This window comes from Perca fluviatilis, chromosome 24 (genome assembly GCF_010015445.1).
Source record: "Perca fluviatilis chromosome 24, GENO_Pfluv_1.0, whole genome shotgun sequence".
In the NCBI taxonomy this organism is placed as follows: domain Eukaryota; kingdom Metazoa; phylum Chordata; class Actinopteri; order Perciformes; family Percidae; genus Perca; species Perca fluviatilis.
The window spans coordinates 17,685,648-17,750,888 of record NC_053135.1 but is presented as its reverse complement, the minus strand read 5'-3'; the positions used below and the strand labels follow the sequence as shown (position 1 = coordinate 17,750,888).

The 65,241-nt window shown below is 41.5% G+C and overlaps 3 protein-coding genes and 1 long non-coding RNA gene across 9 annotated transcripts in view; all 4 read left to right on the top strand.

Annotated features, from left to right (window-relative positions):
- Positions 1-5,631: 5,631 nt before the first annotated feature.
- s100b (S100 calcium binding protein, beta (neural)) lies at positions 5,632-16,131 on the top strand. Of its 2 annotated transcripts, none has more exons than XM_039793056.1 (3): positions 5,632-5,761; positions 7,895-8,062; positions 13,555-16,131. In XM_039793056.1, the coding sequence occupies exons 2-3, from the start codon at positions 7,925-7,927 to the stop codon at positions 13,699-13,701; spliced, it is 285 nt and encodes a 94-aa protein (XP_039648990.1). In that variant the 5' UTR covers positions 5,632-5,761; positions 7,895-7,924; the 3' UTR covers positions 13,702-16,131. The 2 variants fall into 2 exon arrangements, with proteins under 2 accessions (XP_039648990.1, XP_039648991.1); XM_039793057.1 differs by lacking the exon at positions 5,632-5,761 and adding an exon at positions 5,792-5,933.
- A 1,817-nt stretch (positions 16,132-17,948) lies between these two features.
- LOC120554260 (cell adhesion molecule 1-like) lies at positions 17,949-31,892 on the top strand. 5 transcript variants are annotated; one of them, XM_039793046.1, is made up of 6 exons: positions 17,949-18,181; positions 20,986-21,232; positions 21,486-21,644; positions 21,790-21,945; positions 28,566-28,607; positions 30,274-31,892. In XM_039793046.1, the coding sequence occupies exons 2-6, from the start codon at positions 21,010-21,012 to the stop codon at positions 30,459-30,461; spliced, it is 768 nt and encodes a 255-aa protein (XP_039648980.1). In that variant the 5' UTR covers positions 17,949-18,181; positions 20,986-21,009; the 3' UTR covers positions 30,462-31,892. The 5 variants fall into 5 exon arrangements, with proteins under 5 accessions (XP_039648980.1, XP_039648981.1, XP_039648979.1 ...); XM_039793045.1 differs by having other exon boundaries at positions 17,951-18,181; positions 21,483-21,644; positions 21,793-21,945; XM_039793044.1 differs by having other exon boundaries at positions 17,958-18,181; positions 21,004-21,232; positions 21,483-21,644.
- Positions 31,893-43,392: 11,500 nt separating this feature from the next.
- On the top strand, positions 43,393-61,919 carry LOC120554284. Its single transcript, XR_005638357.1, has 3 exons — positions 43,393-43,416; positions 61,421-61,442; positions 61,562-61,919. It is a non-coding gene; the product is annotated as an uncharacterized LOC120554284 (long non-coding RNA).
- A 457-nt stretch (positions 61,920-62,376) lies between these two features.
- ahr2 (aryl hydrocarbon receptor 2) overlaps positions 62,377-65,241 on the top strand; it is an 83,591-nt gene continuing 80,726 nt past the window's right edge. The window contains exon 1 of the mRNA XM_039792929.1: positions 62,377-62,838. Coding sequence (XP_039648863.1) covers positions 62,780-62,838 — 59 coding nt within the window. The 5' untranslated portion in view covers positions 62,377-62,779. The remainder of the gene's footprint in view (positions 62,839-65,241) is intronic.

The window sequence follows — 65,241 nt, the reverse complement described above, 5'->3', positions numbered from 1 at the left end:
CAGGTATATCTTTGGGTGCTGGGTACCCAACTCAATATTTTTTAGGCATCGGGCAAACTGCCCGCAGGGGTGTCAAACTCAACTTTACTAAGGGCGCCCCACTAGCTGGACTGGCAATCTGGCGAGCGCCAGAAGGGCCGATGCACTCTTGGGCCGCTGGGAAAAAAAAGATTTAAAAAAAAAATGCAGCAACACTGGCGTTTCACACTAGTTTGAAAAAACTAATATGCGAGACTGTACGGCTGCAGCCTGGAGCCTCCCGTCTGGTGCCGTCGGGCTTCTACTTTTCAACATAAAATCTTGCGTGAGTATGTCCAGTATGTATATGCAAGCGTTTTCCATTTTTATTGCACTATGTTTTGAGTATTGAAAAATGCCTCGTCATTCAATACCCAATTTCAATAGCTAAGGAGTAAATGTCATCGGCGTCAGAGAGCCAATAAGCACGCAGCAGGCTTCTACCAAGATTTAATAATGTCTGTGATTGGCTGTCTAACGTAACGTGTCTTTAGAGACACGCAGGAAGAACTCTACGTTATACTGTCTCTGTAAGATCAGTTGCAACACGTTTTCACACCCCATGATTTACTCTTTGTTAGGCCTCAAATTGGAATATCAGACACTTAAAGGTGCAGTAGGTAAGCCTTATAAAACTAACTTTCTGTCATATTTGCTGAAACTGACCCTATGTTCCAGTAGAGCTACATGAAGCAGGTCATTTACAAATAAATCCAGCTCCTCTGGCACCACCTACAGCCTGTACTGTGCTTTGCAAAAATCCACCGCTCCCTGTTCAGATGCACCAATCAGGGCCGGGGGGGAGGGGGGACGGGGAGGGGAGGGTGTCTAATTGTGTGTCAATCACTGCTCATGCACACGCATTAATTCTTAGGAGACCATTTTGGGCTGTAGCGGAAAGAGGGCAGGGACTGAGAAGTTGTCGATGTTCAAATTTTTGGGCTAAGTCCTGGATCTTCACAATCCTACCTACGGCCCCTTTAATGCGTTCCGAGCCACAGAATGCACCATACTAGTCATAAAGTGTCCAATTTATTTGGATAATTCAGTCTTTTTTGCTGTTCAGATGCTGAAGATGAATCGAAGAAGATCAGTAGAGGATCTGAACTCTTTGACGCATGCTGTTCAAAGATATACACCCTTTGGCAAAACCGATCACCACGCTTTTGGCAATCCTCACGCAGCCATTTTAATCTTACTTATGGTAATAAAGCCGGACTATTTACTGCGTTCAGTGCTCCGGCCAAGTCACAGATATAGAACAGCTGTTGGGGATCGCCCAGCCTCTCAAATGGCTGATAGGTTACAGTGGAGCAACAAAAAAAAAAAAAAGGAAAACCTCGACTGAAATGCAATTCTACGACACTGGCTTCCTGTCTCACGTGGAACACAGCCCAGCGTTTCTCTAGATGACCTATCAACCATTTAGTCTCCCATTGCCAGACCTTCCTCCACGGCGCAGCAGAGGAAGGTCCCATCGCTGTTCCCATCCATTAACTGTACGCCGCAACCCAGAGCGCCAAAAAGTGACGCCAAGAGTCCCGACTCAGAGCGTCTAAAAGTGACTCGCTAACGGAGACTTTTTTTGCGTCAATAACAAAACGCCAAAGGTACCTGACCAAGCGTCACTTTCTGACGCTACGGGAATGAGAACGTGTTGATTATAACTGGGGTCTGGGGGTCCTCCCCCAAAACTATTTGAGCGTCAAATGCTTCATTTGGTGACACCAGACGCTTCTCAGCTGTAACTGAGAGTGGGGGGTCTGGGGAAGGTTCATTGACAGTTCATTTCCAAAGGGGCGTAACCAACGTACGCCTCTGGGCGCCATTGGATAGTCTTTCAACCAACCGACGGCCTTCGGCACAAAAAAAAAAGTGTATTAAAGTGATATTAACAGCCAACAGCAGGGGGCGCAAATACAATCACTTACATGCTATGAGTAAAAATAAAACTGAAGAAGAAGAATCGGCCTACATCGTTAGACGTGAGTTAATTTCACATCAGCATTACTGGTTAATGCCAGGAGCAGTAAACACTATAGGCTGCCTTTATCCCTATCTTAGCGAATTGCATGTTGTCAGCTCAACATGAGCATGGGCATCATGATTCTGAAAATGATCGTGCCATTTAGTGCTGTCAAACTTAACGTATTTAATAATTTCTGTTGGGTTAATTTGAAACATTAAACGCGTTAGAAATGAATGGCGGGTTGCCCGAGATTTCACTCCGTTGTATATGAGAGGTTGTAGTGAGCTCACTTTTGCTGCTAGGATGAAGATTATGGTATTAAATTAAACGGGAAAACATCAGGCGTGCATTGGTACCACTCTAAACGTGCTGACAAACAGGAAAGGGGGCTAAATAACTCACCAAATGTAACCAAAAGTTTAACCATAAAAATCCTAGCTTTTTCCTTGACTTTCATATTTGGTTTACTATTGTGGAACTGGCAAAGACCTAGTGGTTGGTTGTGAAAGCTTCACAGACAACATTGATAGGGCCTAGTCATTTTCATCATTCCACAGCCTTAATATGAAACAAAAGTGTAATAAATATTAAATAGGTTATTCAATGCTAATTCTTTAACACAAAGTAACACGTTATATACATTTATATTTGAATAGTATATTATATAGTATATAATAACTAACACTCAGTGTAGTTTTGGTATAGGCCTACAATATATCTAATCCCCATGTTCAGGTACAGCAATAGCCTACTTTATCTCTGAAAGTGTTGTCAGTAATACTCTGTACTGTTTACAAGTTTGTGTAATTTGGGGTTTCTGTAGCCAGTGACATTTCATTATTTGTATTTTAATTTCAATGCAGATGTAATGGCATTGTACATTTTTAGTTTTTATTTGAAGGCTGAGGCTTCATTAATAAACACAACCATCATTTGAGATGTTACTTGCTATGAATAGGCTACAGTATTGTGGCATAGTATCAGGACATGGACTGGCTAGTGTCTGTCGCGCACGGCTCGGGGCAAATGGCCGGATGATGGGCCTATTTGAGAGAAAGTCCAGGGCTGTTTTTTAGCCCCAGTCCGTCCCTGGCGTTAAGCCCGCCTCAGCGGTTGTGATTGGTGCTTCGGTTTTGGGGACATTGGAAATGGGTTTGAATGGGCTCTTGGCCAGACTGACTTGCAGAGCAAGTCTCAAATTTGCCAGAATTTCGTCAGGGTTTACCCAGGCTAAATTTTTTCGGGGATTGGGTTGTCTTTCATATTTTTTGAGGGGGAGGGACAATTCTACCTCTTCTAAATAATGGATGGGGGAGGAGGGGGTGGACATATCCTCTGCATCCCCCCCACGAAATCTACGCCTATGCTACCTGAAAATCCTGGCGTCTGTTTCCCCCCTAGGAGTCTCGAAAGTTTGTTTACAGCGTTCTGGGAGTAAAAACCTGGCACCGGGACATCTCAACTTCTGCCTATTTGGCCGGTAGCAGATTAGTAGCGTTTGTGTGAGCTGCGGAGGGCACCCGTCTGGCCAACTTCACCACTGAAAAGAACGTCTTCATTAACATGCACGGCCAACCGCTTCCTCTGAAACGGGGCTTTTTGTTTTCCCAGCAGATGCCCCCCTCCCACCCCCGAACACAACGCGGACGGAGAAGCAGATCCGGATCAAAGTGGATCAAAGGGGGTGGGGGGACATAGATGGATAGCATACGATCCACGGTGAACAGACAGAGAGTCCCGAAGGGCTTGGCAAGGTTTTTGTAAATACATCTCAACTGGATAAGAGCCTGTAATTCTTACAAAGTAACTTGATATGTAACTGTAATCCATGTGACGGTGAAGACGATTGTAAAGCAGCACTAACTATAAGAGAAATGGACACATTGTTTATTTGGTACACTAATAATTAATTAACCCTCCTGTTGTCCTCGGGTCAAATTTGACCCATTTTCAAAAAGTTTCTGTATCAGAAATATGTGTTTCTTTAAACCAAATTTTTAAACCAAAATAACGTGGATGGTTCCGTACAACGCTCATCACAAGTCAAATACATGATCAGTTTTATTCAATTTTATAACATGTAAAGAAAAACTGATAATAGAACGCTGAAAAACATAGGGGAAAAAAAAAGTCAAAAAAGCACAGAAAAAAAGTGACAAAAACATCCGGAAAAGTGACAAAAATGTCGGGAAAATCTTCAAAAACGCCCGGCAAAGTGAAAAAAAAACTTTAAAAAAAGTGACAGAAACATTGGTAAGAGTGACAAAAACGCCAGGATTAATCTTCAAAAATGTCCGGAAAAATGACAAAAACATGTGAAAAGCTTAAAATAACGTAAAAAAAAAAAAGCGCAGACAAATATTGACAGAAACTTGACAAAATTGTCAAAAAAGACGACCAAAATTTTCTTTTTTACATTTTGACCCAGAAAAACTACAAGTTGCACAGTCGACGGGGAAGACAACACAAAGGGTTAATTAAATAATAGTTGGCTAGTCCAGTTAACGCCTAACGTTACGTTACACTAGGAGACTCTGAACAGGGTCACATTTTGACCAATTTTCAAAAAGTTTCTATATCAGAAAAAAACTAAATAACGTGGATGGTTCTGTACAACGCTCTTTACAGGTTAAATAAATGATCAGTTCACTACTTTCATTGAATTTGGATGTTTTATTCAATTTTATAGCAAGTGAAGAAAAATTGATAATAGAACGTTGAAAAACCTAGGAAAGAAAGCACAGCAAAAAGTGACAAAAAAATTGGAACAAAGTGACAAAAGCGTCCTACTAAATGAATTCCAGAATGAAAAATATGTCGTATGAAGATAGATTGAGAAAATTAAGTTTGCCGACTCTCCTATTTAGGAGATACAGCGGTGATAGGATTCAGGTGTATAAGCTTGAACAGGGAATATATGTATGATGTAACGGTTGAGGCCATCTTTCAGTTTTGGAGCAATAGGTATATGAGACACGAGGGAGTTCATTAAAACGTTACCGTAGAACATGCCTGTCTGAGAAGAGAGAACATTTTTTCACACTCCGTGCGGTAAAGTCATGGCACGAGCTTCCACAAGAAGTTGTGCAGTCCCCCTTCAGTTCATTCTTTTAAGAATAATTTGGATGCATTTTGCCTGTAACAAGGTGTAATGTACAATTATAAAGCTTGTCAGTCATTTATGTAAAGTATTGATGAATTCTTAGAAAATTTAAATCGTGAAATGAATGTGTTTTATGAAAACAACATGTTAAAATGTGAATATGGACAGTATATATTTGTTTTGTGTTGCTTGAGTCTGGGATAGAGGATTTTATATCCTGTACCAGACATTTTTTCAATAAATGTCTTTGACTTCACCACCCTGCTTAGTTTTGAATATTGGGGAGGGGGTCGTAACCCCCCCCCCCCCATCACCCCCGTAAATTAAGCCCGAAAGGTGCCAACGTACTATCATCCTCGTATCAAAGTCAACAGTGTGTAAATGTGACCATGACTTCAGTCTGGCTCCCAGGAAGCGTGGTTCCTCACATTATGTACAAGTTATTTCAAGACTGGCAGGAAGAGTCGGAGCATCAGCGCTGGCTTCGCTGCAGTGGAGTGAGGGGAGGGGAGCGGACCAGATTGGTCAGCAGTTTGAATGACTCAGCGCTTCGCCCTCTACACACACACACACACACACACACCCCCACCCTCCCACCGCTGCAGTATAAAGTCTGCTGTCCGTCCTCAGCCTCCACCCTCTGGACAACTTCTGCCTGGACTCACACCGAGGTAACAGCACTCTTGTTTTTCCTCCTTTCGTTTAAATGCAGAAAAGAAAATCTGAAAACTAGATCTTTTTTATTTTTTTATTTTTTTAAAGCTTGCAATTCCAGCAGGATCAAACAACGTAAATAATCGATGTTGTCAAGAACAGTTTGTGCTCTGTGACGCAACACATCAGGTGTGGTATATACAGTATATTGACTATTGTCATTTTATAAATAGAATTTGTAATCAGTGCTGTATGATGTAGATGCTTAAAGGGAAACCTGGACCTCTATTTTCCTATGTTTTTTGTGTCTAAGTGACTGATGGGAACAACAATCTTTGACATTGGTCCAGTATTAAGTGAGATCGCTGCGGTCGGCAGTCAGCGAAACAAGCTGCGGTGTAAGTTTTTGGGCTATTGCGCACTTTCAATTTACGTTCACCAAAAGTGCTCGTTTTGCCGCTGACAGGCTCAGATTAATATTCTAAGTGTCTGACAACATTATGGAAAGGATTTCTAATGAGGTCGACCTTTCTGTTAAAGAGTAAGATCCTTTTTTTAAACATAAAAACGTCCACAAACTTGCATTCGCTAAACCCACCAGACTCCATGTCAATAAACAGTAATTTTAGCATCGTAAAATACACTTCAATTAAAGTCGACTGAAACAAAATAAAAACTATAAAAACAAGTTTTTGGTCGTCTTTCCACTTTTGCAACCATCACAACTCTGGTTTTGGTTGAAATAAACACATAGTTTACCAGTTTACATGTTAAAATATGTGGGCTCTACACACACTAAAAGTATTGATAATTTTAAAGGGAGTCTGGTGGGTTTAATTAGAGCCATCTCGGAGATATTTCTGGTTAAACAAAGTGCATTTTACGCTTTCAAAAAACGTCTCTGTAGGGATCCTTTCCATAATGTTGTCAGACACTTAGAGTGATAATCTGAGCCTGTCAGCGGCAACAACTTTTTGTGGACAAAAATTGACAATGCACATTTGCCCCTATATGAGTCGAAGATTGTTGTCACCGCCTGTCACCCACACACAAACACATAGGGAAATAGCCGCGTCAGTCTGGATCAGTGCTAGTAGTAACTAAAGCTGTCGGATGAATGTAGTGGAGTAAAAAGAACTATTCAGATCCATTTTGATTGCCTTTTTTAACAAATTTGTCAACGTTTTAGTCGCCTTTTTGATTTTTTTTTTTTTAAAGTCTTAGTCGCTTTTTCTGACATTTGTAGGTTTTGGACGTTTCAAGGTTTTCTTTCTAATTTTTTCGACATTTTTGTTGCCATTTTCAAGGTTACTTTCTTTAATTTTTTTGTTGCATTTTTTTCTTTTACATTTTTGTCTTTTTTAAACAAGTTTTTTTTCTGACAATTTTCTGATGTTTTTGTCGCAATTTTTTCTACGTTCTTTCAATGTTTTGTCTCCGTATGTATGTATGTATGTATGTATGTATGTATATGGGAACAACAATCTTTGACATTGGTCCAGTATTAAGGGAGATCGCTGCGGTCGGCAGTCAGCGAAACAAGCTGCGGTGTAAGTTTTTGGGCTATTGCGCACTTTCAATTTACATTCACCAAAAGTGCTCGTTTTGCCGCTGACAGGCTCAGATTAATATTCTAAGTGTCTGACAACATTATGGAAAGGATTTCTAATGAGGTCGACCTTTCTGTTATATATATATATATATAGATATATATATCTATATATATCTTTTTGATGATTTGGGTGACTTTTTTTTTTTTTTACCTTTTTGCTGCTCTTTTCCATGTTTCTTCTATGTATTATCGCTTTTATAATATTTTGGGTGCCTTTCTTTGTCCATCTCTTTCTTTAAAATGTACTGGAGTAACTAAAGTAACTAGTAACTAAAGCTGTAACAGATGAATATAGTGGAGTAAAAAGTCCAATATTTCTCTCTGAAATGTAGTGGAGTAGAAGTAGAAAGTGGCATGAAAAGAAAGACAAGTACCTCAACAGTTGGACTGAAGTACAGTACTGGAGTACATGTACTTAGTTACATTCCAGCGCTGTGTGAGACTTGAGTTTTTGTGCATTCTACACTGAAAAGAAACCCATATTTCACTGTACCAGTAGTGAGTGACATGCTGAACTGACTCGTGTTACTCTTTCTAGTGAAAAGGTGAAAAGAAGACAAAGTGGACAATGACAGACCTGGAGACCTCGATGGGCGCCATTATCGCCGTGTTTCAGAAGTATTCGGAAAGAGAAGGAGACAAACACAAGCTGAAGAAGAGCGAGCTCAAGGACCTGCTTCAGGACGAGCTGCCCGAACTGATGGAGGTGAGACCTAAAGACTCTGGAGCTCTGGAGCAGTAACTGAGTACATTTACTCCAGTGCTGTCCTTGAGTACTAAATGTTTAGGTACTTGCACTTTTTACTAGAGTCTTTTCTTTTCATGCTGGCTGTATACCGGACTCTCTCAGTTATTTATTTAAATATTAATATTATTATTTTTTTTAAGCAGTTTTGTTAACTGGGGTTTCATTTACTCAAGCATAATATGCATTTTAGTTTTTCAAATTGTCAGAAATAATATAGACTTCTGTCCAATAAGGTAACACAGACTCACTGCCTTTACTGTACGCGGAGCGCTCAGGCTGACTGTTGCGCGTAGTTGTGTGTGTGTGTGTGTGTGTGTGTGTGTGTGTGTGTGTGTGTTTGTGGACTTAAGTACAGTACTGGAGTAAATGTACTTAGTTACATTCCATCACTGTGTGTGTATCTGTGTGTGTGTGTGTGTGTGTGTGTGTGTGTGTGTGTGTGTGTGTGTGTGTGTGTGTGTGTGTGTGTGTGTGTGTGTGTGTGTGTGTGTGGCCTTAAGTACAGTACTGGAGTAAATGTACTTAGTTACATTCCATCAATGTGTGTGTGTGTGTGTGTGTGTGTGTGTGTGTATGTGTGTGTGTGTGTGTGTGTGTGTGTGTGTGTGTGTGAGTGTCTTTGTGTGTCTGTGCATGTGTCTCTGTGTGTGTGTGTGTGTGTGTGTGTGTGTGTGTGTGTGTGTGTGTGTGTCTTTGTGTCTGTCCTGTGTGTGTGTGTGTGTGTGTGTGTGTGTGTGTGTGTGTGTGTGTGTGTGTGTGTGTGTGTGTGTGTGTGTGTGTGTGTGTGTGTGGACTTAAGTACAGTACTGGAGTAAATGTACGTAGTTATATTCCACCACTGGTATTTTTTCTTAAACAAAAGACCTCAATACTTCTTCCACCACTGCACAGATGTGTCAAAGAACGCAAATAGTAGTCCAAAGTCACCTCTGTTTACTACATGTTTGAACTCAGACTGGGGCGAGTAAGAGAATTAAATATCGGGATTTGGTGTAAATGACCTGATCTGACCTGACCGTTGTTTTAACCCCAACCTGACCCTAAACCCCAAACCTGACCCTGGAGTCAGACAAGGCCCCGGTGAAATCCAACTGAAATAAAACCATGCCAATCTCTAGGTATGGTGAAGGCTATGTATGTGATGATGTGGGGGGGCTATTTTAATTTCAAAGGCCAAGGGAACTTTATCAGGATGCATAGTATCCTGGATGCATGAAATAACTGGCCTTTAAAAATAACAATCTGCCTGCCTCTATGGGAATTTAACATAGGGGTGGACTTACTTATGCCCCCTGTATTTTAAGGAAGAACATTTATTTATTTAAGATACATTATTCATTCACAAAGAAAATCGGTGTCCTTAAAGGCTGAATTTTTCCTCATTTTTTTAATTAAGGCATTAAGATCAATTTCCAAAAGATGATTTTTTTATTCCTCTTTTTAGTCAACTTTAGCATGCGTTCATAAACTTATGAGAACCACTGTATGCGCCATTCATCAAGGCAAATTCAACATAAGGGTAACTTATGGTGGCAATAAACCCTTTTCTACAGAGGTGGAAAGAGTCAAAAAATATTCTACTAAAGTAAAAGTAGTGCAACTATGGTTGTTTGGTGCAAAATGTAAAAAAAGAAAAGTTAGGTAGACGTTTAAAATGCCATATGTTTTTCATGTATATTTGTTATCTTGCTCTACAAAATATGTAATATATACAGTCACTATTTAAAGTTGAATGAGGGGCGGGAACAATAACCAGCTTCAGCTTGGTCCCGTTCCTTATTGGACGGATTGAACATATCTGGAACACTTTATAGATATTGTTTTTCCCTTTTGGTGTGTTGCTATTTTTTTCCCGAAATATGTAAAAAGAAATACAGAATTAAGTACAAGTTAAATTACCGGTATAAAGATCTACCCAAGTAAAAGTAAAAAGTAGCTCCTTAAAAAATTTACACAAAGTAAAAGTTGCTTTTTAACAGCGGAGAGGAGGTATACTTTTTTATATTTATACTTATCATACTTATATTTTCAAATTGCAGTCTATTGTGGTTTGAGAAGGGCACATATTAAAAACATTACTATGAGTTCCCCCCCAGCCTGCCAATGGTCCCCCAGTGGCTAGAAATGGTGATAGGTGTAAACCGAGCCCTGGGTATCCTGCTCTGCCTTTGAGAAAATGAAAGCTCAGATGGGCCGATCTGGAATCTTCTCCTTATGAGGTCATAAGGGGAAAGGTGGCAGTTGGTCAAGGCCACACCCCTACTCTCCACCTTGCCCCCCCTCTCTCCTCCTCAATAGCATTTAAAGCTACAGACACAGAAATGTCACATCCTAAGGAAAGCTCATTGTGGGACTGGCTCTAGTGTCTGTAATTCTGCACCAAGGCTGAATTTTGGGAAAGAGACTTCAGATACAGTATTAGGGGACCACTAAGGCCTATATAAAAGAGACTTCAGATACAGTATTAGGGGACCACTAAGGTCTATATAAAAGAGACTTCAGATACAGTATTAGGGGACCACTAAGGTCTATATAAAAGAGACTTCAGATACAGTATTAGGGGACCACTAAGGTCTACATAAAAGAGACTTCAGATACAGTATTAGGGGACCACTAAGGTCTACATAAAAGAGACTTCAGATACAGTATTAGGGGACCACTAAGGTCTATATATAAAAGAGACTTCAGATACAGTATTAGGGGGACCACTAAGGTCTATATAAAAGAGACTTCAGATACAGTATTAGGGGACCACTAAGGTCTATATAAAAGAGACTTCAGATACAGTATTAGGGGACCACTAAGGTCTATATAAAAGAGACTTCAGATACAGTATTAGGGGACCACTAAGGTCTATATAAAAGAGACTTCAGATACAGTATTAGGGGACCACTAAGGTCTATATAAAAGAGACTTCAGATACAGTATTAGGGGACCACTAAGGTCTATATAAAAGAGACTTCAGATACAGTATTAGGGGGACACTAAGGTCTATATAAAAGAGACTTCAGATACAGTATTAGGGGACCACTAAGGTCTACATAAAAGAGACTTCAGATACAGTATTAGGGGACCACTAAGGTCTATATAAAAGAGACTTCAGATACAGTATTAGGGGACCACTAAGGTCTATATAAAAGAGACTTCAGATACAGTATTAGGGGACCAATAAGGCCTATATAAAAGAGACTTCAGATACAGTATTAGGGGACCACTAAGGTCTATATAAAAGAGACTTCAGATACAGTATTAGGGGACCACTAAGGCCTATATAAAAGAGACTTCAGATACAGTATTAGGGGACAACTAAGGTCTATATAAAAGAGACTTCAGATACAGTATTAGGGGACCACTAAGGTCTATATAAAAGAGACTTCAGATACAGTATTAGGGGACCACTAAGGTCTATATAAAAGAGACTTCAGATACAGTATTAGGGGACCACTAAGGTCTATATAAAAGAGACTTCAGATACAGTATTAGGGACCACTAAGGCCTATATAAAAGAGACTTCAGATACAGTATTAGGGACCACTAAGGTCTATATAAAAGAGACTTCAGATACAGTATTAGGGGACCACTAAGGTCTATATAAAAGAGACTTCAGATACAGTATTAGGGGACCACTAAGGTCTATATAAAAGAGACTTCAGATACAGTATTAGGGGACCACTAAGGTCTATATAAAAGAGACTTCAGATACAGTATTAGGGACCACTAAGGGGACCAATAAGGCCTATATAAAAGAGACTTCAGATACAGTATTAGGGGACCACTAAGGTCTATATAAAAGAGACTTCAGATACAGTATTAGGGACCACTAAGGGACCACTAAGGTCTATATAAAAGAGACTTCAGATACAGTATTAGGGGACCACTAAGGTCTATATAAAAGAGAATTCAGATACAGTATTAGGGGACCACTAAGGTCTATATAAAAGAGACTTCAGATACAGTATTAGGGACCACTAAGGGGACCAATAAGGTCTATATAAAAGAGACTTCAGATACAGTATTAGGGACCACTAAGGGGACCACTAAGGTCTATAAGATATAAAAGTATGACTTCATACTAAAGTATTAGGGCAAGTCTATATAAAAGAGACTTCAGATACAGTATTAGGGGACCACTAAGGTCTATATAAAAGAGAGTTCAGATACAGTATTAGGGGACCACTAAGGTCTACATTAAAAGAGACTTCAGATACAGTATTAGGGGACCACTAAGGTCTCTATAAAAGAGACTTCAGATACAGTATTAGGGGACCACTAAGGTATATATAAAAGAGACTTCAGATACAGTATTATGGGACCAATAAGGCCTATATAAAAAAGACTTCAGATACAGTATTAGGGGACCACTAAGGTCTATATAAAAGAGACTTCAGATACACTATTAGGGGACCACTAAGGTCTATATAAAAGAGACTTCAGATACAGTATTAGGGGACCACTAAGGGTCTATATAAAAGAGACTTCAGATACAGTATTAGGGGACCACTAAGGTTTATATAAAAAAGAGACTCCAGATACAGTATTAGGGACCACGGCGGTCTATATAAAAGAGACTTCAGATACAGTATTAGGGACCACTAAGGTCTATATAAAAGAGACTTCAGATACAGTATTAGGGGACCACTAAGGTCTATATAAAAGAGACTTCAGATACAGTATTAGGGGACCACTAAGGTCTATATAAAAGAGACTTCAGATACAGTATTAGGGGACCACTAAGGTCTATATAAAAGAGACTTCAGATACAGTATTAGGGGACCACTAAGGTCTATATAAAAGAGACTTCAGATACAGTATTAGGGACCACTAAGGGGACCAATAAGGCCTATATAAAAGAGACTTCAGATACAGTATTAGGGGACCACTAAGGTCTATATAAAAGAGACTTCAGATACAGTATTAGGGGACCACTAAGGTCTATATAAAAGAGACTTCAGATACAGTATTAGGGGACCACTAAGGTCTATATAAAAGAGACTTCAGATACAGTATTAGGGGACCATAATTAAGGGGACCACTAGGCGTCTATATAAAAGAGACTTCAGATACAGTATTAGGGGACCACTAAGGTCTATATAAAAGAGACTTCAGATACAGTATTAGGGGACCACTAAGGTCTATATAAAAGAGACTTCAGATACAGTATTAGGGGACCACTAAGGTCTATATAAAAGAGACTTCAGATACAGTATTAGGTACCACTAAGGCCTATATAAATGCATCAAAAGCAGCATGTCATAAACCTTTAAAATGTAGTACAATGTACAATACTTCAAACAAAACATACGGCAGTGAAAGAAAAATTACAGATTGCAAACACTACTTTAAAAAGTAAAAGTACACCCTAAAAAAAAAATACTCAATTAGTAACGTGAGTAACTGTAATCCGTTACTTTCCACCTCTGCATCTCTGACTCTGATTCTGATTCTTGCAGCACGTGAAAGACCAGGAGGCGCTCGATAAACTAATGGAGGGCCTGGACACGGACGGCGACTCCGAGTGCGACTTCCAGGAGTTCATGACATTCATCGCCATGGTTACTGTCTTCTGCCACGAGTTCTTCCAGCAAGAGGACGAGTGAAGGAGGAGGAGGAGGAGGAGGAGGAGGAGGAGGTGACCGTGGAGATAAAAGAGGAGAGCTACAGTAAATTATAAAAGAAGGGGGAAAAGCCTGTAGGTGCCCTGAGAGCACACAACTTCCAGCCAGCAGCCAAAACATTATCGGTGCCGGTTGGCAATAATAATCTACCTTGTTCTCTTTCAGTCTAAATACATAGACGGCTTGTAAAGTCTTCAAAACGGCTTCAGGCTCTGAAGTATGTCACAAAACTAGCCACTGATTTCTAAAAGTAGGTACTTTTACAAAAAATGTTTGCACGACAGACGCCAGTTGGCTGCAGAAATTGCAACAGGGCCTCCAAAATCATACGACCATATCCATCGTTTTATTCCTACCCTCTAATACAGCGGCGTCAAACTCAATTTCGCGTGGGGCCACACTGGAAAATAAGAATCCCATCAAGGGCCAGCATGCTTTTATTTCATCTCAAAGGTCAAGCATCTTTTACTGTATTATATCATGTCTCGTGTAGTCTTCTCACTTACAGTTTGGTCAACATAAAACCACCAAAAGTAAGTTAGCCATCAAGAAAAATAAGCGACAAAAAAGGTCGAAAAAAGCGACAACAACATTGGAAAAAAACGTCGGAAGAGGCGCCAAAAAGTGGAAAAAGTAGCAAAAGCATGGGCAAAAGTGAAAACCATTTCAGAAAAACAGCGACAAAACAATGAAAAAGCTACAAAAACTAGGGTTGGCCAAAATTTATTGTGAACCTAAATTGACACGCGGGCCTCTCAAAATCTGCAAAGGGGCCAGATTTGGCCCTCGGGCCTTGAGTTTGACACGTGTGCTCTGATATGACAGGAGCGTTTCATAAACTAGCACCCCTAGCAGGTGGCAGAAAATAGGTCCTACAGGATCATATCCAAACCACATATCTAAACCATAGAACGTGTAAAAATACTGGTTTTTAAACGTCGTTATTGTTGTGAAACGGCCACAGTCTGGTCAGGTTGAGGGGGCCAAAAACTATTTGGAAAAATGTGTCAAAAAAATTGTCATTAACTTTTATTTTTAAACGGGACATGAACCCCAGTCTGTGTTTGTTTGCACCTCGCTCTGTCATCTTACTTCCTGTTTTGCTCCTGTCATCATGACAACAGCTACTGGAGGGCGCCGCCACTATAAACGTAAATATGAGCCCTAATTGCTTGAACAAAACGACCTATGTGGCCGTTTTTTTTAAGATAAAAATGTCAGAAATTGGCCATGTTTCTGCGCTTTTTAATAGACAATTTAGCATAATTCCCAATCCCATTCTATGAATCAAACCATTGACAAATGTTCCCTAGATTTTTGGGTACAGCTACCAACTTTGGATACCGAGTTCTGCAAACCACCGATCAATCATTTTAAGGTTCTTCGGTTGAAAATGGCGTGTAAACTTTTTACAAATGAGTGGTTTGAGTTTGTCTACACTTCACATTATAACCATTTGGAGGTACTTCATAAAACTGTTGTTTAAAAAGATTGTGGCTGTTATATTTCAGATGTGGCTAGTAGGTTAGGCAAGCAGCCTCCAATCATCCTAATTCTTTTGAGATTTTACACGTGTTAGGAGGCCAGTAAATCGAGAAAAGGGCTACGATTTTTAAACACTTTGGGAGTCAACCAACTACCGAGAGAGGCACCTGGGTTTGCCTGTTGACTATCAAATATTGAAAGTGACTCGTAAGTTGGTTGTTGGCTAGTAAAAGTTTTAAAATGGCTTGCGAGATTTAGCTAATCTAGAAGACACTTCGGACGCCACAATTTTACAGTGGATGGAGTAGGAGTTGACCGACGTTTCAGGCACACGTTACAAAATCTAGTTGACTATCGAACATTGGGAATGACTTGTAACTTAGTCTTAAACTTAAAATACGTGTAATTGGCTAGTCAAATGTTAGAAATGGCTTCTTTTTTTTTTTTTTTTTTATCGCTAGCTGCCAGAACACCAACCATAACTTGAAGTTTATTGTCTGTTAGATTTCGGATGTTGCTAGTAAGTTTGTCTATTCCACGTGATTTGTTCAGCTCTTGTTTCTTCTTAAGAAGCTCTCTTTGGAGATGCTTTGTATTTAGGTAGTTGGTAAACAAGTAATTTGATAACATTTATTTGAGACGTACTACATTTAAAATGTCTAGCTGGCTGTTAAAATAATCATAAAATGTTTGGATTTAGTAGCCGCTATTGCCTGTAGCCAAGAATCCGACTCAACATTTCACTGCACTCTTCTCGTCATGCAAAAAAAAAAAAAAAACATAGCTTAGCATAGATGATAGCTATAAAAAAGTGTTTATCAAAAGAGTTGGAACAGAGTTTGTCTGTCGAGATGTATTTTTGAAATGTTGTGCACTGGTTTGTTTGGATGTCGATGATATGAAATTAATTAAATTATCAATGTGTGACTCTTGTTTTTTTACCCCCTAATGATTAAAATTGTTGCACTTTGTAAAAGAAAGTGTGTACAAATAAGAAAACAACACATTGTTTCAACTTGCCCCAATTTATTCGTGTCTGCTTGTCGTTATATTTATGTAGAGGTTCTGCAGATTTCCTCAACACCATAAAACATCTGTCATATATTGTTTTAGTGACTTAAAAGATACTCAATCCTATTTTTCTGCAGACATTGGATCAGTGTTTTCTCTCGTAACACAAGGAATCATGTATAAGACCACAAACTGAACATCAGAGAGAGAACTTTGGTAACCAAGCAACTTTTAGATAATATACAGGGTTTACCCTACCGTTAAAAAAAGCATCAAACTAGTCTCGCTTTGCAATCATGATTCACAGTTGGCGCTGCTGCCACTGCAGCACATACTTGATAGTTAGACAGAAACGTGACAACGTTAAGTTATATTATTTTATATTTAAAGGTGCAGTGGGTAAGCCTTATAAAACTAACTTTCTGTCATATTTGCTGAAACTGACCCTATGTTCCAGCAGAACTACATGAAGCAGGTAATTTACAAAAAAATCTGTCTCCTTTGGCTCCACCTACAGCCTGGAGTGGAGTTTGCAAAAATCCACAGTTCCAGGTTCATATGCACCAATCAGGGCCAGGGGTCAATCACTGCTCATGCACACACATTCATTCTCCCTTGTGGGGGGAGGGGCTTAGGAGACTGTTTTGGGCTTTAGCAGAAAGGGGGGAGGGACTGAGAAGTTGTCGATGTTCAAATTTTTGGGCTAAGTCCTGGATCTTCACAATCCTACCTACAGCACCTTTAACGGCTAACATTCAAACTTGAATGTGAATTTACACAAGTCAACGCAGTCATCATGCCTCAAGTCCAAGTCCAGTCTCAAGTCATTAACTTACCAGTCCAAGTCCAGTCTCAAGTCATTAACTTACTAGTCCAAGTCCAGTCTCAGATCATTAACTTACCAGTCCAAGTCCAGTCTCAAGTCATTAACTTACAAGTCCAAGTCCAGTCTCAAGTCATTAACTTACAAGTCCAAGTCCAGTCTCAACTCATTAACTTACAAGTCCAAGTCCAGTTTCAAGTCATTAACTTACCAGTCCAAGTCCAGTTTCAAGTCATTACCTTACCAGTCCAAGTCCAGTCTCAAGTCATTAACTTAACGGTCCAAGTTCAGTCTCAAGTTATTAACTTACAAGTCCAAGTCCAGTCTCAAGTCATTACCTTACAAGTCTAAGTCCAGTCTCAAGTCATTTATTTTTAATCAAGTTGCAAGTCCTTAAAAATGGTGACTCGAGTCAACTCGAGTCCAACTCACCAGGTCTCAAGTCCACATCTCTGCTTTCTGCTGATAATCTTGCAAATGTCTCACTGTGTGTTGTTGTTTTTCTCTAACTGCTTCAGTATTTCCCTGGAGAGTTAGGGCGCAGGCAGGGAGAAACCCATCGTAAAACAGCCACGTATTAAAACTTAGACATATATATATGAACCTCTTCTCTGCTTGTTTTGAGGCATTCTGGGAAATGTAGGAAAACAACTAACACAGGCAATAATAACCCCTGCAACAAACACACTAAACCTGAGTAAAGATCTACATTAATTCAGAGGCTGAAGGTGAGATTATTAAACACAGTGTACACACTGTGTGTGTGTGTGTGTGTGTGTGTGTGTGTGTGTGTGTGTGTGTGTGTGTGTGTGTGTGTGTGTGTGTGTGTGTATGTATGTGTGTGTGTGTGTGTGTGTGTGTGTTTGTGTGTGTGTGTGTGTGTGTGTGTGTGTGTGTAGAGATGATGTAAGAGGCGTTGTCAGCTGCACAGTTTCAGACATATGCAGGCTGTGTAGAATCAGAAAGGGTGGAGTCAGCACCCCGATTGGCCGGAGGGGGAAGAGATCCGGACCCTGGGGACTGACACCACGCCCGTGTGTGTGTGTGTGAGTGGGTGGTGTGTGTGTGTGTGTGTGTGTTTCAGCATACGCTCTGTTGTGTTTCTTCTTCTTCTTCCCATTCTTCCTCTTCGCCTCATAACTGGTGAGTTGTTTTTTTTAAATCACAGTTTAAAGTCTTTAAAGTTCTGTTCTGCTTTTTGCATTGTGACTGTTTTTTTCAGAACAAGCCGCCGTCCAAACTAACAGCTTTTTTTGTTTTTTACTCAGCAATATTTCTTATCTCTCAAACACTGCTCGTAAAGCCGTGTGTCCTCCCTAAACATAACTTTGCTGCATGTTTGTTCTCAGTTAGCTTATTTTTCTGTATGCCATTACCTTCTGCTACAGTCGTAAATACATAAATGAAAGCTTGATGAGACCAGAGAGGGATGTGAGAGGAAAGTTAAAAACTATATATATATATATATATATACTGTATATCTTAGATCTTTGTATATAACTTGTATAATCTGTAGCAGTGGACGTTTTGGGTAAAACGGAATAAAATCTGATTAAAATGACCTCGACGCTCTGCAGCTCACAGATAATTTTGTCACAAACACTGAGTCATTTTCCCTCGAGTTGATAGTTTCAGTTTTACTTTACTTACTTACTTAAAGTTTTACAAGAGAAAACGTGACTTAATCACAAAGATTTTGAGTAAACATAATCCTGCAGCTGCTTTCTTTATTTGAATGAATTTAGAGGATGAAACCAGTGGTTATGGATCTTTTTTGTTGTTGCCACATTTACATCCAATGCTACAAACTTTACATCAACTTAAAGCCAGTTTTTTTTTTTTTTCTTCTTTATCTTCACGGCTGGTTTCGGTTCCTTTTTACACTGTAAAAACAGAATGCATTGCCATTTCACAGTATGATCCTGTGCATGACATTATAACTGTGAGATACTGTGAGATTTTAGCTGTAGATTTACATCTAAAAGGTTGACAGTGTATGATAAAGCATCTTGCTGGCACTTACAGTAAAAACCTGCCCCAGGTGTGAATCCATTACTGTCAACAGTCAGGACAAAGTTGCATTATTTGAATGTGTTTAAATCCTGCTCACGAGTCATCATTTTAACAAGAGGAAGCTGCAAAAAAAAGCTGCTTTCGACGAAGAAAACAAAACACTTTGTCAAGTGCTCGTTCGTAACTTTTATGAATATTTTAAGTTAGCCCGCTATTAATTGTTTTAAAATTAGGGCTGTCAGCATTAACGTGTTAATCGCGATGCGATTAAGGGCCGAGCATAACGCGTTCATTTTTTTATTTTTTTTTAATCGCATGCCGTCATTTATTAATTTACACTTCACTCTGCTTCGCGTCGTGCCTAACAGGCTACTATTTTGACCCTTTACTTATCATCAAGCTGCCATACTTCCTCCTAACACATCTTACTGCTACAGGCTGCAGGCATGATGGAGAAATGCAGCAGCAACACGATTCTGAATGGCGCTTTTTATTTTCCATAACTCCCGGACGGCTCGTAGACAAGTCGAAAGCCATATGCACATTGTGTAAAGGCCGAATTAAAATATCACCGAAGCACGTCAACCTTGAGCTACCAGCTACGAGCTAAGCACAGGACAGTTAACGTGACTCAGGTTGATGCAGCTGCTGCAAAGTGCAAACGCTGTCTCATCAACCGGTGATCACTGGACGTCAGTGAGTAATCCAAATTATTTAGGGGTTACTGCACACTATATTGACTCTGCTAAGGAGAGGGATTTTTAGTTTTTTAGTTAGGTACTTGGAGGAATTGTGCAATTATGACTAGATTCACACATTTTTCTTTTGTTTATAGTAAAAATTAAATAATAAACACATACTAATCTTGAATTCAAGTTCATAAAGTAACTTTTCTTGCATTCATTTGATTCTCAATCAGGATAAACTGGTAAGAATTGCTTTCCACTGTTAAAATGTACTTAAAAACAGTTCTGAAATGCAAAATAATAGAATTTTAATCATGTGATAAAACATGCGATCAATCGCGATTAACTATAGAAATTCAGCGATTAATCACGATTAAAAAAAATGTATCGTTTGACAGCCCTAGCAAAAATATTAACCCTCCCCGGTCTAAGCTATTTATTCCCATCTCTGGTTTGCCTGGAGATATTAAATATGATATACAGGGCCCTATTTTAACGATCTAAGCGCACGGCGTGAAGCGCCTGGCGCAGCTGCGTTTAGGGCGTGTCCAAATCCACTTTTGCTAGTTTGAAGGTGGAAAAAAGGGCCTGTGCGCCAGGCGCATGGTTCAAAATGGTTGTGCTTAGTGTCTTCATTAATCAGAGGTGTGTTTTGGGCGTAACATGCAATCAACCAATCAGAGATCATCTCCCATTCCCTTTAAAAGCCAGGCGCGTTTGGACCTTGGCGCATTGCTATTATGATGGCAGATTTGCACCGTAATATTTTTATTTGTAATCTTCTGCATGTGTGTGTGCTGCTGTGCACGAGCCTAGGAGCATTTTACTAATTTGCTGGTAAAATAACAACGAAATGTTGCATCATTGACTTTAGACCATTTATTGTATCTGCTCTTAAAAGAGACACTTCCTGAATGTAGCGAAGTCTTAACACAGCAGACAACAGACAAAAGGCAACAGCTAAAAAAGCAGCGAGCGGACAAAAATCTAAAAGTAACATCAGTAGGCAATAATCGATTATGGTCTGTCACTGCATCGATGCAGAATGGTCCATCGCCGATGCCATGTTTAATTTCGACGCCCCTAGTTACAAAATGTACGTTTCAGTGACACGCGGGACAAGAACAGGGACACCAACCCCCGGTCTCCTGGGTGAAAGTCCTGTTGTTTTAAAGTAGGTCTCCACACTGTATTGATCTGGAGCTATTTAACGTGATATAAAGTATGCATTGTCCTGTCGCGGGCGAGGGTTTTCTTTCTGCTCAGGTTGAAATGACAGCACCCACCTGGTCTACTGGTGCGACTCCTGCCCATGCTGCTCTATCTACAGCAGCCCAAACCGGGGCTACTCTGTCTGAGGTTTTGACCGAGATGGTGACGACGAAAGGTATGGACATTTCCATGACTCCTGCCCCTGACGCTATGTCTCTACCTCCAACAATTGAAGCCTGGACTCGTCTTCCTCCTTCTCTTGTGACAGAGGCAGTGACGAAGGGTACGTATGTACACATACAAGCTGTTCTCATGAAACCTTTGTACTTATACAACACATTGGCTGCATCCAAAATACCACACGGACATGCTATTTAGTAGCTAAAAACAGTATGTGAGATTTCTTTAGTACGTCCGAAACCTTAGTATGAAACACACGACTCCTGCCCCTGCCCCTGCCCCTGCCCCTGCCCCTGCCCCTGCCCCTGCCCCTGCCCCTGCCCCTGCCCCTGCCCCTGCGGCTCCATCTACAGCAGCCGAAACCGGGGCTACTCTGTCTGAGGTTTGGACCAAGATGGTGACGACAGGTATGGGCATTCACACGACTGCTGCCCCTCCCCCTACGTCTCTACCTCCAGCAACTGAAGCCTGGACTCGTCTTCCTCTTCCTCTTGTGACAGAGGCAGTGACGAAGGGTACGTCCGTACACGTGCAAGCTGTTCTCATGAATATACAACACATTGAATGCATCCAAAATACCAGTACATTAGTACGTCCGAAACCTTAGTATGAAACACACGACTCCTGCCCCTGTCCCTGCCCCTGCCCCTCTATCTACAGCAGCCGAAACCGGGGCTACTCTGTCTGAGGTTTGGACCGAGATGGTGACGGAAGGTATGGGCATTCCCACCACTCCTGCCCCTGCCCCTGCGGCTCTACCTCCAGCAACTGAAGTCTGGACTCGTCTTCCTCTTGTGACAGAGGCAGTGACGAAGGGTACGTACGTACGTACATGTGCAGGCCTTTGTACATATACAACACACTGGCTGCGTCCCAAATTCCACACGAACATGCTTTTTAGTAGCTAAAACAGCATGTGAGATTTTTTTTTTTAGTAAGTCCGAAACCGTAGTATGAAACCAATAGTATGGGAGTTGCAAACTATATCCGGTAAAATGTAACAGCATGCAATACTGGACACTACGCCGGCATAAATATCCCACAATGCAATGCGGTAGTAACGGCAACATTAATAACAGACAAACGGACAGAAACCGAGGCAGCTCTGTAACGTCAATAACGCTCTGTTGGTCTAGTTATTCACTTCTTCCATTCATTTAAGCGTTATCATTACCGATGCATCTTCATACGGCAAGGAGGCTCTCAGGAAGTGACGTTGAAATTTACAGCATAGTGCGTCCGAAGACACACTTGTGTTTATTTACACAAAAGTTTACATGTTGAGTATGTAGTGCAGAGGATGAGGTTTCAGTTACATCACATAAATTATGAACAGGTAAGTAAGTTTCCGTCTCAGTCTTGACAGTCTCATTTGGACTCGGTCTCAACAACTCCTGGTCTCAGACTCGACAAAGGTGGACTGGACTAAGGCCCTGCTTGCGGCTGTTGAAATGAATCCTCTCTCCGTCATCCTTCGTTTAGCTTTTTGGCATGTAGCCGCGTTGACGTGACCCTGTCCTTGACGCAAATTTACGAATCCCACCATGCCCACGCCAAGACCCGCCCTACGAAGCAGCTCGATTGGTTGGGGTTAGGCATTTGACCTCGAGTGGTTAAGGTTAGGATAGCCGATTGGTCAGGGGATAGGCCCTGTACAAATGGGGTTACGTTACCTTGCGTAAGCATAGGCGCCTGGCCTGGGATTCGTAATATCGCGTCCTTGACCTACCGCACGCTACGTTACAACAAGCGTCCTCATCACATCACCATATAGGAAAGAGAGATAGATGGACTTTATTAATCCCAAACTGGGAAAGCCTACCTGGGACAAAAAACAAATCACGTTCTGGTGAGGCAGTATTACTTGGATTAGTAACTGTAATATAATGACATGAAATTGTAATCCCTTATACTACTCGTTACTGTGGAAAGTAATAATATTACAGTTATATATTACTACTGAGTAATGCGTTGCTGCCCAACACCGCTGGCGTGAGTGTGTGTTTGTTAAGCAGGGAGTGTCTTATCAGGCTGATGTCAGGAGAGGATCACGGGTATTAAGGAGTGAGTGTGACACCCTCCGGGGGCCTGTCGCCACGGAGATAAGAGCGGACACACTGATATGGCTGGCCCTTGTTTCCACAGCAGGGCCAAAGTGGGCCAAAGAGGGGCTAACCAGCTGGGGCTGGGGATCTTTACTTTTCCTAACTACTTTATGCTACTTTTACACCACATCTCAGAGGGAAATGTTGTACTTTTTACTGCACTGCTTTTATGTGACACTTACTCTTTAGATAGATAGATAGATAGATAGATAGATAGATAGATAGATAGATAGATAGATAGATAGATAGATAGATAGATAGATACTTTATTCATCCCGAGGGAAATTGTAGGCATTCAGTAGCTTAGACAACCATAAAACAACAACCACACATATCTCACATACATAAAAATCAGTCACAGATGCTTGTATAATGTAAGTTAGTTAGTTTATATTAATATCCAGTGTTGGGAAGGAGTTACCGATTACAAGTTACCCTATTTAAAATGTAATAGTAGTGTTTTAGATTTCTAATGAATGTTTTCAACCATTTTCAAATGTTTAAACTAGAGCTGATGGGCAGGTATTTGATTTTCAATTTTGGAATTTGAATATTTGGGTGTTGTTTTTTTAAACGCGGATAAAATTTTGACCCCCGGCTCCCCCCCCCAGCCACGCCGCTGCCGCCGAAACTTCAAATATTCGCAGTTGATAAGTAGCTTAAAAGTTTAGAGTCAGACATGCGTTTGCTTATTTTCTATTCTATCTCAAATATATCAACTTCACTTTCCCGGTCTCTCAAGAAAACTAAAAATGTGCTCTTATTTCATCTGTAAGACCATCTATGGATCCTTTTTTTATATATATATTTTTAAGAAGATTACAAACTGAGCATTTTTGTATTAGAGAATTTAATATAATAGGTCTAGCATAACATTTTCTGTACTTTAACTGCAGTTACACACTAAATTTCCAGGTTGTTTTTTTTAATTGTGGGGCAAAGTCCGGAGGTAATGAGCTGCCAGAACTATTATTATTATTATTGTTATTTTACGGCTTTATTTCTCAGAGTGTACAGTAGGTACAGAGCTTCCCTGTTTGGCCCTGAAGTGTAAAAGCAGCCTCTGTCACCTCGTCTCTGTCACACATTGAGGCTTTAAAATAGACGGAGGGTGTTTGAATACCATGCATGGTTGGATTGTGCTGCCGTAGCTTTATCACGGGCGTAACACCACATGGTTTGTAATAGAATAGAATAGAAAGCCTTCATTGTCACTATAGGCAAATATCTGGAACTTAATTTTTCGCCGCCAAGAGGCTGAGCAGGGGAAGAACTTGCTTGCCAGACGCGCCCTGCTGATAATGATCACGGGGATCCAAAGGGGATTTTTGTAGATTTTGTTTTTATGAGGAACAAACAAGGTTCTGCATCCAATACATCCCATAATTGTTTTCAATGGCATACGAAATGGTGTCCAAAAGTCATGACAAACGGCAGTAAACAGCATTAGAAAAGCGCGAAAACAGCAGTCAGCAAAAATAAGACTTCCCCCGTCACCCCTCTCTCGTTCACAAACAGATGATGTTACAATTGCCTCCTCCGCCCCCACCAGGTAATGTTGGGGTAGTTACTCCAAAAAAAGTAATAGATTACCCATTAGTCGCTGCTGAAAGTAACTACTTACACTACTAGTTACATTACTTTTGGAATACTCCCTAACATCACCTGAGATGCACCATAAGTCATCTTTTTTGACGAGAAAAAATTGAAGATGCTGGCAGCGTTTTTGTTCCAAAAAGCAGCCGAGAGTGTCTTTTGTTGCTATAACAACAGCTACTGCTACAGTATCCTAGAGCGCTATGTGGAGCGGTGCTAACGTTAGATAAAACAAAGTGGTGGAGCGAGCTAGAGAAAGAACGGAGAGACAGAGAGAGAGAGAGAGAGAGAGAGAGAGAGAGAGAGAGGTGCTAACGTTAGATAAAACAAAGTGGTGGAGCGAGCTAGAGAAAGAACAGAGAGAGAGAGAGAGAGAGAGAGAGAGAGAGAGAGAGAGAGAGAGAGAGAGAGAGGTGCTAACGTTAGATAAAACAAAGTGGTGGAGCGAGCTAGAGAAAGAACAGAGAGAGAGAGCCAAGTGTGAACATAGCCTAACTGACTTGCCAAATAACAATATAAAGTTAAACCTCACTTATGTCCAGATCAACACAAACCCTTATTATAATGAGGACATAACACAAGAGCTCTCTTCTCTGCTCTTTCACACCACATTTGTCAAGATGTACTGGCGTCTGCTCTTCATTATCTGTATTTTGCCCAGTCTGTTTGGGAGAACCAGCGATTCCACTGTCCAAACAGGCAACATTTCCTCCACTGTGGCCACTTCTAGCTCTGCTTTGTTTACCTGCTGTTGAAAATCAAGTCCTGGCTGCTTGGCTGGTGTCGGTGTAGCAGGGTGCAGATTGATGACCGACTGGGAGGTCATCTGATGCCACATACTTTAATGAGATAAACTCCATCTGTAATTAACGGCAGAAAGACATTGAGTTGGACTGTAGTTTCTACTAGTGGAATGGCTACCGACATCAACACAAAACTCGAGACAAAAACAATGAAACCAAAATGTCTTTCAGCATATTTTTCCTCTCAACAACAAAATAGTACACTGCCTCATTTCAAGTGCCTCAGTTACAGACTGTGAGTGGCTATAAACACATTCATTTCAGCAGATTATTTTCAGATATATATTTCAAACACAATTGTAGCTCTAGTTAATCCACATACAGTATGTAGCAACAGATCGATGTGCAACACCGATTTATCTAACACAAGGAATGATATACTGTAGTATAGTGAATAACAGAAAAAAATATGTACACACACACAAACGCGCACACCTGTACATGTACACACACACATATCCACACACACGTATACACACACACACACATACATGTGTGACAGACAGACCAACACATGCACACACAAACACATGCACATGCACACATGTTCATGTACACACACACATATGCACACACACACACACACACACGTATATACACCCACACGTACACGTACAACATACATACATACATACATACACACACACACACACACACACACACACACACACACACACACACACACTCTTACACATATACATGTACATGTACACACACATACATGTGTGACAGACAGACCAACACATGCACACACAAACAAACACACATGCACATGCACACATGTTCATGTACACACACACACACATATGCACACACACACATATGCACACACACACATATGCACACACATATGCACGCACACACACACACACACACACACACACACACACACACACACGTATATACACCCACACGTACACGTACACGTACACATAGACACACACACACACACACACACACACACACACACACACACACACTCGCACACATATACATGTACATGTACATGTACACACACACGTACACACACATACACGCATATTAACCTATATTAAACTATAAAAACACGCGTCAGGAACACTATTCACTAATCTGACAACACTGACGTATTATCACGTCTGGATTCATGATGCTTATTTACCTGTACGTAACGGCAGAAAGACATTTGGTAGCACTGTAGTTTCTACTAGCGGAACGGCGGCCGACATCAACACAAGCTTTTCCCATTGACATATATAAAAGGCTTTTCCTAAACTCCGGAGGAGAATTCACACTAGTTCTGTTTGTGCCCTCAGAGTTCACTCGGCCATCTGCTGGTCAATGTCGCCGCCTAGTGGCGAGGAGTGAAAGTGACTTTTACACCACTAGAGACTCTTTCTTAGCTCTAACTGCGTATATAAGCATCTTAACATAACAAAAATAATGAATTGACAAGAAACTAAACTGTATAGGAGGGGGGGGGAGTTATGAATAACATATATTCACTGTTAACATATTGAATTCACAGGGGTGGGTTATAATCAAAACTGGCTGGGGTAATGAAGTCAGAGAGTTTAAATGCTGTGGCAGGCAAACATTTGTTGTTAGGTTTGCATAATTCCTAAAAAAAAAAAAAAAAAAAAATACATCCTGACACGTGTAATGTTTTGAATCTGCAGTACAGCAGATTCATTCATTCATTATACTAATATTAAGATGAATAAAGACATTTGCGTGCAGAAAAGGCACAAATTGTTGCAGAAAAGTTCTCCAGAATCCAGGAAACGAAGCGTTTGATGCTCAAAATTTCCTAAGGGATGGCCGCCGGTCACCCCGACCCCCCCGACCCCTTAGTTGAACCTAAAGTAACGCCCTTGGTTCCACCTGTAACCAAGGGCGTTCCACCTACTGTAAATATGCAACTGAATTTTATACAGTAGGGGGACGCCCCGATTTACCCCTAAAACGTACATTTATCCTGCGTGTTTGTACGCCTTTAAATGTAAACATAACTTTATTCATTTAGCGCTTTTGTAGTCTCAACGACTACTCAAAGTACTTTAACATAGTACAGGAACCATACACACATTCATGCACATTCATACACATTCATACACTGGTACAAGGTGCCATCTTCTCACATAAACACACACTGAAGGCCTCTTTACAGTCGCCGTTCCCCACATGTAGATCTCGCTGGCAACCAGAGGTCGTGAGCCACTGTATTTATATATATATTTTTTTAAAAAGGCGCATGACAAAGCGAAAACAGGAAGCATGGACGAGTTCGAGAGCAAGCGGATGCCAGGACTCTCAGAGTGACTGCAAGTCTCTCTAGTAAACGTACTGGGTTAAGATGAGCTCTTTTTTGGCGACTGAAAGGCTCGATGCGAAGAAGTAGGTCATCGAATCGTTGTGCAGACATTCCGAAGCATTCAAAGGGCTTCTCTTCTTCTCTTCGCCATTGTTTACCTTTTTTCTTCTTCTTCTAGTCCGTAGAAATAGCAAAGTCGGTAGCCTTTCCAAAGTTGCGACACCTGTGTTCAGGAGAAGACTGTAACTAGTGTCGGGACCACCACGCGCGAGTATGCACAGTCACGGCGCTCCCATGACGTCACACTGGCGCGACAGTTCGGGAACGGTGAGTATACCGGACGTCTTCCACTCCGATGGCGCAGGATCGGGAGCAATTCGGGGTTCAGGGTCTTGCCCAAGGACACTTCGACATGGGACTGCAGGGCCAGGGATCGAACTACCGGCTTTCCGATTGGTCCCGCTCTACCACCTGAGTCATAAGGGCCCCTTTATGAAGCGCACAGTGCGTGTCGGATAAAACAATTTGCCATTTTTTTACAAAGTATTGCCTTTTGGAAAAGCTACGTATAACTAAGTGATAGACAATGAATTAATTCAATTTGCATTTCATGTGAAGTTTGATTTGGGTCTTTTCCAGGCATCGCCCTGGACGATGGAGCTTTTGCAGCCCTGATCGGAGGTGAGAAGTGAACCTGGTTTCTCCTGATTGTATTTAATGACGCTAACGGATAAGAGACCAGCAGCGAAAAGTTGTTTTAAATACCTCCACAGTGCATTTTCTTCTGACCATTTAAAGCCAGGATTTACTCCAATACCTTTTTTATCATGAAAAATACAAATGCAGCATTTATATCTTCTCCAGAAAAAAGGGTGTATCATGTATTGTTGTTGGGGTTTTAGACGTTGTGCAGAATTCCGTGAAATATTTTAGTGATATCCTGTCCCAACCCATTCTCACTCCCAACTCCTAAGAGCTGACTCTTGGTCAGTGGCTCTCAGCGTCAGATACCGACGCAGAAACCACCCCTTAGCGTCTGTATGGAACGCTCCGGGGGACGGGTCAAGCAACACAGGACTTTCACCAAGGAGACCGGGGGACGTGTCCCGTTCTTGTCACTGAAACGTACATTTTGCTACCACACCCACCATCTTTCCCTAAACCCAACTGTCCCATTCTTGTGCCGAATGTCAGTTAAACGTACGTCCCGACCCAGAGCGCCAAAAAGTGACGCCAAGAGTCCTGACCAAGCGCCAAAATCCCAAGGGTTAGACGTGAGTCCAGAGAGTGTCAAATAGTGACGCCTTAAGTCCCTACCAAGCGTGTCTGAGGCTACATTTGCATCGCTACATTTTGGTTTAAAAAGCTTCTGCTACGTTTCCCCCTCTCATTCCCCCTGCTCTGGCGTTTCCCCCTCTCATTCCCCTTCTGCGGCGTTACCCCTCTCATTCCCTCTGCTCTCGCATTTCCTCCTGCTCTGGCATTTCCCCTCTCATTCCCCTTCTCCTTACGTTACCCCTCTCATTTCCTCTGCTCTGGTTCTCCCTCTCATTCCCCTGCCCTGGTGTTTCCCCTCTTATTCCCCCTGCTCTGGCGTTTCCCCTCTCATTCCCCTGCTCTGGTGTTTCCCCCTCTTATTCCCCCTGCTCTGGTGTTTCTCTCCTCTCATTCCCCCTGCTCTGGCGTTTCCCCCTCTCATTCCCCTGCTCTGGCGTTTCCCCCTCTCATTCCCCCTTCTCTGGCGTTTCCCCCTCTCATTCCCTCTGCTCTGGCATTTCTCCCTCTCATTCCCCCTGCTCTGGCGTTTCCCCCTCTCATTCCCCCTGCTCTGGCGTTTCCCCCTCTCATTCCCCCTGCTCTGGTGTTTCCGAGCCCCTAACCCGGAGACATTAGGAAACACTTCTGACCCGTTTCGGTTTTGGAATCTGCGGGGCTGTGTTGCCGTCTCAACGGCCGAAAACGGAGAACTTTGGCGACACCAACACTGACGCCAACGTTTCTCCTCCTGATTGGGTCTTATTGGTCATTACGTCTCCTTGAGAGTCTCTCTGAGACTAAACGTTACCGCGTAACCCCATCCACCATCTTTTCCTAAACCTAACCGTCCCATTCTTTTGCCGCATGTCAGTTAAACGTACATCCTGACCCAGACGCCAAGAGTCCCGCCAAAGTGTGTCTAAATATGACGCTAAAAGAGACCTTTTTGCGTCAATAACAAACGCCAGAGGCACCTGACCAAGCGTCACTTTTTCACGCGATGGGAGTGAAAACGTGTTGGCAGAAAAACCGTTCACCATGAAACCTTTTAGTGATCCCCTGTCCCGACATGTTTAACTCCGCCTTCTAGGGATCGTCTGCATCGCGCTGCTGCTGGTCATCTGCATCATAGTGTTGTTGCTGTGGCATTTGTCCAGACATAAAGGCTCGTACGTCACCAACGAGATGGACGACGACGAGATGGACGACGAGGAGTCCGTCGGTTCCGATACGGCGCTCCAAAGCCGGGAACCTCTGGAGACCAAAGAGGACGCCTGAAGACTACAACGGAAACATACACAGAGAACACTTTGAAAACACAGACTTGAGTTGAGTTGGCGAGGACTCAAGAGCTTTTGTTACACCGAGGAGACGCGTTTTTCACAAAAAGTAGCCAATTTCCAAAAGCAACTTTGGACATTTGCTGCCACCGAAAGGCCGCAAGACGAACTTCACTTCCCGGCCGTTTTAGTTCAGTGACATTATTGGATGAAACTCATCGATTGATGAATAAATGACGTGAAAGGCTGCTGCACCGGTTGCATTGTGACCCTAACGCAAGATTGACAACGTTTATTTGTAATTTGTTTCAAAACGCAAAAAAAAAAATCTAATGTTTTATTTAGCATAATTACTTTGTAATCCTATGTAATCTATCCTATCCAATATTTCCTATATTGTGCCACGCCACTTTAAAACAATCCTGGAATCGCCCCTGAGAATAACTAACAGTAATTTAAGTGGCATTTCCTGTTGAGGGCAGATCTTTTGCCTCACATTATTCCGAAGGCGTACTATCTTGCCCCGCTTCCGTCCTGAATCTGGTCCTGTTAAAAAGTAAAAGACTGGACAAAATCTTTTGACACCAGAACTGCCAGATGCTGGTCAACATTAACTGGCTGCTGGTTGCTTTCCACCCTGGTTGTTGTAATATTTTTAGGGACTTAATTAAGATGGTCCGATTCCATTTTTTCCTTCCCGATACCGTTTCCAATACCTGAACTTGCTGTCGGCCGTTACCGATTTGATACCAGTGTGTCATATATTTTATTATGTTTTAACAGCTGTGTACTACTATCCCTGTATGGATGTGATATGATTTCTATCTTTGTTAAACTCTTTGTGAAACATGAACAACCCCAAACAATGAATGCCACAGAACTTTCTTTTATTATCTAGTTTGACAGTCAGTCATAATGGAAAAAAAAACATACATAAACTACTTTAAAAGTAGATTTTCCTCCGAGCTAAGTTACATTGTATGGGATCGCTGCATAAACTCTAGTACTCTCTGATACCCATACCAGCATTTTAGGCCGTATCGGTGACTCTTCCAACACTGGTATCGGTATCGGAACATTTCTAACTCGGACTAACATAACACACTGTTATGAATCAGCTGTGAGGGATAACCTGTGCGTTTGTACGATCATTTGTCAACCTGAATTCAAACCAAGTCCATGTTTGTTTCTGCATATTTTTTTTTTTGTTTTTTACTTTTAGAGTTTCTTCTTCTGTTGTATATTACATAGACTGAAAAACTACTAAAGTATAAGGTGGAAAGGCTTTTTTAGAGCTTCAAAACACCAAAGAGATAAAAGAAAGGAAGAAAGTCAATACTTAGTTGCAATAATTCATTGTTTTCTACAGCTATATATTGAATTGTACTTATTAACCATTCATAGGAATAAAGTTTACACTCTGACACAATGGAGTCATTTCTGTCGTTGTGATTTCAGTCATTATGATGAATTTAAACTCCACCTAGTGTCCAGAAAAAGTACCTTGCCCATGAGAAAATGTGGGAACGGTAAAGTCTAGGATATAAAATGGAACTTTAACCAGTGTGTGTGGGGTGGAAACCATAGAGAGTACTGTGTATAAACTGGACCACCGCATCCCGTGTCTCTGTACGAGACCAGTGAAGGATATCAGAAGTCTCTTTCCCGGTGCTGGCTGAGCGTTACTGAGCAGCCTCCAACTGAGCTTGAAGACGTAGATGTGACGTGAGCAACGTGTCTGAAAGTGTGAAGTCTTCTGGTAGCTGTGCCGAGAGAAATCTCAATCATTCCCAATCTTACAGAGCTTCTCCTGTACTATACTGTAATTCCTCTACCATGCGACAGTAAGTCGCGTGGTTATGACCCAATCGTTAGCCTATTTTTATAAAAACGTCTGCTACGGAGCCATAACGTGAGGTACAAGGTAATGGAGCCTTATATGCATTGTCGTGTTTCTTTAGAAATAAACAACAGACAAATAGAGTCTTTAAACGCTTCAGATGTAAAGTTATTCTCTGTCAAAGTGACGTCAGAATGAATGGGAGTCAATGGGATGCTAACGGTGAGCATTTGGTAGCATCAAAATGGCGCCATATGAAGTTTGAGTTCTGAAGAGAGGCTTACCCCCCCCCTTGGTGGAAACATGTGTGGGGCCGTAATACCACCAGCGGCCTGCAGATGGTGCTGTTGGACCAAAATGGAGCTTCACAGCAAACAGCAGAAAACTGTCAACTAGTCAGTTAGATTTATGATCAATAACAATAAATAGGGCAGATATCTTCAACAGGGGGTCCGGGGCCCCGAGGAGGTCCTCAGAGTTACTAAAAATACTTTGCTCATCTAGAACCTGAGACAGGTACGTCGGAGGAGAATATGTAAGTCAAAAGTTGCAAAGAAGCTCCCTAACTTGCAACAAAAAAGTCATAGTAGGCAGCGTTTCAGTACTAGACCGTCATCTGGCAACATGAATGAAGCGGGAGTTCCTTTGCAACTTTTGAAAGTTTTTTCAAAACTGGAAATGTCTTAACATGAATCCAACATATCATTAGCAAATATAAATCAGCCTAATTGTGAAAAAAAGAGACATTAATGATAGGCTTACTGTCACTAAGGTAGCCATCCACGTATACAGTTGATCCAAAGGATTCACTGTCACATGTGTTTAACATTAAAAACATTTATAAATTCATATCAACTATTATTTTTATAGCTTAGTTTTCTAGGCACTCAAAAGGTTTTTAAAAAGGCCAGTTAAATATGCAACTTCATTTTATAAAATATGTAGTAGGGGGGTCTTTGGCTGGGGGAATGCATATTAATGTTAAAAAACCTCATAAAGTGACATTTTCATGCCATGGGACCTTTTTGTCGTCTGATTGCATTTAAGTTACACGTTTTTGTCATTTTTGTCAAGGTTTTTGAAGTTTCTTTCTAGGTTTTCAGAAGTTCACTAACAGAGCAGCTTTCTATTAGATCATTTTAAATAATGGGCCTAACAGAAGCTGCTCTGTAGCTACTGTTGCTAGGTTTCTAATTACGGGGCAAAGTACGGGTAAAGAGCTGCCACAACTTTTTCTGTTATTTTACAGCTTTCTTTCTTAGAGTGTGGGGTTTTGTAATCCTGTTTGTTACAGGAACAGGACTCATGTGTCTGAGTGACATGGTAAACATTGTGTGTGTGTGTGTGTGCGGGTGTATCTGTGTGTCTGTATGTGTGTGGGGCTTGTTTAACTATATTCGTGTGGTCCAAAAACCGGGAGTCCAGTATACTGGGGGTCCCGCCAGCTTTGTGGGGCCAAAATGCTGGACCCCACAAGTTTAAAGGGCTGTTTGAGGATTAAGACTTGGTTTTAGGATTAGGGATAGAATTAGGTTATGGTTAGGGTGAGGGTAAGGGTAAGGGTAAGGGTTAGGTTAGGCATTTAGTTGGGATGGTTAAGGTTAGGGTAAGGGGCTAGGGAATGCATTATGTCAATGATGGGTCCCCACAAAGATAGTGCTACAAACCTGTGTGTGTGTGTGTGTGTGTGTGTGTGTGTGTGTGTGTGTGTGTGTGTGTGTGTGTGTGTGTGTGTGTGTGTGTGTGTGTTTATCGGCTTATAAAACCCACAAATTAAAACCGTGTGGTGCCTGTTAATGAACTGCCTGTAAACTAAACACACACACACCCTGGATGTATTAAGAGAGAGACACACACACACACACACACACACACACCATGGCAGCCTTATTACAGCAAAAAATAATCAAACATTCAGGTTGCTACGGAGAAAAAACAGCAACTTAGCTTAGCGTGCTAACAATGAATGAAGTGTTTTCTCTTGGCGAGTCAATCCATACTAGTCAATTTCATTAAAATAAAAATCACAAAAATCAAGGAAAAAAAAAACCTCAAACTAAAATTCACATCTAAACAAAACAAAATAGTTGTTAGTTATGAGAAGAAAAAAACGTTGGTTAATTTATGAAGCCAAAGCAACTAAAATAAAGTAGATTCTCATGAGACAGGGCTTAAGGGTAGGTTAAAACACCAGAATTTAGTTTGGGCTATTTTATACTGCACCATAATTCGAATATATTACGTTACATTTCTTTTACGTACATGTTGGCACTGGAAAAGGAGTTGCTTTTAATCTCGTTGTACATGTGTATAGTGACAATAAAAGGCATTCTATTCTATGTGTTTAAAATACATATTTTGAACTTTTTAAAACAAAATAGAGCAATCAAAAGTACAATAGTTCTCTCGGAGATGTAGTGAAGGACAAGTAAAAGTGCGCAAAATGAAAACACTCCTCCACACACATGTTCCATCACTGTATATTTCAACTTTGAAACAGCTGTTGAAATGCAGATGTTTGTTTTACCTAAAAAACTCACAGCGAGCGTTCAGAGTGAACCTTTATTTAACCAGGAAGAGACTCATTGAGATGAAAAATCTCTTTTTCAAGAGGATCCTGGCCAAGACAGGCAGCAGTACAACCACACATACAGTACACACAAACACAAAATATACAAAAACACTAAAAACATCAAACAATTGAAACAGCAAATCCCTCAAAGTCAACCGGAATCCTAAACACATCATGCAAAACATCTGCAGCCAGACGTGGCCGCCTCCAAGTCACTCAACATCCTCACCAATGAGAGCAGCTCAGTAAGTTTCATGGATTTCTGTAACTTGTTCCAGGTAGATGGAGCAGCGAACCTAAACGCCTTCTTCCCCAGCTCAGTTCTAACCGTTGGAACAGACAGAAGGAAAAGATCCTGGGAACAAAGATTGTAAGTCCCGGTACTATTTACACTGATATAGGTCAGAAGGTAGGATGGAAGTAGACCTAAAATGGCCTTGTATATGAAGATATGCCAGTGTTGAAGTCTCCGTGTTGATAGAGAAGGCCATCCAACATGTTGACACAGTTCACAATGGTGAGTGAGGGCTTTCATACCAGTGATGAACCTCATGGTATACAGTGTCCAGTGCATGTAAACTTGGAGATGAAGCATGCATGTATAAAACATCACCAAAGTCAAGTACAGACATAAAAGTGGCAGCAACCAGCCTCTTTCCAGATTCGAACGAAAGGCAGGATTTAATTCTGAAATAAAACCCTAGTTTAAGTTTTAATCTTTTTGCTAGCTGCTGAATATGAAGGGTAAAAGAAAGAGATTCATCAATTAAAATACCAAGATATCTGTACTTAGAAACACATTCAATTTTCGTACCCTGGGAAGTGAGGATTGAAGGCAGATTTGATTTAGATTTCGAATTTGAAAAAAAGCTTGACTTTAGTTTTTTCTGCATTTAAAACAAGTTTTAAATCATAAAGATTATGTTGAAGCGTGTTCAAAGCAAGTTGTAACTGGGAGAGGGCCTGGTCTGCGGTGGGTGCTGAGCAATACAGTACAGTGTCATCAGCATAAAATGAAATTTTACATTAGACACGTTATGATCAATGTTATTGATATAGAGGATGAATAGCAGTGGCGGAATTAATGCCTACCGTACACCAGAAGACTCTGAGCAGACTCCAAAAAGACTACAGTCTGACACCATCTCACATCTAAAGGCAATCATCTCACATCTAACGTTAAACACTGTCAGAATATGTAAAGAATGGGGAGCTTGCAGGGTCACACATTGCAAGACTACAACTAGATTTGTTTTGAAAAATGTAACCGACCTAGCTAGCTAGCTAGCTACCCCTAGTGTTAGCTGGTAACTTAAGGGAAAGTCTGCAGATTTTCTGTTCTGCCGTACAAGTCTCCAGTACCCGGAGGTCTGTTTATCTGCCAGTAAAACTCCCGTTGGATGACACGCTTCAGATGAGCTGAAAATCAGCAACTTGCCCTTCTTTAGCGTTTAGCTCAGCGCAGGCTGTCAATACACGATGTGCATGTGCAGACCAGCCGCCATCTTTGACAGCCAGCTGCGGCAACACTCTGCATGGACTACTTTTACTTTTAATACTTTAAGTACATTTCCCTGACTGATACTAACATTTTCAATGCAGGACTTGGACTTGTAACAGAGTACTTTGACTGAAGTAAAGGATCTGAATACTTCTTCCACCACTGAATATAACATTAACATTACATTAACACTAACAGACCGTCGAGGAACCACAGAGGCTTCGCCGAGGTGGGAAATAGCATCCGTGACATCACTCACATGCTCGCTGTTAGGCACTCGGTTTGAGTTAACGGCGCTGCGGTCGGCCAAGGACAACAACGAGCCCTAATTGTTTTGAGGAAAGAAATCACAGATGTAAAGTACACTGTGAATTTCCCCGGAGAGCCGGGTCGTTTCTCGTCTCTTTCCAGAGGAACTGAAGGTTTTTGGCGGGGTCGAGTTTCCCACCCGGCAGTCCCACAAGATCTTTACTGGAATGTGAAAATCTAACCATTTTAACAAGGGATTTATTTAAACGCGGTGTTGAGTCGAAAAAAGGGACGACTCGAGCTTGGCTGTAGGGTCTGCTCATTTCCTAAACCCCAAGTGCTTTACATTAAAAACAACATAAACATTCAAACAAAGCATGAACAGAAATATATATATAGAATGCACCACAAGACAATCAACAAAAACTAACAAAGACATACAAGTGCGACCATACAAATTCTCACACAGACGCGCGCGCGCACACACACACACACAGACAGAGACACAATCTTCACCTGAGCAGATAAAACTAACTACTCTATGCACACGGGGGGTCTAAATATTATCGAATCAGGGTTTACGAGGTCTAAAAAACAGGATCTATTTGGGCACCCCTGACTGAGGCCCATCCTGGAAAGTCCTGGTTAAGGGTCCACCAGTAAACACTGAGAACAGAGAAAGAAGAGAGACGGGTTTTATTTTGAAGGGGTGACTGAGTTCATTGGAAGCTGTCGTCACTTCGCTCGTAAGTGTGTGTGTGTGTGTGTTGTGTGTGTGTGTGTGTGTGTGTGTGTAGGGAAGTGGTGATGTTAATCAACCCCAGATGAGCAAAGAGGCCAGACGAGTCGAGTCACTGTGTGTGTGTGTGTTTGTGTGTGTGTGTGTGTGTGTGTGTGTGTGTGTGTGTGTGTGTGTGTGTTGTCTCAGGGGTTGTGGGGGACGGGCCAAACTCTGCTAGCCCCAGACTGTTATTACTGCTACACACACGCACGCACGCACAGACAGACAGACAGACAGACAGACACACAGTGTGGACAGTGAAGTCACCATCTGAGAATGTGGGGACAAAGAGGGACAAAGCAACACCTTAGCGTGTGAATGGAGCTCACTGTGTGTTGTGTGTGTGTGTGTGTGTGTGTGTGTGTGTGTGTGTGTGTGTGTGTGTGTGTATCTTGTCTCGGTCTCAGATAAAGAGGACTCAGGATTTTATTTCAAGACCGGTCGAGACCAACACTGCAGGGCTATCACTAAACACATCATTACTGTGATTGGATGTAAAACGTCCTGCTTCAAACGCAACCCATAACGACTCATTAGATCAGAATACAGCATAGAAGATCTGCTTAGAAATAGAAGGAATATTGGATAGAATAGAACAACACAATGTAATTCTGCTAAACAAAACAGTGAACCCTGTGCCCTACTTCTAGCCCCTCTCCTGTTGATTCGGTCTCAACCGTCTCAACCCCTCAAAGTCTAGTACCCCGTTTACACGTACGTGGTTATTTTGAAAAACGGAGAATTCGCCTCTGAAAACGATCCTTTCTGAAACCTCCGGCCAGAGTGGAGATTTTGGGAAACTGCGTTTGCACGTAAACTGGGACAAACGGAGGTTTAGGCAGCCGAGAGAGAGAAAGAGGAAGTGACGCGTTTCTGTTGTTGCTATTTTTGGGGATTCTGATTGGCTAACATGGGCTTGAGCTTTTGACAGCTGTGCACGATGTTATTGTTGAAAACGGAGAGGTTGAAATGTCCGTTTATGAAAACAGCTGGCCACGTGTAAACGTAGCATTGGTCTTGACTCGGGCTCGATACACTAAAGAAGACGGAAGTTTATACGTTGCCATGGCAATGGTACACATAACAAATGGTTGAGGCTAGAGGGGATACAGCTACGCCGACGACACTCACGTTTAGGCACCAAAACGACTAGTTGAGTTGAAGAAAAATATCTGTCTGTCTGTCTGTGTGTGTGTGTGTGTGTGTGTGTGTGTGTGTGTGTGTGTGTGTGTGTGTGTGTGTGTGTGTGTGTGTGTGTGTGTGTGTGTCTGTGTGTGTGAATTGAAATGGCCTTTCTATCCATTTTATTTCTATGAGTTAGGATCAACAACAATAAAATGAAATAAAGCTTGTTTGTAACATAGACTTCTATACAGATAGACAGACTGATATCAAGTTCATTCATCGCAAATGGGGTTCATGATGCTTTTTGACCGACAAATCTCTCAACCAGTGCTCCCAGGATGTGGTTGAAACAGGTTTGTTTAAAACCCATCTGGCCATCTGTGTTGCCAGATCTGAGTAAATAAAGTCGGTGAGTCATAAATTACCAAAAACAAAAGGAATGATGACAATACCTACCAAAATAATGTTTTGAGTTTTTTCCACGTCGGATGTGTCACAGTTTCCCTGCGACACAAACACTAAGTTAGCACACCGACATCTCTGACAGGAGCAGCGTGCGAACCTGTGGAAATCTGACAGGGGGGCTCAAGTCGGTTTGTTTTGTGTCTCTCGAAGAGAGTCGTGGTTAGTCCAAATTGAATTTTTTGGTTACTTTTTTGGATCCGATTGAAAGATTTGTCCTGCCCTGAGGGCTTAGCAGCACCGCACTATGTTCTTTTTCCTCTCCTCTGGAGTCTTGAAACACGTTCATTTCATCGCTTATGTTGGCCTGAGAGTGAGTCATCAAAACTTCAGGGTTTGGAAAAGGATATAGCCGCTGGCCAAAACATTTCCCGGCATGCTCCGTTAGTCACACAGCAGGATGATGGATTGAAAAGCTCTTCCAAATAAATACATGAAAAAAAATTCTCCGCTTCCAGGTCATTTTTTTTTTTATTCAACCCCTTATTTATCCACCGGAGGTTTGCCGGGGCACATTCACTCTTTCTCAACAATGCCGTGGTAACCGCGTTGTTGCCGGGCTAACTGGAAGTTAAGTGTCTTGTTCAAGGGCGTGACTGTGGTGTCTGGAGAGCGTTGCTGCTTCACTTAAAAGGGTCACTTCACCCACAACACGTATAACCAGCGTTGGAAGAAGTATTAAGATCCTTTACTCCAGTAAAAGCACTATTATTACCACACTGCAAAAAATACTCTGTTACATTGGAAGTGTGGTTACAGTACTCAATGCCAAGGGGTCAGCCCTATGTTCCCACAGCCCTATGGTCCCACATTTCTAAGAATTTTGCTTTTTTTTCACTGAAAATTAGGCCCTATGTTCACACAGCCCTATGTTGTCACATTTCTAGGATATGTTATAGAAAATTAAGTCTTGTGTACCTACATTTCCCTTCAATTTAAGCCCTATCCTCCCACAACATTTTTTAGGGTTAGGGGTAGGGGTTAGGGTAAGGGTTAGGGGGATACAATCTGCTACAAATTTATGAAAAAGGAAATGTGGGAACATAGGGCCTATTTTTGGAAAATAAATCTTAGAAATGTGGGAACTGTGGGAACATAATGCCAAAAAATCCTCACATTTTAGAAAACTGGAAACAAAAAAGGCTCTTAAGGGCCAAAAAAAACTTCAAAAGTGTCAAATATGGGTTAAAGGTGTCAAAAAAAAAGTGTAAATAACTCTGTGTCTAATCATCTCAGCTGGACTTGTAGCCGTTATATTCTTGGCTAGTTTACTTTAGAATCAAACATCAGATTTTATAAACTACATGTGTTTTGTGTGCAGGAATCTTAACATGTAAAGTAACTAGTAACTAAAGCTGTAACAGATGAATGTAGTGGAGTAAAAAGTCCAATATTTCTCTCTGAAATGTAGCGGAGTAGAAGTAGAAAGTGGCATGAAAAGAAAAGACTCAAGTAAAGTAACAAGTACCTCAACATTTGGACTTAAGCACAGCACTGGAGTAAATGTACTTAGTTACTTTCCACCTCTTCATATGGATCTTTTCACATCAGACATGTTGACTTGTCATAGTAGGAAAAGCACAGCTGAAATTGATAACCTTAACGATGGCTCAGTTCCATCAAGTGTCCCAGTAAGATATTTCAGTGAGTCAGCATGCACACTAAGTGGAATGCAGCCGTCGTTAATGGTTATCAATTTCAGCTGTGCTTTTCTTACTATGACAAGTCAACATGGGCGTTTCTCAATCTGTGTTCTTCTATTGACTTGTGTTCTTGTGTCCCTGTGAAACGTCATCTTGTGTTGCCAAAGAACTGTCCCAATAGAACTCAACAGTCCCGCCCCTCCTCTGACAGACCTTGGGCTCTGGAAGTAAATTTCCCATTCATTTCTCCCATTGATGTCTGGAAAAATCCAGACATCAATGAGTTTTAGATCATGCCTTAGGCTAACCAGATGGTATGTGACTCATATGCATACAACGTACCATATCGAGTGAAAAAACGAAGAGAAAATCCAAAAAAAGTCAAAGGTACAAGACTGTGTACATATCGTCATTTCAGAGTGAAGGAACTACTCATCCCATAAACCACCGCGCACCACTGAATAAAGGAAGCTACGTTAGTTTAGCTAACAGCTAATTGGGCTAACCGCTAGCTGAGACAGCATGTAATAACTTTAAAAGACCCTCAAAATAAAACCTGAAAATAACCTTTAACATATATAACGGCTGTTACATCAGCTGTAGCCTGCTTTCCCCAGTGTTTAGTTTGAGTTAACGTTATTTTAGACTGAATCAAGCTGTCAGCTAGCGGTTAGCCAAATTAGCTGTTAGCTAAACTAACATTAGCTTCCCGGCGGAAGCGTGGAACAGATCGTGATTCGTGCAGTGTCGTAAATCCTCGTGATGGATCGTGCAGGCAGCTCCCCCTCCTCACCAGCATGAGTTGCACCAATCAGAGGCGTCACTGTGGGATTGTGGGATTGTTCAGGATTGTGGGTAGTGAAGTACTTATCCAAGACATCGCGAATAAAAGACGTTTATCTCAAAACAAGGTTAGTGCCCCATGATTTTTGGCGTCTATATGAGCACATAGAATCGCTCAGTCACGTCGGCATGCTGGTTTTAAGTCTACCATCAACGGTTACCATTTTATGGCTTATACTCCAATTTGTCAATGGAGAAATTGCATTGTATTTTTACTTCCGGAACCCGCTGTGGGCGGGACTGTTGAGCTCTATACACAAGTTCGCATTTCACCAACAGTTAAGATTCCCGGAAATGTTCTTGACACGCCCATTTTACCGAGGATGCATTGGTTGGTAACTTGTATGAACTTCGCAGCACTCGTATCCCAAAATTCATTTCGGCATTCAATGATTGCAATAGACAGTCCAAAAACAAACATTTTAGGCGAGAAATTAATGGTTTAGATTTCGAATATAGCCAGTCTTGCAAAAATCTTTGCCGAATTATTTGCTCCAAAGTTTTCGGAGTTTTCGGAGCTCCATAAAATGACGCGGCCGCCAGCTTACGCCTGCCGTGGCCGCTAGCTCGTCGCTCGGACAGTCACACACGGAGACCCCGCTAATACCGGAGGTCTTTCAGACTGGTCCCGTGAATAAGAGGCTTTTATTTTGCCGTTGACGGATCGTTTGTTTAAATATCACAACACATGTCCAGCGCAGCAGGCAGAGGAGAGATATACCCGTTTCTTTTCGGGAGACTTGTTTAAACTATACCATAGGCTATATTTACTTCATATTTTTGTATTTGTTTTCTGATTTATTATAAGTGTAAGAAATGAGTTTCAGTCTGTATGATAAATGAAAAGTTGTACATAAAGTGGTAACATGCTATGACATGTTATGTAGACTAAAGGGGAGACACCAACCTTTATAATTTGAATTGCTAATTTCCATCTGTTGTCCTTTGGCATATACAGTGCACTACAATAATATAGAAATGATAATTCCACATAACACTAATAGGAACACATATACACACCAGTGCCTATTTATTTTTTAATTTAAACTTATACACTAATAATAGTAGGGATCGCGTTCCACTCTTTTGAATAAGTAAGGGGTGTTTGGGCTAAACCATAAACAATACAATTAAAGCTCAATTAGTTTTATTTTTCAATATTATTGCAATAGTTGTAGCATTATGAGGTTTTCTTGTCCGGAGATTGTTTTAATACAAAGTGGTTATATTGTTGTGGTTTTTATTTCTAGCTGGTATTTTGGAGCCCTGCAGGTAGCCTCTGTGCTGGGAGTGTTGAGCAATCACAGGAAGAACGCATCGTCTCAAACTGTTAACGGCGTCTTCTGTGCTTGTGAGTTCATTCTTCCAAGAACAACCAGCAAGAACGTTCTCCCCAAGAACACAAGTCCGTACTTTGCATTCTTGAGATTGAGAAACACCCATGCTGACTTGTCATAGTAGGAAAAGCCCAGCTGAAATTGATAACCTTAACGATGGCTCAATTCCATCAAGTGTCCCAGTAAGATATTTCAGTGAGTCAGCATGCACACTAAGTGGAATGCAGCCATCGTTAATGGTTATCAATTTCAGCTGTGCTTTTCCTACTGAACTCCAGGAGACTTTTAAAACATAGAAAGTAGTTTATCTACACTATATGTTTTGTCATCATGGTAATGGTATTTTATTGTCAGGTACACTGTCATGCTCTCTGTGTGTTGCCGTTCCAAAAGTGCTTCGCTATAGGAACAACATACTTTGAGCTAGCGAGCTACACACTGAAAAATGTCACGTTTTGAAGAAAATTTGAATCGTGCAACAAGGCAGGCCTGCTTGGTTCTTTCGGGGAGAATATGTTTAGGGCGTTTCCTCTCTAACTGGGACGTTTTGGGACCGATTGGTGGGATTGCTGTGGACGAAGTACACACGGAGATACACCGGTAAGCGCCAATGAGGTTTAACCATGTATCAGCTCATTTAAATAGCTCACGTTACTGTATTGTGTCAACCGTTAACTTCATTAAACCCTCATGTTGTCTTCCCGTCCACCATGAACTTGTTGTCCTTATGGGTCAAAATTAAAACTGAACTTTCTTTGGCGCTATTTTTGTCGCTTTTGTTGCTTTTTTTTTCAATGTTTTTGTAAAATTCATGGTCCGTAGCCTATACCTAATTGAAATGAAATTATACCTATTTTTTTTTAAGATAAAAAAGGCAGAAATTATGTAATATTATGACTAATAGTTAAGACCAGAGAATGTTGAGTAGCTCACAGACTGGTTTATGTCAAAGTTTAGTCAGGATACTGTTATTTTTATATATTCTTTTCAAATGCTATAAAATTACAGTAAAACAACCAAAATTCAAGGGAAGTATTAATTTGACCTGCGAAACATTTTTGTATGGGTTCCATACAACATACATGCATGCATCAATTTTATTTTTGGGCAATTTGGTTGTAAGAAACCCATATTTCTGATATAAAAAAACTTAAAAAATGGGTCAAATTTGACCCGGAGACAACACAAGGGTTAATATTGTATGTGGCGTTTTCTTTTGTTGGGTGCAAATGTTCCCCAAAAAACAAGTTCCTTCCCGAGACTATTTAGCAAAGCCAACGTCTCTGTGTTCGGAGCTTAGCGCCGCCTGAGACGATTGGGACTGGTTTAAAGAATTTTTTTCTTCTATCACAGAATGCATCTGTGGTGTAGTCAGACCTTACTGCACAGCGCTGTGGTGTAGCAAATTAGTAAAAACTACACAAGAAGACCAGGTCGTCTACCAAAGAAACTGAAACTGAAAAACTTCCTCCATCTCTTTTTTTAAGGTCGAAATTTGACCAGCTTCTTGCGCTAATCTACAGAATATATCTGTAGTAGATTGAATCTGTCCTACGGAAGGGGATCAGGGCCACATGTGAACAATGTATTTGAGTTCTGAGGAAAAAAATGTTTTTTTTAAGACTGAATTCTGAGAAAAAAAACTGACTTCTGAGTTCAAACTAAGTCTGAAATCGAGTTGTTTTTTAAAAGTAAAAAAGAAAACTGTTCTAAATTCAAAGTCAGAACACAAAATCATTTTTCACATGTGGCCCTAATCGTCTTCCGTATTGATTGCTTGTGTTTGTGTTAAAACTGATTGATTACACTGATTGCAGCCACCTGACTGAGTGCCTACTCTCTGCTTGCGTTGTTTGCCAAATGAAGACCAAAGATGGGAGATTTCTTTTGTTTCTGACCACTTTCTTACTCATCACCGTGACCTTTCTTTCTGGCGCTCAGGCTAAACCTCTAAAGTTCTTCCAATGAAATGCTCAGCTCTGATATTGACCGGCAGTGAAGTGTGTGGGATGTTTGACATCCAAGGAATGGAGTGGGAGAAGAGAATCCATCATATTCCTCATACATTTACTTTGAGTCTTTTGCTGGCTGAAGAACAGAAGCTCGCAGGCGAAGTTAATCTCTCTCCGGCGTCAGTGTGTGAAAGGCTCAGAGCTGAAACTACGTTTACATCGCTATGTTTTTGGTTTTTAAGCGCAGTTTGGAGCCAAAAGCGATCTCCGTGCACACAGTGTTTTTAGCTCCAGTAGAAGAACTAATCTCCGTTTAAACTAACACGCCCAAACCTCATATCTCATCCATATTCTGGTATACTGGGCATAGACAGGAGGCAGCGTGGAGACTCCGCTCTATGCTGGTAGTTGCCATGGTAACGTTAGTAGCTTTAGTCTCAGAGGACGAGACATCGTGACCCAATCAGGAGGAGAAAGCGTCAGTGTCGGTGTTGCCAAAGGTCTCCGTTGGCGGCCGTTGAGACGGCAACACAACCCCGCAGATTCCAAACCAAAACGGGTCAGAAGTGTTTCCTAATGTCTCCGGGTTAGGGGCTCGGAAACGCCAGAGCAGGGGGAATGAAAAGGGAAAACGCCAGAGCAGGGGGAATGAGAGGGGGAAATGCCAGAGCAGGGGGAATGAGAGGGGAAATGCCAGAGCAGGGGGAATGAGAGGAGGAAACTTAGCAAAAGATAGAGGAATTAAAAGAAGTTCCTTCCCGAGGCTATTTTGCAGCGGCACCGGACGGCAGAGAGAAACGTGCTCTGGTTTATCGGCATTTCTTTAAACGAGAGCACGTTTTTCTCTCCCGTCCAGGAATGCTGTGTGGACTAGCCAGACCTTCCTCCGCGGCGCTGTGGAGGAAGGTCTGGCAATGCGAGACTAACATCCAACCAACCCAAATCAAAACATATCACATCACTGACAAGTACACACACACACACACAACACACACACCTTCAGATTCCTCCATGCGTTACAAATCCTCCTGATTTGTCATCTCTCTGCTGCTGACAGGACGGCAGAAAAATTGCGCCCACTTCAAACAGCTCCGACGCTGAGTCGCTGACCAGCAAATCGTTTATTTCTCTCCTCCTTGTTTAAAGTCAAAGTGATGTTGAGTCTCAAGACCAGACTGTGGACTAATAATTTCATTCCAACCTGAGACATTCACCAGTTTAAAAAAAAAAAAAAAAAATGCAACTCTATCTGAAAGTTATCGTCACTTAAATCATATACAAGTCCGTAAATTGTGAGCGAGGTTGAAGATGCAGGCTGGTAAATGCTCTGTTTTTGGTTCACTTCCTGTATTTGGGTCGGATCGCGTTCTCACCTGAAGTGAACCGAACTCTAGTTCACTTGGAAGCGAACCGAGACCCCCGTTCTTAAGCGGACCAGAGTTTGTTCAGATTCAGATTCACAGATTCACTTTATTAGCCATTTGCAGTGTAACCCACATTGGAAAAAATGTGCAAGTAGCTCAAAGTGCAAAGTCAACACATAAGAGGACACAACATAAAAACAGACAAACAAAGCCACATAAAACCTCAATATTAAAAAGCTGTTCAATAAAAATCCATACATAAATTTAAAGTGCCTAGTTTAAGGTGCTTTGTTTAAAGTAATCACAGCTTGTGGAAAGAAACTGTTTAAATGGCAATCAGTTGAACATTGTTTGATCCGCACCAGAGTTCGGCGGAGCCCAAACGAACCAGACTATCCGACCAAGCGCTCCAGGGTTGGTTTTAAACGGACCAAACGGGGCAGGTGTGAAAGCAACCTAAGTAACCATCTCTAGATTCAAAATAAAAAAAATCCGTGTTTTTAATCCGGGACTAATTCTGTTGCTATTTCTTGAGTGCAGGTGGATTTATTGGAGAAGAAAGGTAAAAAGCTTTAAGATTCCCCATGAGGATATCACTCTGAGTCAGACTGCCTTCAACACTGGACTCTCTATGTTATATCACAATGATTTGCATAATTTTGATTAGCATGCAACACCAGATGAAAGGTGCATCTGAGTTGATGTGCAGCTCACTGCCTGATAACTCTTCCCCCAAACAAATTGTTAACAAGCTCGCTGAGCGGCCACACCAGCTGGTTTAATGAGCGGGTGACGTTCAGCTGTGTGAGTGTGCGGTATAAATAGAAGCCGAGGTTTTTCGGAGGCTGCTGCGTTAAAGTACAGGGTGGGAGGCTGTTAGGTCAGAGGTCCAGACGCTTTCATGAGAGGGAAACGAGTGGCAGGGCTACAGTCGGGCTGCCCGTCTTCGTGGGAGGGCGAAACACACAACTCATCCTCATTTAGTCTGAAACAAGCAAACAAATCTGTCAGTGGGTTGATGTCAGTTCCCTTGTTCCTACACTGCCAACTCACTCCCAAGGCGTCAAAAAGCGACGCATGGTCAGGTGCCTTTGGCGTTTGTTATTGACCCAAAAAAATCTATTTAAAACGCGCTTGGTAGGGACTCTTGGTGTCACTTTTTGAATGGTTCGGGACTCTTGGTGCCACTTCTTTGAATGGTTCGGGACTCTTGGTGTCACTTTTTGACGCTCTGGGTCGGGACTCTTGGTGTCATTTTTTGAATGGTTCGGGACTCTTGGTGCCACTTCTTGACGCTCTGGGTCGGGACTCTCTGTGTCACTTTTTGACACTCTGGATCGGGACTCTTGGTGTCACTTTTTGATGCTCTAGTTCGTGACTCTTGGTGACACTTTTTGACACTCTGGTTCGTGACTCTTTGTGTCACTTTTTGACGCTCTGGGTCGGACTCTTGGTGTCACTTTTTGACGCTCTGGGTCGGACTCTTGGTGTCAAAAAGCGACGCATGGTCAGGTGCCTTTGGCGTTTGTTATTGACCCAAAAAAGTCTCCTTTAACGTCCTATTTAAAACGCGCTTGGTAGGGACTCTTGGTGTCATTTTTTGAATGGTTCGGGACTCTTGGTGCCACTTCTTGACTCTATGGTTCGGGACTCTTGGTGCCACTTTTGACGCTATGGTTTGGGAATCTTGGTGTCACTTTTGACACACTATGGGTCGGACTCTTGGTGTCACCTTTTGACGCTCTGGGTTGGACTCTTGGTGTCACTTTTGACGCTCTGGACGGGACTCTTGGTGTCATCTTTTGACGCTATGGTTCGGGACTCTTGGTGTCACTTTTTGACACTCTGGTTCATGACTCTTTGTGTCACTTTTTGACGCTATGGTTTGGAAACTTGGTGTCACTTTTTGACGCTCTGGGTCGGGACTCTTGGTGTCACTTTTTGATGCTCTGGTTCGGGACTCTTGGTGCCACTTTTTGACGCTATGGTTTTGGAATCTTGGTGTCACTTTTTGACGCTCTGGGTCGGGACTCTTGGTGTCATTTTTTGAATGGTTCGGGACTCTTGGTGCCACTTCTTGACGCTCTGGGTCGGGACTCTCTGTGTCACTTTTTGACACTCTGGATCGGGACTCTTGGTGTCACTTTTTGATGCTCTAGTTCGTGACTCTTGGTGACACTTTTTGACACTCTGGTTCGTGACTCTTTGTGTCACTTTTTGACGCTCTGGGTCGGACTCTTGGTGTCACTTTTTGACGCTCTGGGTCGGACTCTTGGTGTCAAAAAGCGACGCATGGTCAGGTGCCTTTGGCGTTTGTTATTGACCCAAAAAAGTCTCCTTTAACGTCCTATTTAAAACGCGCTTGGTAGGGACTCTTGGTGTCATTTTTTGAATGGTTCGGGACTCTTGGTGCCACTTCTTGACTCTATGGTTCGGGACTCTTGGTGCCACTTTTTGACGCTATGGTTTGGGAATCTTGGTGTCACTTTTTGACACTATGGGTCGGACTCTTGGTGTCACTTTTTGACGCTCTGGGTTGGACTCTTGGTGTCACTTTTTGACGCTCTGGATCGGGACTCTTGGTGTCACTTTTTGACGCTATGGTTCGGGACTCTTGGTGTCACTTTTTGACACTCTGGTTCATGACTCTTTGTGTCACTTTTTGACGCTATGGTTTGGAAACTTGGTGTCACTTTTTGACGCTCTGGGTCGGGACTCTTGGTGTCACTTTTTGATGCTCTGGTTCGGGACTCTTGGTGCCACTTTTGACGCTATGGTTTTGGAATCTTGGTGTCACTTTTGACGCTCTGGGTCGGGACTCTTGGTGTCATTTTTTGAATGGTTCGGGACTCTTGGTGCCACTTCTTGACGCTCTGGGTCGGGACTCTCTGTGTCACTTTTTGACACTCTGGATCGGGACTCTTGGTGTCACTTTTTGATGCTCTAGTTCGTGACTCTTGGTGACACTTTTTGACACTCTGGTTCGTTGACTCTTTGTGTCACTTTTGACGCTCTGGGTCGGACTCTTGGTGTCACTTTTTGACGCTCTGGGTCGGACTCTTGGTGTCAAAAAGCGACGCATGGTCAGGTGCCTTTGGCGTTTGTTATTGACCCAAAAAAGTCTCCTTTAACGTCCTATTTAAAACGCGCTTGGTAGGGACTCTTGGTGTCATTTTTTGAATGGTTCGGGACTCTTGGTGCCACTTCTTGACTCTATGGTTCGGGACTCTTGGTGCCACTTTTTGACGCTATGGTTTGGGAATCTTGGTGTCACTTTTTGACACTATGGGTCGGACTCTTGGTGTCACTTTTGACGCTTCGGGTTGGACTCTTGGTGTCACTTTTGACGCTCTCGGATCGGGACTCTTGGTGTCACTTTTTGACGCTATGGTTCGGGACTCTTGGTGTCACTTTTTGACACTCTGGTTCATGACTCTTTGTGTCACTTTTTGACGCTATGGTTTGGAAACTTGGTGTCACTTTTTGACGCTCTGGGTCGGGACTCTTGGTGTCACTTTTTGATGCTCTGGTTCGGGACTCTTGGTGCCACTTTTTGACGCTATGGTTTTGGAATCTTGGTGTCACTTTTTGACGCTCTGGGTCGGACTCTTGGTGTCACTTTTTGACGCTCTGGGTCGGGACTCTTGGTGTCACTTTTTGACACTCTGGGTCGGAACTGTTGGTGTCACTTTTTGACGCTCTGGGTCGGAACATACGTTTAACTGGCATGCAGCACAAGAAGTGAAGGGAGCAGCAAAAAAATTATTACAATTCATCCTGAAGGGATCATGAATGTCCTTCCAATAGTTGTTTAGATATTTCAGCCATGGACCAAAGTGGAGGACTGACCTAATTCTACCTAAGGGTTTGCAATTCAACAGCTGAATATCCTCTGGGAGCATACTTCCTGTGTACAACAAAGAAGTGAACATGTCCTTCATCAAAGACATTAGTCAGAGCTTTTTTATAAAGCCGAACTTAATCCACAAAAAGGAAACAAACAGCAGTGACTAACATGTTTGGGCTATTTTCTCTCCAGCAGAGTCGGGCTATAGCATTAAAAACAGGTCTAATCTTAAAACCTGATCTTTTTAGAAGTTACGACCATACCTGGTTATTATTTCTTCAAGGACTAAAGTCTTGTTTTTAATATTTTAAATGTTCTGCTCCCTAATCCTGTAAACAGTGACTAATCGAAAGGCCATGAGAACATGAGCTCAGAGGGACTCATCGGCTCATAGATATCTGACACAGGATGGTAAAAAAGACCACCCAGACACCATCATTAGAGTTTTCGCAGCACTTTTCACTTTTTCATAAAACAAAGACATATTTTTTTTAGGGTCAGATGAAGGGGAATAAGGTTGATTGACTGCACTGATGACATAGTAAGATGCTGAAGACAGAAAAGTATCTGACTTTATTAGGCTTGCTGTGAGGAAAATAAGAATCCAAGGCTGTGTTCAGACTTGGTTATTATGTAATGTGAACACCATATTCCTATTGTTAATGTAAGACTATTTGCACATTTTGACATGAGCTTTAAAATGCATACTGTAAATCTGCTCTGTAAAGTTCGGTTTGATTTCTCTCACATCAAACAGTTCCCCATCAGTGAAACTGAGTTTGCAGACAGATGCTTCCAGTGGTAAACACATGGTACAAAGCATCTTATAAAAAAAACAATAAAACCACAGTTAATGAAGTAGAAAAGGCACAATGAAACGCGCCACAAACTGCCAGAAGACCCAGACAAATCACAAACATCAGCTGATAAGAACAGAACGGGAAGGAACGTGCACAAAATTATTCTACACAGGGTTTTTACGGTAGCCAGTAAGTTACTGTAATTCAAATTTACAGTACCTAACCATATATTCCTTTTTACAGTAACACTTAGTTATTAATAATTGTTTTTTTTTATAATTAAAATAAGACAAAGCTTATCGGTGCCAAATGAAATACAGTAACTTCAATTTTTTTTAAATACAGTAAATCTCTGGATACAGTGACGTCAGCCAAAATCCCCATAATGCATTTGAAACCTCACTGTAAATTTACAGTAATATACTGGCAGCAGCTTCGCCAGTAAACTACTGTTTATTTACAGTAAGCATACTGTTTTTAAAGTTTAAAGGTGCCGGAGGTAGGATTGTGAAGATCCAGGACTTAGCCTTAAAATTTGAACATCAACAACTTCTCAGTCCCTCCCCTCTTTCTGCTAAAGCCCAAAATGGTCTCCTAAGCCCCTCCCCCCACAAGGGAGAATGAAAGCGTGTGCATGAGCAGTGATTGACACGCAATTAGGACCCCCCCCGGCCCTGATTGGTGCATCTGAACAGGGAGCGGTGGATTTTTGCAAATCGCACTACAGGCTGTAGGTGGTGCCAGAGGAGCACCACCTAGCTGCTTCATGTAGCTCTACTGGAACATAAGGGCAGTTTCAGCAAATATGACAGAAAGTTAGTTTTATAAGGCTTACCTACTGCACCTTTAAGGCATTTAGACTGTTTCTTACTGTTTTATTTGAATTTACAGTAATATACTATATACTATTGTAGAGTAATTCCCACCTTTTCCTTAATTTTCCCAAAACGCATTGGTGTTAACAGTAAATACTTTGCAAATAGTCGTGTGTAATATTATTTTCTCCTAGAATGCATTGCCATTTACAGTATGATCCTGTACAACATCAAAACAGTCGGACAGTGTGAGATTTTAGCTGTAAGGGTCCAAAGTTTGCACGTGGGACTCATGCCTCATGTGTGTAACTTCAAGGACCCACACGCCAATAGGAAATTTGTGTGTCTGTCGCTCAGACTTTGGTGAAACCTCAGTGTTGAAAACATTCCTCTGCAAATTTGAATTACACATGCACAAAAAAAATAGGACTGGACGTGCTCAACTCGCTTAAATGCAGCATGGTGGCCCAATGGTTAGCACTGTGGCATCACAGGATGAAGGTTCTGGGTTCGAATCCAGGTCGTTCCGGGCCTTTCTGTGTGGAGTTTGTATGTTCTCCCTGTGTTTGCGTGGGTATCCTCTGCGTGCTTTGGTTTCCCCCACCATCAAAAAACATGTACTAGGTTCTCCAGTCAGTGCCCTCAATCAAGGCACCGACTCAGATCTAGAGTTGGTCCCCAGGCGCTGTGATTGGCTGCCCACTGCTCCCTTGAGGGATGGGTTAAATGCAGAGAATGAATTTCGCTATGTGTACGTGACAATACCTTTAAATGCTTTGAAGGCTAGGTGCTGGATCCTAAAAGTCAATATTCATAAATAAAGCTAGGACAGTACTCCAATTTGATAGTTTATTGCCACACAACAGATGTTTCAGGCAGCGCTCTTCCACAGCATGTGCACGCAATTAAACACTACTCCACACACACAGGTGGGTTTGATTATAGAACCAATACTGCACAGGTGGACTAAATCATCCACAACTAGCACATCAATCCCAACGGAGGGAGCCACGACCAATCCAGATCAGGCTTAGTAGACCCAAATCGAAATGTAATGTAGTTTGAGTTTGGTTTTAGTAGGTCCTTGTTTATTTGTGTTTACTATGCCTGATCTGGATTGGTCGTGGCTCCCTGCGTTAGGATTGATGTGCCACCTGTGCAGTATTGGTTCTATAATCAAACCCACCTGTGTGTGTGTGTGTGTGGAGTAGTGTCTGTAATTGCCTGTGCAGACACTGAGGTTAGGGTGCTGCCCAAAATGTCTGTTGTGTGTCAATAAACTATCAAATGGCACATGCAAAAATAATTCCACAGCAACCTAACTTTTTTTTTTTTTTTTTACAGGCTCAAAAAAATAATGACCCTTATTTGATCCCATAGGAGGAAACGCTTTCCTGCACAAACGACTCATAAAAAGTGTGAGATGCTGCATCATTTATTGGCAAATTAATCTGCAGTAAAAAAAATAATAATAAAGTCAATGAGAGTCTGATTCCTTTATTGCTGCAGTTTTGAAGTTGAAACTGAGGCAGGAAAGAGGTGCTTTCCTGGTTCTGGTAAGTGATTAACGCTGTTAAAAAAACTAACTAACAGAAAACAGGAAGATCATTAATACAAAGTTCCATTTTCAAAGATTACAGAGCTGTTTTCATTAAAGGAAAGTGCTTAATTGTTGTAAGGGGCGGATCAAAATTTGCACGGGCAGGGTGAGGCCCGCGGGCCTCGAGTTTTAAACCATGTGGGTTAGAGGCTTCATTTAAAAGGGTCAGTTCACTCAAGTCACACAAAAAAAACATTTTCTTACACACCACTAGTGGGTTGGGCTGGGCATCGTTTTGATTTGAACAATTCGGAATCCAATTGCGATTCTTCTATTCGATTCCGGTTCTTATCGATTCTGATTCTTTGAGGGGTGAAGGTACAACGAGTCCCGTGCTTTTTTTCACAGATAAGAGGAGCATTTTATTTGGATTCAACGGTGGTGTTGCGGTCCCAACGGCCGCAAACGGAGACCTTCGGCGACACCGACGCCGACATTTCTCCTCCTGATTGGGTTTCATCGGTCATGAGACTAAGTTACCAGTGTTACCTTGGCGACTACAAGCGACGGGCGGAGTGTACATGCTGCCTCCTGTTAACGCCGTGTCAGTTTAAACGGAGATTAGTTCTTCTACTGGAGCTAAAAAACACTTGGGGGCACGGAGATCGCTTTTGGCTCGAAACGCCGCTTAAAAACCAAAACGTAGCGATGTAAATGTAGCCAAGAAGAGGGTGAAATATGATTAAAGCATCTAAAACCACGCATAGGTGCGAGCACAAACCGATCATTCCAGTAATGAAAAGCACTTTTTAATTCCTAACTTCCACATTTGATAGCTACAAACCAACCGCTCTCCCTCTGAAAAAAAAAAAAAAAAGCCCCAACTTGCATCCAAATTCGCCGACATCTGCCACCAATTTACCAGAACCCGCCTGTCCCCGGATACGACTATTGACCAGAGCTGCAGCCTGCCGTGTCTCCTCCGGCTGCTGCCTTCACCACTAACCAGGGCTGAAGGATGAGCCGCAGGTCCGAGCCCTTCCAGACCTTCCAGACCTGACGTGGAAAATAACATGACTGCAGCAGGCTTGTAATTTGGAGTGGCTGTGACCTTTAATCATATTTTGATCTACATCCTTGATCCCTGCATCTGTCGGTGGCCCGGTGCTAATTTGAGACGCGGTATGTCTGAAAGCTTCGACCTGATCGCAGCCCCGTCCGGGTTTGGTGCAGTCAGCGCTGGAAGAAGTATCCGAGATCCTTTACTTCAGTAAAAGTACTAATACCACACTGCTAGCTTGAATGTTGTGCGATTCAGTGCAAAAAAAATAGAATAAAAACACCTTTAAAATGGCTCAAATCCATTCCATATACCAGTTTGATCGACCAAACAGCACGTGACGTCATTACCCACAGGTTTGTATTCGCTTTAAAGCCGTTTGGATGGAAACACACTTTCGCCGACTTTATTCGCATGAATGTTTAAAGTGAAATTTCAGATAATTTGATTGACAAGTGGATGGAAAACATAAGCTACTGACGTTGGTCTGGCTTCGCAGTCAACATATGTGAGGAGTTAAGTGTCCAATAATTCTAAAAACAATGGGATTATTCACTCGGGTTTCAATTGAGCCGTTGCAGTTTCCCTTCGCTCTCCTGGGACGTGCTTTGTTGACCTTTGACCTCTTCCGCTTTGGGTTACGAGCAGCAGGAAGCGAGCGTTACGTGCGGCTTATTGAAAACAGGAAAGGAGAGAGAAAACGAAACCAAAAAGGTCAAATTGCTGAGATACTGGAGACACAGTTGGTCTGCAAGTTGAACTGCTTTCACATTATCATACCGCATTTAAGATCGGTATGTCTACTCTATGAATTTGTATGCATTGTAGGTTGTTGATAAAGTTAGTGAAAGTGGTGGATTTTTTTTATTTTTATTTTGGGGGGCATCATCTGAAGCCCAATTAGCTGTTGAACCGGGGCTTCATTTGGTTACATTTACAACTCATTGCTGTGAAATACAATGAAGCACATTGCATTAATATCCATGACAAATATTGATTAGATTTATGTCTGGTGTTGGAGTCAGTACACACCACTGTCTCCTTTATCTAAATGTAGGCTGGACTTGCTTGGCTCTAAGAAGGGGCAGCCATAGAAATAAAAGCTTGCTGAATTTTCAACATGGTCTCAACGGCCGTTTGTGAAACGGTCACGTTATTTTTAATCTATTGATTCGTGTTCACGGGGACATTGTTCTCGTTTTTTTTTCGTGGTGGCCAGCACGAAATGGTCTATACAGAGATTAACGGGGAAAGCAAACGTCACACCCCGGGAAAGGACGTATCCCTATGGCACTCGCACTAGTGATTCCTTGGTTCCATTTGTTAGGACAGAATTAGGCAAAACTGCATTCAAATATTATGCTCCATAAGTGGAATAACCTTCTATAATGCTGTCACACACTTAGAATAATAATCTGAGCCTGTCAGCAAGAAATAAAGCACTTTTTAGTGGACCAAATTGACGATTTGCCCCATAGGGTTACTTTGCTGCCCGGTCTGTGGCTGCCGGTTAAAGCGTTCACGCTAAATACTGGACCAATTTCAAAGATCGTTGTTCCTATCAGTCACTTACACACACAAACATAAAAAAATAGGGTCCAAGTTGAACAAAATAAAATGGTATTTACCCTTTAATGAAGAAGGCATGTATAGATGATGCATGCATTCATGCAGCATTGTGTAGCCGAGATCTGACAAATCAAGCTTTGGAAAAAAAACATGGGGGAACAGAAAGTTAACAAGTTGTAGTCAGAGTTTTTGGGAGTGCGTTTACTGCTGTGTAAATGCCACCTCTGCATGTCGCAATAAAACGCTGCAGCAGCCTGCGGTGGCACAGTGGAAAATAACCAACTTACCACAGCTCTTCAGCCTGTTTAGGTGCTGCCAAATATACAAACCGCTGGAGTTTAGTGATGACTAAAGTTGAGGAACAACGGCTGCTGGCTTCCTAGCCCCCTCTGTTCTCTTGTACTTGAAAGGGTGACTTGGACCTGGACCCTATTGTCCTATGTTTTTTGTGTCAAAGTGACTGATGGGAACAACAATCTTTGACGTTGGTCCAGTATTGAGTGAGATCGCTGCAGTCGGCAGCGGCGAAAACAAGCTACAATGGAAGTTATTGGGCAACTGCGCACTTTCAATTTACATCCACTAAAAGTTCTGTTTTGCCGCTGACAGACTCAGATTATTATTCTAAGTGTCTGACAACATTATGGAGAGGATCCCTACAGAGATAGAGCTTTTTTTAAAAGAGTAAAATCCTCTTTGTTTATCCAGAAACAGCTCTGAGATCACTATAGCTAAACCCACCAGACTCCATTTAAAAAAGCAACACTTTTAGCGTGTGTAGAGCCAACATATTTCCACATGGATATCAGTGAACTGTGTGTTTATTTCAACCAAAACTAGAGTTGTGATTGTTGGAAAAGTGGGAAGACGACCCAAAACTGTCTTTCATAGTTTTATTTTGTGTCCGTTGGCTTTGAATGAAGTGTATTTTACGATGCTAAAATTACTGTTTATTTACATGGAGTCTGGTGGGTCTAGCAAACGCAAGTTTGCGGATGTCTTTATGTTTAAAAAAAGGATCTTACTCTTTAACAGAAAGGTCAACCTCCTGAGGTTAATTAATCTGAGCCTGTCAGCGGCAAAACGAGCACTTTTGTGGACGTAAATGGAAGATGCACAATTGCCGTATTAACTTACATTGTAGCTTGTTTTCGCTGACTGCCGACTGCAGAGATCTCTCTTAATACTGGACCAACGTCAAAGATTGTTGTTCCCATCAGTCACTTAGACACAAAAACATAGGAAAATAGAAGATGAAAAAAAAAAAAAATGTTGCTCTTAACTCCCAAAAAACTAAAACTTCTGCAAGTTCTGATCAGAGAAAAAAACACACACACACACACACACAAAACTACTGATTCATAATCATGATGTCAGATTTCAGTTATAAGCACTATCATTTGTTTTAATTGCCAGCTATAAATCATTTTGTGGACGTCTCAATTGAGAGCAACAACAGCTCCATTAGCGCCCCGGAGATCACAAAGCTATTCAATTTGAGCTTTTTGAGGCACCGATCAACCTGTCATCTTTCTCCCAATCATACACACTTAAAGAAAGCAAAAAGCCGAGCTGCAGACGCAGAAAAAGCTGCGGCTCCTTTTAAAAAAAAAAGCGTCTCGTAAAAAAGCAAAGTGAGCGAGCGCGGCTGCCAGACGCCGGCGGTCCGAGCCAAGCGGTGTTAAAACAGAGGTGTATTTTAAACAAATGTTGCATTTTAACAAGGCCAGAGGGTGGCATAAATCAGATAGCTGTTGACTTGGGAGGGGGACATATTATATTAAAACAGTTCATTTCCTGCGTTCTGGTGAATTTTTATGCAACAACTTATGGTGAAAATGTCTTTATTTATGTTAAGGAAAACATTTTTTTTTTTTTTTTTTTAAGGACTCATGTTCATCTCAACACCAAATCTGTTAAAGAACGAGACCTTATTAAAGCCGGAAGCGCCAACGTTTAAAGCTACACAAATCTATCTTTGTTTGTGCTGCAAATGCGAAAGTGCCTTAAACCTGCATTCTATCTGAATTCTCTCTGAATTCTCTCTGAATTCTATCTGAATTCCAGCAGGGGGCGACACGTGCGGTTGCAAAAGGAGGTCGGTTTCTGTAGAAGCCTTTGAGGAAGTGACCCACTTCTCACTTGATTTATTACCTCAGTAAATATTTTCATAATGAGTTCATGGTCTCAATCGCTAATTTTAATTATTCTGCAACACAGAATGATGTTCATGTTTTGAATTATGGTCTCGTTGATTTTTAAGGTCCCATGGCATGCTTCTTTTTGGATGCTTTTATATAGACCTTACCACTAAGGTCTATATATTATATAGGCCTTAGTGGTCCCCTAATACTGTATCTGAGGTCTCTTTTATATAGGCCTTAGTGGTCCCCTAATACTGTATCTGAAGTCTCTTTTATATAGACCTTAGTGGTCCCCTAATACTGTATCTGAAGTCTCTTTTATATAGGCCTTAGTGGTCCCCTAATACTGTATCTGAAGTCTCTTTTATATAGGCCTTAGTGGTCCCCTAATACTGTATCTGAAGTTTTTTCTCTTTTAAAGGATGTATCTCCCTAATACTGTATCTGAAGTCTCTTTTATATAGACCTTAGTGGTCCCCTAATACTGTATCTAAAGTCTCTTTTATATAGGCCTTAGTGGTCCCCTAATACTGTATCTGAAGTCTCTTTCCCGAAATTCAACATTGGTGCAGAATTACAGCCACTAGAGCCAGTCCCACAATGAGCTTTCCACAGTCACATTTCTGTGTCTGTAGCTATTGAGGAGGAGAGAGGTGGGGGTGTGGCCTTGACCAACTGCCACTTTGCTCGTTTGAAAGCCATGATGTCTCTCTCTCTCTCTCATGGGTGGGCCAAATTCTCTGGGGGGGCAAAGCAGAGAAAGGGGGGGTAACCTTGCTCCTTATGACCTCATAAGGAGAAGATTCCTGATTGGTCCATCTGAGCTTTCATTTTCTCAAAGGCAGAGCAGGATACCCAGGGCTCGGTTTACACCTATCACCATTTCTAGCCACTGGGGGACCATAGGCAGGCTGGGGGAACTCATATTAATGTTAAAAAAACCTCATAAAGTGAAATTTTCATGCCATGGGACCTTTAACAACGGCGATAAAGCAGAGGGTGTTTTAGGGCGTGGCTATGATGTGATTGCCAGTGAAAGTGTGTAACATAACGTAGAGCGTAAGCAGCTCCTCCCTCGCTCCTCCCTCTCGTCTAAAATCGTCACATCCGCAACCAGGACGGCTGCGCCCATTAACAGCAAACTCAACGACTCATAGCAGATCTCCACGAACCAATGGGTGGCGTCACACATGCTGTCCGTTAATATTCTACAGTCTATGGTTAAAGGTTGTCTCCATTGTTATACAAAGGCTTTCACTTTCTGATTTTCTTGTTGTTGTGTAAAACAATGAAAATGAAATGTCTCCATTCTTTCACTGCGGCACAAAGCAGCTCTGAACCTCTTGGTTTTGAACTTCAATCATATTGGGGGATCTGGGTGTCCTCCACCAGAGAAACTTTGAGTGTCAAAGACTTCATTTGCTGCGTTCTGATACACTTTTGTGAACCAATTTACGGTGGAAATCCCTTTATTTAGCCTATGCGAAGATAAAAAAACAGACGACAAGTCTAAATATGTCAAAAATATAATGGAAAGTATGTCGTTGTGTGTCACTGAGCATTTTTAAGTGGGTATATGAAACCCAGGAGCTTCCTTAGTGGGTGTACTGCGTATACCTGCGTATCACATAGACTACACCCCTCCCTGTAAAAAAAAAGAAAACCTTGGTGACTGACTGCCAACTGGCCCCAAACATTGGATAAATATGTACAGTACGTGCACCTTGGCTGCTGCTTCATGGTGTAATATAAAGTATACACACTGGTACCACAACAGGCAGAGTGAAGCAACGGGGGGGAGGGGGGAAGAAAACTTTCACCTGGAGATAAGCACTCATGCTAGAGGGACAAAGTTACAGTTTGTGCAGCGTGTCCTCCAAAATAATTCAATTACTGTACTCAAAATAATTCAATTACTGCACTCAAAACTAGAGCTTTTTCCAAAGTTTTTGTTCCTTTCCAATGTTTTTGCCGCTTTGTTCAGCATTTTGGTTTCTTTTTTCCTGAGTTTTTCTCTCCTTTTTCAAGATTTTTTTGGAAAAATGTTTCGACGTGTTTGTCTCCTTTTTCAATGTTTGGTGGGCAATTTTCAGCATTTTCGCTGCGCTTTTTTTCAACGTTTTTGGCGCGTTTTCCCCGCATTTGTCACCCTTTGACATACACCAGATATACTGTATAAACAGGGCTTTTGAGTTTCATTCAACCCGTCATACTAAGCCTCGACCTAGTCTATGACCACCCTGTTCCACTTCCAGGATTGCTCCGGTGCCGCAGGAAGTCAGGCTGAGCATTACACAACCTTGAATCGTCTTCACGAGAATTCGTCAGCGATGGGAGAATGTTTTTGGAGCAAGTTCTTCACCGAGAACAAAAACACACAGCGATACATCACGCTGACGCGGGCTGCGTTGAAAACAATGAACAATACAGGGATCCCTTCAAATTCATTAACCCCCAGTAACACAAAAAGCTGCGTCACTTCACACTGACAAGAGCGTAGGAGGACACCTCGGTGACTTTCTGCCAACTGGCCCCAAACATTGGATAAATATGTACAGTACGTGCACCTTGGCTGCTGCTTCATGGTGTAATATACAGTATACACACTGGTGCCACAACAGGCAGAGTGAAGAAACGGGGGGGAGGGGGGACGAAAACTTTCACTTTCACAAGCACCCATGCTAGAGGGACAAAATCATGTGTATTTGCCCTGGGAAAATACAGTTTTCAGTGTTCAAAGTGTGAGGGGAACATCTGTATAGAAAGTTAATACACCAACCATGGTGCAAAAACATCAAGTCAAGTCAAGTCAGCTTTATTGTCAGATGTGCTATGCATGCATGACATAACATGACATAACATGTGAGAACTGATACTTTCCGTATTGCTATTTAACAGCAACCTGGTGAAATATGAACCTAAGTCTGTCACATCATATGGATACAACTATAAAGATACAAAAAGAGCGTCTAAAAGTGACGTCAAGAGTCCCGACGCTAAGGGAGACTTTTAGCATGAATGACAAACGCCAAAGGCAGGTAAGGCGTCCGTATTTTACACGAATAAGGGAGAGTGAGAATGTGTTGGACTTTGAGTCCCAGTTCAGGGCCTGGATCCCCCGAAGGGGGGGACACAAGCCCACAGAGTCTGTCCCTCATGAGGGTCAGGCTGAACCTGCATCTCTTTCTGAGCCAGCGTGTCCTCCAAAAATAATTCAATTATACTGTTCAAGGACAATTTTTGAGGCACTAGTTTTGTTTACAGCCGGTGCTGTGGCTCTGTGTCATGTACGTGTGGGTGTGTCTTGGAGATCCAAGCGATTGGACTCAGCGGCACGCAATCTCCGATCACCAGTAGGCCTGGGTATCATTCAATCATTTTTCAGTACCGATATCAACACCGTGACTTTGACAGCGGTTCCTAAACGATACCTTTTTCGATACCAATTTAATAAAACAAAAAGAAATGACAACATTACACATTGGGTCAAAAATCTTTGTATTTATTTTTCAGCTCCTACGTGAGCCCCGTCTATGTGAGTATTTCACCTCAGGCCTACAAACTATACTGTAAATGTGAACAAGTCTCTTGCTGCAGATACTTTTTGCTCGTCTTCAGTTATAACCTCATTTTTGTTTCCTTCCTTCTCCAAAGATCGCCAGGGTCAGTCTGGATCTGTTCGTTCTTACCTGGATCCTTTCAGTGCTGGAAGAAGTATTCAGATCCTTTACTTGAGTAAGAGCAGTAATACCACACTGTAGAAATACTCTGTTGTGGTATCATCAGGACAATGTAGTTGAAGTATTAAAAGTAAAGAACTTTCCTCCCATTGTAGAAAGTGTAAAGGATCCAACCAGTTGTGTGTTTAATGGTCTAATCATCTCAGCTGGACTTGTAAGATGTGATATTGTTTGGCTGGTTTCATTTATAATAAAACATCAGATTTTATAAGCTACATGTGTTTTGTGTGCAGGAATCCTAATGTGTAAAGTACTTAGTAACTGAAGCTGTAACAGATGAATGTAGTGGAGTAAAAAGTACAATATTTCTCTCTGAGATGTAGCGGAGTAGAAGTGGTAAAATAGCTTCTTGAACCACTGCAAAACTGTAGTGAATTACAATATTTGTAAGTTAAATTAAAAGTATTAATACTACAGTATGTCTCATTATTATTATTTTAAATATTATAAAAAATATAAATCACTGTTTTTTTTGTATTCCGACCAAAATAAATAAATAAATAAATACAATTATTTAAATGCCGTAATTTGATAGGACGACAATGAACACATCCTCCTTAAGGTGGATTGCCGCTTCCCAGTCGTTCCCTCGTCTACCGTTGTCAGTTTCAGTCGGTCCACCTTAAATATTTCTGCCCTCGCGTTTACAGTTTAGGTACACCGCGACGGGAGCGCGCGGCGGCTACAGGCAGCAGCAGCAGGCACCAGTCCCCTGTCAAATCACAACGGGGGTGACGCACAGGCGGAGGACAAAAGTCCTCCGAGGACTTTTTTTTTGTTTAACGTCTAAAAGTCACGGTATTTGCGGTGTATCTGTGTGGAAATACTCAAATGTCTGGATTATGAAGAGGTGTTAAGTTAAACAACGTTTTGCGGGCGTTTGGACCAGCTAATGTACAGAAAAAAGTACGCTTTTCTTCCGCTCAGAGACGTTAACGTCAGACGCAAACCAACCGAGGACTACTAACGTTAAGGGGATTTAACCGTCTCATATTTTTGTATACTTTGTATTTTTTTTATTTTTTCAGGAAATAGTGGTCAACAGATTTGGGAGCTGCTAACGTGTACATAAATAACCAGGATATAACCACTTTTCTTTTTCTTTTTTAACCCCATTTTGTTTGAATTCACCATGCTGCTGAACACGACGCTTTACGCGGCGAAGAAACGGAAGAAGCCGGTCCAGAAAATGTAAGTAAAACAACCATAAACATACCTAAATCCCTCAAAGTGTTCCTACAATACCGCATAGTGCGTCCGGGCTACATAAGACGCGTGTATACAATGGTTGTATTGTGCTTTCTGACCTTATGGTATGTCTATATACTAGTCTTGATATTCCTGAAGGCACTCTGAGGGAGTCTTGGTGACCCTATTGTAACGTTTGTAATACAATGCTACTATTACACACACGTTGCCTGTGCTTCAGTTGTTAATTAATTTATTATTAACGTATCATATGTCAATACAAACACCATGCATTACTGACGTTGTGATGCTATTGTTGCAGTCAAATCTGTTTCTGTGTTACTTTATTCCTAAAGAATTCATACACCATATATATACACCAGACACGGTTCTTCTTTAGGTGGTTACAGCTGTGCAAACATCTCCAGAGAGTCAGTCAGTGTGTGCGCGCGCGCACACACACACACACACACACACACACACACACACACACACACACACACACACACACACACACACACACACACACACACACAGCCCGTGTTACATGCTAATACGAGTGTAGTTATAAGTTGTACTCTGTGTTTGCAATAGTAGCTACATTGTTCTGAATCCATTAAAGGCCATAAAGTCTGTTTTCCATGCTGTGGGTTATGTAATGTTGGCCAGCTCCACCGAGATAATGTGGAGTGCTGAAGTCCAACAACAGTGCATGCCTACCCAGCATGGAAAATAAAGGAAACTGTTGCTCCGGTATCATTTTAATCTAATTATAGCATCTAGGGTTCAACGGTAATGGTTTTTTTTGTCTTTTTTACTTGTGCAAGTGAAAAAAATTCTAATTGCCCAAAGTAAATTTTACTGGCCCCTATACAATGTATTTTTTTTTTTTTTTAAATAAAACATCGAAAAAAGTGTCAAACTTAAAAAAAAAAACACAAAAAATAAATGTCAAAAGCGTAGAAAAAAACCCGTCAAAAGTGTTGAAAAAAGCAATAAAAAAAGTAAACAAAAATGTCAAAAAGCATCGAAAAAAATGTCAAACTTAAAAAAACATTTAAAAAAACGTCAAAAGTGTAAAAACCCCCGGAAAAAGTGTTGAAAAAAACAATAAAAAAAGTAAACAAAAATGTCAAAAGGCATTGAAAAAAATTTCTTAAAAACTACTTAAAAAAGGGTAAATTTTTTTTTTTTAAAAACGTCAAAAAGTGTAGAAAAAACTGAAAAGAGTGTCTAAAAAAAGCGTAGAACAAAATCAAACACACACACACACACACATCAAAAGCATTAAACACCAACTAAATTCTTGATCGGCCAGCAACACATTCACATCAAGTGCGTTCTCCGACGGGGGCAAGAGAACGATAGTACGTAGTTTATGCTACCATGATGCCCGAAAAAGGGAACTGGGCTGTTATGTTTACTTGCCCGATGTGGCGGTTTACTTGCCCACGGGCCATCGGGCAACCCTTATTGTTGAACCCTTGCCACCCAGCCGAGACAGCTGGGCTTCCCACTCGTTTTCCACACATATGCTCTAAAACTGTAGGATCTCATTTAACTTGTTTATTTCCCCTTTCTTTCCGAGTAGATTTCTTTGAATTAGATTTTCTCTGTAGGCAAACAGTGGACGCAGTCAAATCCCCGCATCAGTTACAACATTAGAACACCTTATGTCTATTATTGATCACAGTAAATGTATATTTTCAACGTGCATCTTATCTTCTCCTGGATTCCCCCTCGAGAACACCTGGAGGGCCCTTATACTAGGCCTGCACGATATTGGAAAAAAACTGACATTGCAATATTTTTTTTTCCTGCGATATATATATATATTGCGATATGAAACAAAACTGATGATGATATGAATAGCTCTATTTGAAAAATAATAAATCATTCTTGACTACTGCGGTGATTTTGTAGGGGAGTGCATCTACACAGAAACAAAAAATAATGAACTTTTTCTCATGTTCAACCATTCTTTGTTGAACTTTAATACTTTACAAACACCAGAGCAAGTAAGCGCTGTGTGACTACTCTTCTGAAGTGATTTTGGAGAAGGGACATTAGGTAGTTAAATATGCCGGGTTGACTGACATGACACCATTGTATTCATATAATACTGTCAATCCAGGCTAAAGGGAATGCTAGTAATAATGCTCCTCTAAATTTCCGGCCTAGGTTTGTTTTTTTGATACACAATTTCAGTGTAGTTATTAGTGCTGCACGATATGAGGAAAATATGCGATATGCCCTCACGTTGAATATCGTGATAATGATATAACTTGTGGTAAGTGAACAGATGTTACAATGTAGCCTACTCGGTATTGCCTTTCTGCTGCTTTCAGTGTTTTGCTAAAATACAACAAATTGCTCGTTACATGTTAGACAAATGACAAAAAAGTG

What these genes read in the sequence shown, in the direction of transcription:
- LOC120554260 (XM_039793044.1), top strand. Translation starts at nt 21,010, where the DNA reads ATGACAGCACCCACCTGGTCTACTGGTGCGACTCCTGCCCATGCTGCT. An exon ending in GACAGAGGCAGTGACGAAGG is followed by an intron (nt 21,233 to 21,482) that starts GTACGTATGTAC and finishes CTCCATCTACAG; the next exon opens with CAGCCGAAACCGGGGCTACT. An exon ending in GACAGAGGCAGTGACGAAGG is followed by an intron (nt 21,946 to 28,565) that starts GTACGTACGTAC and finishes GGTCTTTTCCAG; the next exon opens with GCATCGCCCTGGACGATGGA.
- s100b (XM_039793056.1), top strand. Translation starts at nt 7,925, where the DNA reads ATGACAGACCTGGAGACCTCGATGGGCGCCATTATCGCCGTGTTTCAG. An exon ending in AGCTGCCCGAACTGATGGAG is followed by an intron (nt 8,063 to 13,554) that starts GTGAGACCTAAA and finishes TGATTCTTGCAG; the next exon opens with CACGTGAAAGACCAGGAGGC.